Raw genomic sequence first — 72,089 nt, forward strand, 5'->3', positions numbered from 1 at the left:
AACAAGACAGAGATACTTGTTAGCAAGGTGCTGGGGCTTCACATACTGACTTCGATAGTTTGCTGCACATGAGGTGCCATTCTCCTTAACCCGACAGGTTAAGCTAAGAAGCATAAGTAACATCTTAGTAGGCATGTATCTAGCATATATATGTAGGAACAGAAAAGATGCTAATATTGCCTTCCCTGGTTCTCTGATAAGGCATTATATTAACCCCCCCAAGCAGAATGGCTCTGAAAGGCATACACTGGCCCACATGACTCTTACTAAAGCCTCCTTAGGACCACCAAAGCCATAGGAGCTAACTAGAAAAACTGTCCAATGGAGGCGGTCCTCATCCTGCCATAAGTTACCATACCGCAGGGGCTACAGGATTATTTGTCTGGAGTCCCAATACTTTTTCATCCTCCTAGGATATCCATCCTACCCCACTTTTTATTCCCATACTATATGAGCATATTCTCCAATATATTATCATTTTCTACTTTCTCCAAGACACTAAACCCTTCCACAGTACCCTATGAAATTCCTGGTTAGTTATTTGGTAAACTTCTCTTTACCCTCACCTCTTCTTGTTCCAAATGCAACGGAGTGACACCTCAAAGACACGGCATCTCCTGAGGTCTTCTCAAGTGGTATTTTATTTTCCCTAGCCCTTTAATTACTCAGTTGAAGAATTCTGATCCTCACCTACCTACTACTACTACTACCTACTACCTACAATACCTGTGTGTTTTCCTCCTCTTCTTGTTCCTGGAAGCTCACAACACACAACTTCATCATCAGCAACTGGTACTGTATCTACTGACCCTGAAGTCACTTCCCTCTACTAGAAGGACCAGAATGTTTTATTGATAGCTTTCTATCTAACTCTCCTTCAACATTCTTGGTGATCTCAGAATCAGTATATGCCAGGTTTTCTATTTCCCTAGACCCTTACCTTCAACATTTTCCACCCCTTATTCACCTGCCCCAAACTGTGCCATCTCACCACCTCCAATAACTTCATGCAAAACAGCCACTCTTATCACCCCCATCCTTGCACATGACCTACTTACATGGCCAGTTCCAATACTCCATCCTTCCTGCAGGGACTTCTGGTCATGTCCCTCACTCCTTCATGTTCTCAGTTCCTTACCACCAATCCTAGATTCTGTGGTCTGGAACTTTAACAGCTCCCTTGAAAATACTACTTGCTCCTTTGTTCCCTTTTCCTAGCACCATATATATCTGGAAAAACCCATCTCTCTTCATAGTGTTGGGCTATTTCCATACATCTGAGTGTTCAGGAGACAATCACCATGACATCATCACTTAAATGCATGTCATGACTCGCAAATAGATCCCAGTGTTAACCAGCAACTCCACCAAACTTCCCAAGAAAATCTGTCTTCTGGTTATCAGAGATGTGCACACCTTCTCCAGCAGAAATTACATTCTTAGGAGAAACAATAAACTAAATGCAGCCAAATGAAAACCACCTGTCTTCCCTCACCAAATCTGCCAATAGGTTTCAGCTGTCCTCATCTGCTTTTCCTCTGTTATAATGGGCACACAATAGTCCTGGCCCTAAGTTGCCCTGTCCAGGACCAACCCTTCCATATGTGTGCTGGATTTCATGCCCCTCTTCACCTCAAAGGTTTTAATTACTCTTTTTTCTGTTTCTTTTTTTTTTTTTTTTTGGTTTCTTGAGCTAGGATTCACTACCTAGCTGAGGATGGCCTGAAACTAACTTTGTAGCCTGGTTTGGCCTTAAGCATGCAACCCTTCTGCCTTAGCTTCCCAAGTGCTTGGGCTGCAGGTGTACACCCCACCTCCAGCCCTTTTGTGCCTTAAAAAAGTATTTCATTTTCTTTTCTGTATTATTTCCATCAGCATATAAATTTGTTCTATTTTCCACATCTCACTCCAACTTCTGCCCATTTCTCTTTTCCCTTCACAGAAACGCTTTTCTGTATCTCTCATCTGTTGACTCCACTCATGTTTTGTCCACCACTACATAAAACAGGCTTCTGTCAAAGCCATCATCAAACTCCAGCTTAGTCCCTATTTCTGCTCCCATTTTGGTCAATCTCTGAGAACTCTCTGCCACAACTGAATGTTTCCTAGATGTAAGGACATTTCAATGTTTAGTCACAATCCCTCCTCTCATCTCTCTCTACTCTCTGGATGATCTTATCTGGGTGCCCTATTGTTCTATGTAGGGATACAATGAGTCAGAACTGGGAGGATGCCATGGAAATACAGACAGTATTAACTTACGCTTCCCTCTCCTTAGTCAATTATATGATCAGGATATTATCTGAGTCCCACAGCAAGTTGGGCACCGGACAAAATCAGATGTATCAGATGTCCCTGTCTTCCCCACATCTGCATCTTCAGAATCCTAATGGATAGGCCAGGGCTACTTAAAATGACAGAACCATTAGTCTCTATAACCAGTCTTAACATCTTTAACTTAAAGATACCTTATAACCAAGGTTCTGATAAGGATTAAAAAAAAACAGGGCTTAAATCAACTATTCTGCATACATGGTAAATGGTCATACCTTTGCCTTTTCAGAAAGTGAATTTCAAAGAGAAAAATATCTATACCATGACAATCAAGAAAAGCTTAAAGTCAGGTGCCTATAACCCTTGCTACTTGGGAGGCTGAGATCAGGAGGATCGGGATTAGAGGCCAGCCCAGGCAAGACCTCATCTCCAAAATAAGCAGAGCAAAAAAAAAAAAAAAAGGACTAGAATATCAACTCAAAGTGGATTGAGGACCTTAATATCAGACCTGAAACCTCATATCAGAGCAGAGAATACTATGGAAGCAATAGGCATAGGCAAGGACTTCCTCAGTAAAACCCCAGCAGCCCAGCAACTAAGAGAAAGGACTGACAAAGGGACTGCATGAAGTTAAAAAGCTTCTGCACAACAAACAAAATGGTCTCTAAGTTGAAGAGATCACTCACAGAGTTGGAGAAAATCTTTGCTAGCTATACATCAGACAAAGGACTGATAACCAGAATATACAAGGAGCTCAAAAAACTAAACTCCACAAAAATTAATGAACCAATAAAGAAATGGGCAACTGAACTAAACAGAACTTTTTTTTCTTTTATTATTCATATGTGCATAGAAGGCTTGGGTCATTTCTCCCTCCTGCCCCCACCCCCTCCCTTGCCACCCACTCCGCCCCCTCCCTCTCCCTCCCACCCCCTCAATACCCAGCAGAAACTATTTTGCCCTTATTTCTAATTTTGTTGTAGAGAGAGTATAAGCAATAGTAGGAAGGAACAAGGGTTTTTGCTGGTTGAGATAAGGATAGCTATACAGGGCATTGACTCACATTGATTTCCTGTGTGTGTGTGTTACCTTCTATGTTAATTCTTTTTGATCTAACCTTTCCTCTAGTTCCTGGTCCCCTTTTCTATTGGCCTCAGTTGTTTTTAAGGTATCTGCTTTAGTGAATGTAATGGAAATATTATGTATTCATACATGAAAATGGAAAATGAGACCTGTTGAAACCATTCTAAGAGTGGGGGGAGGGAGACAAAGAAGAATGATGGAGAGGGTGAATTTAGCTAGGATATATTGTAAGTAGTTTTGTAAATGTCACACAGCACACCCACTACAACAATAATATAATAAAATAAAGTAGTACGTTTTAAAAAAAAAAAGGTATCTGCTTTAGTTTCTCTGCATTAAGGGCAACAAATGCTAGCTAAATTTTTAGGTGTCTTACCTATCCTCACCCCTCCCTTGTGTGCTCTTGCTTTTATCATGTGCTCAAAGTCCAATCCCCTTAAACAGAACTTTGTGAAAGGAAGAAGTCCAAATAGCCAAAAAACACATGAAAAACTGCTCACCATCCCTGGCCACAAAGGAAATGCACATCAAAACCACACTAAGATTCCACCTCACCCCTGTTAGAATAGCCATCATCAAAAACACCACTAACAACAGGCATTGGCGAGGATATGGGGGAAAAGGAACCCTCAGACACTGCTAGTGGGAATGCAAGCTAGTGCAACCACTGTGGAAAAAAATTTGGACGCTTCTGAAAAAACTAAACATAAATCTGCCATATGATCCAGCAATACCATTCCTAGGGATGAACCCAAAGGAATGCGACTCAGGTTATTCCAAAGGCACCTGCACACCCATGTTTATTGCAGCACTATTTACAATAGCCAAGCTATGGAAGCAGCCAAGATGCCCCACTACCAACAAATAGATTAAGAAAATGTGGTATTTATACACAATGGAATTTTACTCAGCCACAAAGAAGAATGAAATTTTGTCATTCGCAAGTAAATGGATGGAACTGGAGAACATCATCTTAAGCAAATTTAGCTAGGCCTAGAAGGCCAAAAATTGTATGTTCTCCCTCATATATAGATTATAGACCCAAACAAATGCAGTAATATTATTGGATATGGGTCACACACTAAGGGGAGAACACACACAGCAGGAATAGGGAAAGGAAAGGAAACCTAAAACTTGAATGTGGTTGATGTGCTCCCTGTAGAGGAGTCAATAAAGTAATCTTAAATTAGCAGAGGCCACCATGGGAAGGGGACTAGGAAACAGTGAAGAGGTCTGGTAGAGATGAACCAATGTGAGTTGCAATAACAAGAGAAACAGGTTCTGCCCAGAAGCAGCGGACATGGGGAGTTGTGAGGGGACCTGATGACATGCGATTTTTGGCCTTCTGAGCCTGGCTAACTTCGCTTAACATGGTGTTTTCCAGTTCCATCCATTTACTTGCGAATGATGAAAAAATTTCATTCTTCTTTGTGGCTGAGTAAAATATACATGTAAGTAAATGTAGAAATGATAAAATAAAAGAAAGAAAAAAATGGATTAGAGGTGTGGCTCAAGTGGGAGAGCACCTGCTTTGCAAGCACAAAGCCCTTAGTTCAAACCCCAGTCCCACCAAAAAAAGAAAGAAAAGCTTAAAGGAAGAGCTGGCATTGAAGTGGATCTGGAAAGCTGAAAAGAATTTCAAAAAGTAATCATAAATAAACAAAGACGAAAAGGAGTACAGCAAATGTGGAGAGAGGTAAGTGCATGTAGTCACCATGGCAGAGAGTGGAAGATTGTTCTGATTTGAGAAGCATCCACCATGCAAGGATTTGCAATCAAGAGTCCACATGGCTGGACTCAAGACTTAGCATCTGCTGGCCGAATTCCAAGATGCTATGTGCCTCTCTGACAGTGGCCTGCTAGATGTGACAACAATCCTGGTATCTGCCCTGACTTCCCCTTCTTACCTGCTCTGGGTGAGGGTCTTCCCAGATTTGTTTTAGCACTCTATCATACTAACCCCAGCCCTAGGGGACAGCTGTGCACTGTCCACATCCAAACCCCAACTCCAACAGTGCAGACACCAGAAGGGAAGCTGCAGCAATGGCTGGCTTTGAGGGGAAAGTGTCTCATCTGGAATGAAAGGTCAGGGATGCGCAGGTGTAGAGACTACAAATTTAAAATTGATCTCACTATTGTGATAGCTCCACAGATAAGAGTGAGCCTCTGGGAATAGAAAGTGGGCAACGAAAGTATGGAAATAGAAGAAACCAGGCAAGAAATGTGAACTTAGCTCTGTGACACTTTGCCCATTTCCAAATATTCGATAAATATTTATTGATTGATTAAATAAAGGACGTTTGGACTCTGACTAGAGAAGGTTTTGGATATTTGCATTGCAATATGTCACAATCTCCTGGCTGAATGCTTACATTATTAATGCAGCTGTCATTTCAGAAGACCAGACCAGACAAACAACAATTTTCTATCTGGCCTTTGTTCTGACTTCAATTCTCTTGGAAATGCATGAAAAGATCTCATTCCTCGTATTGGGAATATCGGTGAATGTAACTGATTTCACCTGGAATACAGAGGCACCCCTACAAAAACCACTAAACCTAGAAAAACACTCCCTTTTCAATATTGAAGGAGGGGATTTCTGTACTCCAGGGCTTCCCATCTCAGAATAGAGAAGTAGTTGGTCAATAGGTCAATAGCTAAGCTGAAACTGGAATCCAGAAAAATTATCAACAAGGGACCATTAGGTTTCACCAACTATGGTTAAAAGTACACTCTATGGTTATTGTGCTTGACTTTTTTATTTGTATAGCTTTGTTAAAGCCTGGATAATATACAGGAATTTATTTGAACTGATAAGTAACCCAAAATAACCTTGTTAAGGATTAAATCTTTTCCAGCTAGATGGCTCCTATTAGATAGAAAAAAGAGGGAGAAACGAAATAAGGGAGGAGGGAAGAAAAACACATGATGGAGAAAAGACAGCCTCTTCAACAAATGTTGCTGGGAAAAGTGGTTACCTGTCTGCAAGAAACTGAAACTAGATCCATATCTATCACCCTGCACTAATATCAACTCAAAATGGATCAAGGACCTAAATATCAGACCTGAAACTCTGAAGTCACTACAGGAAGGAGCAGGAAACACTCTGGAACTAATAGGTATAGGCAAGGACTTCCTCAATACCACCCCAGCAGCCCAGCAACTAAGAGAAAGGATGGACAAATGGGACTTCATAAAATTAAAAAGCTTCTGCACAACAAAAGAAATGGTCTCTAAACTGAACAGACCACCCACAGAGTGGGAGAAAATATTCGCCAGTTATACATCAGACAAGAGACTGATAACCATAATATACAGGGAACATAAGAAACTGAACTCTCCCAAAATCAATGAACCAATTAAGAAATGGGCAACTGAACTTAACAGAACTTTCTCAAAAGAAGAAATTCAAATGGCAAAAAAGAACATGAAAAAATGCTCATCATCTCTGGCTATAAAGGAAATGCAAATCAAAACCACACTAAGATTCCATCTCACCCCTGTTAGAATAGCCATCATCAAAAACACCACCAACAACATGTGTTGGCGAGGATTTGGGGAAAAATGAGCCCTAATCCACTGCTGGTAGGAATGCAAGCTGGTGCAACCAATCTGGAAAAAAAATTTGGAGACTTCTTAAAAATCTAAACATAGACCTACTATATGATCCAGCAATCCCACTCCTGGGAATATACCCAAAGGAATACGACATAGGTTATTCCAGAGGCACCTGCACACCCATGTTTATTGCAGCACTATTCACAAAAGCCAAGTTATGGAAACAACCAAGATGCCCCACTATTGATGAATGGATCAAGAAAATGTGGTACTCTTGGGGATATACCTAAAAGACTGTGACACAGGTTACTCCAAAGGCACCTGCACATGTTTATTGCGGCACTATTCACAATAGCCAAGTTATGGAAACAGCCAAGATGCCCCACCACTGATGAATGGATTAAGAAAATGTGGTATCTATACACAATGGAATTTTATGCAGCCATGAAGAAGAATGAAATGTTATCATTCGCCGGTAAATGGATGGAATTGGAGAACATCATTCTGAGTGAGGTTAGCCTGGCCCCAAAGACCAAAAATCGTATGTTCTCCCTCATGTGCGGACATTAGATCAAGGGCAAACACAACAGGGGATTGGACTTTGAGCTCATGATAAAAGCGAGAGCACACAAGGGAGGGGTAAGGATAGGTAAGACACCTAAAAATTTAGCTAGCATTTGTTTCCCTTAATGCAGAGAAACTAAAGTAGATACTTAAAAACAACTGAGGCCAATAGGAAAAGGGGACCAGGAACTAGAGAAAAGGTGAGATCAAAAAGAATTAACATAGAAGGTAACACACACACACAGGAAATTAATGTGAGTCAACTCCCTATATAGCTATCCTTATCTCAATGAGCAAAAACCCTTGTTCCTTCCTATTATTGCTTATACTCTCTCTTCAACAAAATTAGAGATAAGGGCAAAATAGTTTCTGCTGCGTATTGGGGGTTGGGGGGGAGTGGGAGGGGGTGGAGTGGGTGGTAAGGGGGGGGCAGGGGGGAGAAATGATCCAAGCCTTGTATGCACATATGAATAATAAAACAATAAAAAAAATAAAAATAAAAGAAAATGTGGTAATCGTACACAAGGGAATTTTACTTAGCCATGAAGAAGAATGAAATCTTATCATTTGCAGGTAAATGGATGGAACTAGAGAACATCATTCTGAGTGAGGTCAACCAAGCTCAGAAGACCAAAAATCATATGTTCTCCCTCATATGCAGACTTTAGATCTAGGGAAAATGCAGCAATGTGTTTGGACTGGGATCACATGACAAGGGGAGCACACATATGGGTGATATAGAAATAGGTAGAAAACCCAAACCATGAAAGTGTTTGATGTCCCCACTCCAGAGGACCTAATACAGAAACTTTAAAGTGACATAGGTTATCATGAGAAGGGGATCAGTAACCAGTACAAAGATCAGTTAGAGATGAATCAACATGGGTCATAACATGTGTACACAAAAGCAATGCTAGGAATATTTCTGTATAGCTATCCTCAACTCAACTAGCAAAAACACTTCGTCTTCCTTATTAGGCTGTCTCTTATCTTCAACAAAATATTTGATAAAGGCAGAACAGGACCTGCCTGGAACTGAGGGGGGAAGGGGAGAGAAGGTGGGGGAGTGGGGCAGGGGATAGAAATGACCCAAACAATGTATGCATATGTGAATAAATGAATAATAAAAAAAAAGAAAGATGAAAAAGAGAAGGAAGAAAGGGAAGGAGGGAGGAAGAAAAAGGTGCGAAAAGGAAAACTTCATAACGTGTTGACTGTAAAGTTTTCCATCCATGTTTATTTCCCTAATCACTTTCTACCCCCTTTATTTGTCATTTCCTTTTATAACAGCTTCATTGAGATATGTCACATACCACACACCCTATAATTCACTCATTTAAAATACACAAAACAAGGAATTTTTGTGCATTCACAGTTGGTCAAACAAGTCACAAATCATTTGGGAACATTTCCATTGCATAAAAAGAAATTCAGTACCCCTAAGCAGTCACTCCCTTTCCATTTAAAATGATACAAATACATTTTATGAGAGAGAGAGAGAGAGAGAGAGATTAATGTTAAATAAATCCATGGTATTGAATGATAACTAGATTTTGACCTGCCAACAGCCGTGGACCAAAGCCTCTTCTCTATCAGGAGAACAGCGCATGCTAGGGATAAAAGGCTCAGACCAGTCCCAACTGTGGCTTCATCCTCAAAGTAACCAGGATAATTCTAAATCATTGAAATAGGCATAGCAGCAGGTGTCTGTCCATGTGCATTAAAGTCACATTCATAGCCTGTACTGCACCCTCAGAAGCACCATGCTAGTTGTAGTCACAACTAGACAGTCCTAGACAGGCCCTGATCTCTAATTACAAGATGAAGGAATATGAAAATTCCACTCTCCATATTTCACTCTCTTCACTAGTAATCCTACCTGGCAAATGTGCCTCAGTAAACCACAGTGACTTTTTCTGCCTTCTACATCCAAAAGTCTCCCCAGTCCAGAATTGGGTTTGGCTTACTGCTTGGCCATCTTGTGCATTCATCGCTCTTTAAAGGAACTGAGATTTAGACTGCAGTGACTGTCTGAAAATCAAATCATCCACAGTGTGCCCAGATATACTGGACAATCAGCAGCAGGTTTCATTTGGATACTGTGGGAAGGAGGAGAGCGTAAGATATTTTCTGCCCTCATAGATTTCAAGTTCACACTACAAGTATTTCCTGTCCCCTGTGCAGGTGAATGGCAGTTCCACAACACCTTAGAGGTGTTCTGAGCATCCGTCCACAGTGAGACCCTGAGGATATCCCCCTTGGGGGATAAAATCCAGGCTTCTGTAGTTCAGGTATGTGCAGCAAGCATTATGCCACTTGAGTCACCTGTCAAGGAACACAGGTTCCCTGATTTAAAAAAAAAGCCCATGCATGGGGCTGGTCTGCAGCAGGATCACTGACACAGTTATTATGGAAACAGGCAAAGAGGGCAGAAATGTCATTCTTCACCCTACTGATGGGTCTTCCATCACAAAACCGATGAATTTAGAACACCTTAGTCATGCTCATAAAGGCAAAAGTACATGGGTTTTATGGAAAATAACTTTTTAAGAATTAGCTTTTAAATTGAATTTTCCACTCTTGAGACATTTGATAAATGCCTGTCTCTACCACTAAAGATCATGCCAAAAATACCATACATGATTATTCAGTTACCATCTGTCTAAGCCAGGGTTTACTTGGGGCAAGTTTATATCCAAATTTCAATCTGACATAAACAAGTTTTTGTGTGGTGAAATGCTTGTAAATTAACAGCTCCTAATTTCAAAATCAAATTTATAATTTGAAATTTTCTCTGGAATTTCAAAGAAAATATATACTAATAAAAATGTGAATAGTGTGGAGAGGGCAAGAGAGGGATTTTAGTAACTACTGAAGAGGAGTGGGCCTTGGACCTGTGTTTTCCTCCTGTGTCAAATCCTTTCTTTGCCTTCAAGTCACTCTCCAACTGCTATGAAGAAAGATTTAGTTCCCTGAATGAGAAAAAAAGCAATCTCTAAGAAGCAGTTCAGCCTGAGGGAACCAACGGAATTGATACCAAAGTTAGTTTCTTTTTACTAAGCATTTTAATAAGTTCTGGTAATATACAAGTATATTTATATTTATATTTGTATATAAATTACTTTCTAGAAATTTACAATTGTGAAGTCATATTTGACATATGAACCACACAAATGAATCAGAATATGGTAGATAATTGAAATATATTCCTGAGAATCAAAAATAATATAAACATGAATTAAATGTCATATATATGTATACATATACATACGTGTGTGTATACATATATATGTGTGTGTGTGCATATATATATATATATATATATATATAAAACCATACCGCAGACCTACAATTTGTCTTTATAAAAGTGTGTTAATAGCCAAGACAAGCTCTGTATTTTATGGTGAGAAATTACTGACAGAACTTCAGGAAAAAATAGTGATATTTCTGCCATCAATATACCTGCTTCTTAAGAAGCAACAGGACACTCATTGGTGAATTCCTGGACGTCTCCTGTGTCCTGTCTACCATCTTCATAGTTTAATGACTTCAAGTTCAGCATTATTTGTGGTCCAGATGAAGCTCACATTTCCAACATTTTTACAACTCAGTTTTGCTTTCTGTTTTCTAATATGAATTTATAGTCCATTCATACAAATCGAACATCAGACAAAATTCTCAAGTTTTTTAACCTATTTTAACTCCTTTTAAAAAACAACTGTTTATACACAACAGTAATGCTAACTACTATCACACCATGGCACTAAGTAGTTTTGATTATTAATATGTGCTGTGTCCTTTAAAATTATGTCTTTTTCACGTGTATGCTAGCTGATGACTTAGAAAGCAGAGATGTTTAGCAAACCAAATCTGAAAATGGAACAGAGCATACCAACTGGCACAGTTTCAGAAAGAGCCTCACGAGTAATCTCAAAAAACCTCAGACTCTGAGGATGATTGTGACTTGTATTTCATTTTCAGTAGTATGAAAAAGTCATTGAATTCTCATCAGTTGCTTCAAGAAATTTTCCAAGTGTGAGATTTTAAATTTTCTAGCCAAGTCATATTTTTCTTCCCACAACAAGAATCATAAATTACATCCTGAAATTCTACTCTTTGACTCCATCCTAGTTTACAGCCTTCTGTAAGATTTACCTAACACAACTCATCCATCTGATCAGCTAACTAGACCAAGGTGGGTACTTGAGCTACTATGATTCAACATTCACATCAGTCTTTTGGGCAGGAGGCCACTCAGGGTTCCTTGGAAATCTTCATTTCTGGAAGGAGCAGCCCTCAGTCTTTACCATGTCAAGTGTGGGGAGGATCCCTGCAATATAATGTATTTATACAAAAAGAGTCTACCAAAGAAAAGTGTTGGCCTAAGGTCAAAGCAAAGTCCTAACTAAAGACCCACCATCTTGAAGTTTCACAACAAGCCATGCCTAAGAAAGGTAAAGGAGTAACCATTAGAGTGGGGGATTCACAAGAGAACACAGAACACTAGTAAGTGTCAGGGTAGACTGCCAGAGGTAGCACAAACAAAATGCAAGGAGTCAGAGAACCAGAAAGAAGGGAGAAAAACCACAGAGTGACTCTTTAAGTGGGTCAGTCATGCAGTTCTGAAGTGAGAGTGTCACCTACCCTTGCTGGCCTGGCTGGATTTTTGCACGCTCAGCTGGAAATGTCTAAGGATAAATGTCCAGCTGCTCTGTTTGGAGGAAATGCCACTGGAGCTCACAGCACCTCAGCTGCTCTTGCCAGCCTGAAAATCCTGAGCAGGCAGCATTTGTCTATTGAAAAATAAGGATGAAGAAAGTAGTTGCTAGACTGGAAAGTAGTTTGAAGTATAAGGTTGTCCAATTGGCAAACACATGGGGGAGGTGTTCATTTTTCAACACTGGCACTGGAATTAGGTCTACAAGCTCTACAGGCAATCTCAGCAGTTCCACCCAAAAGGAAGTGCTTCTCTGTCACTGCATTATATGACATGACCTCTTCAAGCAGGTCCATAGCTATTCTAAAGCTTTTAATTAGCTAGAATAATGTATAGTGATGTAAAAACCTTGCAATTAAGTAATGCTAAATACCAGTGAGTTATATGTCAGCCTTTTAAACAATGAAGATTAATACTTAATCTTCAATGCCTACTTCCATTTCTTATGTAGTCAAGTCTGCCCCAATGGCACTACTCACTTAGAAGACACAGAATTTTACCAATGTCATCTGCTCAGTCCACAGTCACTGCTACCTCTCAGGGAGACACCCACTAAGGGTGGTGGGATAATGTAACTATAGGAAAAAAATTAGGCTATGAGGCATAAAGCCAGGTAGTTTTCTACTCTGCCTATAGTTCGCTGTACCATGGCCAGAGCTGCAAGAGGAATAAGTGAGTTGGCCATCCAAAGCAAGCTGGGGATTAAAAACTGAAGGTCGGGTTGTGGCCCCTGAAAGCCAAAGTCTTTCACTAACCTGTAGGTCATGGAGGCTTCTGCTCTAAGGAATCTGAAGGCATCAGAAAGCTCCCCTAAAAGCCAACATAAAAACAAAGACCAAGCTATTTTTGACAAATCATCAATACATGACCAAGGAAACAGGAAATCAGCATCCCTGCAAAGACAAGCTGCCAACCAGGGCTGGGTGAGTGTGAAGTCCATACAGAGAAAAGGTTCACCAACTTGGGCAGGAAGGGGAATTGCTAAGGGAGGCTTAGGACCTGATATACAAGAGGCTCATGTCCTGAAAAATAAAGAAATTCTTAATTTCTTAACGCCTTCCAAGAACCCCAGGAGAGGAGGACCACATGCAGGGCAATGGGAACCAAGAACAGCACTGTGTATCTTCAGGCCATGAGACATGCCTAGGTGGATAAAGAGCCTGACTTCTAGACCTGGGACCACATTTAATGTCAAGAACTGACAAGAAAGATCTAGTTCTACCCCAGACACTACATCACCCTTCACCTCTCCTGCTGTTCTAAAATACTGGCATTGGGATGTCACTTCATTACCCTTCTTGTCAATTCTCCCCCTCTTCTTTCTTTCCTCTCCTTTTGTGCTTCTCTTCCCTTATCTCCCAGTCCCCTTTCCACTCTCACTTTTCATTATTATAATTTCATAAATGTTGAATTGTAACAAATTATTCTAGTAGGAAGACTGGAGAAATATAGAAGGGACAGAAGTATTGAAGTGAATATAATTTGTGCCAGTCCTATATATGATTTTTTAAAACTAACAGATTAAAATTTGCTTCCAGGCTGTTTACATGACTTTTTCTCACCTCCTCCTCCAGGGAAGACACATTCCTGCAAAGCTCTGAGAATCAAGCTCTTGAAAGCTAAAGGCAGCAGAGGCTCCTTCATGACCCAGAAACTCAGCAGAATTCACACTATTTGGAGGCCATCCTCCCATATCTCCAAACAGGTCAAATAAAACTTTCCTTGCTTCATTTCTTCTCTTGGCTTTCAAGCTTAGAAATCTGTCCCATAAGTTTAATAGTGTCCCGTATTTTCTTCTCTGTGTTTTGTATGTTCATATTTTGCACAGAAATCTTAACATTTCTGAGATTTATTCTGGTATATGACATGGGGATGGGAAGAGATTAACTGTAACTGAAATCGACAATGCTGTCTGTGAACTGATCTATGACTTTCTCATGTGTTTTCAAAAATTCCATTATCTCTTTTAAGTTTTGGTATACTAAGTCCATATCAATATCCTATTATAAAGTCCCCTTTCCTTGTAATTACTTAGGAACAGCGAGAAATTCAGGGAGGGTGTGGTCTCCTCTGTGACCATCATCACTTATGCTTAGCAAAAAGCATAAAGGATGGTAGCCCCATGATGAATGTGTGCTGTTCTCAGCAATACCAGAAGCTCTGGGTTGCCACAAATGGAATCCAAGACAGGTCTAAGCACCGTCATTGGTTTCTGGGTTTTACGTCCCCATGAAGAACTGAAATCCAGGTGGCTAAGATGATGTAAAGCAACCTCAGAGAGAATCTTTGTCATTCTGCAGCAGTTTTGCTTTTAGCATGCAATGGACCCCTCTGTTTGGGTTTTGTTTGTGTTGTTCAATGCCTCTGCAATCTGCATCTGAAAGGAAACAAACTGAATTCAATGTTAGGGGAAGCTGTGCTGAGCCGCTACCTGGCACTCATTTCATCTAGACAGATAGAGTCATCTGTCAATATCCTCCCAGGAAGACCTTGGGCTGTCTGGGACCAGGAAAATGCAGCAGGATGTCTAAGTATGTAGAATATAAAACCAGGCTCCCTGGCCTAGCTTCTTAAATCATTAAACACAACAGAATGAATATCAAAAAGAAAATGGAGCCTCATAGTGTATAAGAACTAAATGAGCTTGCTCATACACAATTTTTTTGTCACTAATAGAAACATCACTGGCAGAAAGACCCTTTAGGAAAATAGTCTTTGACTTCCTGATAAATTCCGCTGGGTAGGTGACACAGGTTACTGGGCACAAAGACATGGCACTACCCCTACTAAGGAAATCTTAAATCATTACAGTTTCAAAATGGGAGACTTCACTGAAAGTTTTTAACTAGTTACCATCAATAACTAGAAGCAAAACAGTCCCCAGAGAAAATTCCTATCAGTATCTGCAAATCATTTTGTCAATTACAACTTCCACTCTTCCAAATTCTCTGAGTGTGTCAGTCTCCTTCAGTACTCTGAGTTAATTAAATCATCCTCCTCTGTTTCCATACCAGGTAGCAGTGTAATTTATTTTTATGTTACAAGTTTTGTGTGTGTGTGCGTGTGCGTGTGTGTGTGTGTGTGTGTGTGTGAGAGAGAGAGAGAGAGAGAGAGAGAGAGAGAGAGAGAAACTGTTTAAATTCCAACTTTACAGAAGAGATAAATTTTTGGTATTTTGCTATCTAAAAGGGAGACTCTTTCTAGAAGTTTCACTGCAAGTTTCCTGTAAGTAAAAATTTCCCTTGAAGCATTTAAAAGATTTACATTTGCAAATTTTCAAGTGACAAATAACTGTTCACATAAGTAACTATTGTACAAGGTAAAGCAAACTTTCACGTTTCCCTTCAGACCAAGTCATTTAGCTGAAGGAGTGGTTCAAGTGGTACAGCACCTGCCGAGCAAGTGCAAGGCCCTGAGTTCAAACCCCAGTACTACCAAACAAACAAAATTCCCCCAAAAAAGTCTGAGACATAACTTTACGAAAAGGAGGGTTCATCTTGAAGAGAGGGTTGGTGGAGGAGTCTTACCACAGAATAGAAAAGGGTGGGTTGAAGAAGTCTATCAATGTCAAAAGCAAAGTGCTGCTCTCCAGCCAGCTGAGGTTATATTGAAAGTCTACAGTCTGGCACTGCAAAGCAAACTTCCAGGGGGAAAGGTGGGACACAAGTCACAGCCCTCAGCCACCTGAGCCAGGAGTAGTTAGAGACAGTTCCCAGCATGACCAGTGAAAGCAGCTGAAATGAAGCTACCATGTTTGCCATGCTCTAATGTCTATTCTTTGATAAGGTCACAGAGATAGCACAGTAATGGAAGGTAATGCCTTAACCCAACAGAAGACATCTGTCTCCATGGTGTGGTAGAACCTGTGACACTAAAGAGAATCTAGTAATGTCACTAGGATTTGTCATGTTACACCAACTGAGAAACTCACAAGTTTGGCCAATGCCTAAGGGCAGAGCTGAATAAAGGAGTTGAGGAGAAGGCAAAGGATATCAGGAGAAGTCTGTCTGCCTAGACGTACACTCAGAGCTGAGGTGGAGAGGGATGGGCTGGAAGGCAGTTCAAGTGACAACAAGGCAGTGCATGAGTGCAAGGCTACTTGTAAACAAAGCATAATGCTGAAACATAACACTGTGTGGCTCTTAGGGCAAAGCACAAGAGACGTAATATCCAGGTAACAAACAAGTAAAATAGCACCTGCTGTTGAGAAATCACTGACCTGGAGGACATGCAGAAATGAGTACCCAGAACACAACAAGGAAGCCATGCATCAGTGCTGTGGGAAGACCCTATATCTATGCACTTTGCTTTCAGAAGCCTCCAATATAATCAACCACAATTCATGTTTCAAATACAGCATCTATTGTTAAAGTTGAAACTCTTGTTCATAAAGCACTTTAGTGTAATCTCTGACTTTTTGCCTTTCTAAGGAACTGATATTCTCATTCTCTTCAGACAGAGGCTGAGGATTCATGCATACAAAGATCAGTGCATAAAAGAATCAACCTCCCGACTCAGAGTACAGGGTACAGCTTTTAAAGTCAATGTTCAGTTTCATAGTCAGGATTCTGTGAAGAGAGAACAAACCATGCAAAAACAAACAATTTTATGGTGACAGAAGATACAAGTACCTGGATAAGAAAAAAAAATCAGTTTTTAAGGATAAACAAGCAAACAGCTAGTTCAAGCATTCAGACAGAGTGTTTAAAAAGTTATGGTAGCAGCCCCAAAGGGCACCTTGGTCTGGAATAACTGCAGTGTTTCAAGTGCTGGAAGAACATGTGCTTCAACAATTGCCTGCAAAGCCCCACTCCCCAGCAACCTTAGTAGTGATATAGGGACTGGGTGGGGGGATCCTTCATGTTTGCATCCCAGAAAGCACGACAACTGCATCTCATATTGAAATTGCAACATAAATACCTGTTGAATGGGACAATGTGTGGGGAAATCTTGCACTGTTCCTATTCCAACTGGAAAGAAAGAAAACAAGCTTTCTATTGATATCAATATATACCACAGTTTACAAAGCAATATCTGACAAGACAGGGAATTCAAATACCTCATACAAGACTGGAGTTAGAGTGATGTCATCACATCATAGGGTATTTCTGTGAACAAAAAACAAGCAAGAAAACACAAAAATAATCTAATTTAGTGAGAATTTGCTCTTCTCATATTGTCATCTCTATAGTAATACAGACTTGAACTTGTGGAAGTCATTTCTATCAGGAGAAACCAGAAAGAAAAAAAAAAGGTTCAGTCAACAGGTCTACCCACCAACAGACTTTATTCAAGAAATGTTATATGCCTTGGGGGGCCAGTTCAGCTTTCACTACTGATGAATTCAAAATTTACATAGGATTACTATGCTCTCCTATCGGTAAAAATTTCTTAGCTTGCTCAAAGCCTGTACCTATATTTTTGTCTGAATAAGCAATGATAACCATTTGCATCCTGGTCTTATTCATTGGGAAGAAAAACCCCATTTCCTGAGGTCAATGTTAATTCCCCAGTAGAACAGACAGAGCCCATATTATTCAGGAATCCATGCCCAGTCCTATGAGAGGAGCAAAGATCCTCGCAGAATTGACATGATAATTCCAAACCAGGGATTTGCCTACAAGTGGGTGCCATGCTTCTGACCAAAGACATAAATCTATGAGATGGAGAAAAATGCAAGAACAAATGTAGGCGTCACCCTGCCATTTTTTATTGAGTGTTGCCTCCTGGTCAATCAAATGTGACTAGGTTGGAAGTTTCTCAGGGAGACTAGTGGTCAAGTGCATTCACGTCTACTTGTCAAATCCTGTAGGCCTCAGCACAGCAGAGACATCCAAGGGTGTGGACTGGCCATATTAAGTGAGAAGTTATACAACAGGCAAATTGACCATCATGCCCAGTACAGGGTCTGCTTGATTTAACAACAGGAGAAGATACCTGATCAAAAACCCAAAAGGTGGACCAGTAATTTGTGTTTATGTGCAGGTTCAAAAAGGAGTTTGCCTAGGTGTTCTCTCTCTCTAATTTAGACTAAAATCAAGGGCAAGTTGCCAGTTAGTGAGGAAGCAATGGACCTAGGAGGCCATAAAAAGTTGGGACTGTGTCAGCCACTGTGGCCATATCATGAAGACCTGCAGAGAACAGTGGTTGCTGGCAACAGATCACTGAGCCCACAGATGGCCCTGAGGAGTGAGAGGAGGAATAGCTTTGATCTGTGCTGTCATTTCTGATCCTAGCTGCCCATCCTTTTATGTTCCAGTTGTGTTTGGTTTTGGTTCTCAAATTTACACAAAATTACATAAAATACTCTTTAAATAAACCCCCAATTACTCTAGCATAAGTGGATGTTTTTCCTTGTAAAAGATCCTTTTAGTCCCTGTTTTATTTGACCTCCTTGTAACATTTTGCACTGCTGACTAGTCACTCTTTTGAAAGTCTGGCCCTCCTCGTTTCTCTGACAGGAGGCTCCTCTGCTGTGTCTTCTGCACCAGCGTCTTCTCAGTCTCTTTACAGGGCTCTGCCCCCTCTTCTAGCCCTTCAAATGTTGAAGGTGCTGAGGCTTCTCTGTGGCCTTTACCCACTCCCCGAGAGACCTTCCACTCCCTATCCTCAACATGCCTGCTGGAAAATCAGATTTGCATTTATTAAAATAACCACTCAGTTATCAGTCACATACTTTAATTTTTCATTTATAAGGGTAACTTGCAACCTTCTTAGTAAGTGTCTATGATCAAGCCCTTAACGCTGTATAATATGTTAACATGTAATGACAGCTCTTCAACAAACATCCAATCAAGATACTGGCAGAAAAATCTAGAGCAATAAAATAAAAAACTCAGCTAGATCTTTTCTTTAAATGCATTAAAAAGATTTTGGTTGTGTGCATGAATCTTCTAACTTCAATTTCTGTGAAGAAAAGTATATAATAAAAGTAATTATTAACACTAAAACCAGTTATGAATTAGGAAAAGTTGTGTATCTCGCACTCTCTCTCTCTCTCTCTCTCTCTCTGTATATATATATATATATATATATATATATATATATATATATATATATTTGTGATTTACAATTTGTGATTTATGTACAGATTCAAAAAGAGCTTGGCTGTGTTGTTTCTCTCTCTCTCTCTCTCTCTCTCTCTCTCTCTCTCTCTCTCTCTGTATGTGTGTGTGTGTGTGTGTGTGTGTGTGTACAATACGAAGTGGGTCAGGGACGGATTAGTATCAATTTAAGATCATAATATTCATCATCCCACTTTATAGATGAAACAGAAGCAGAGGCTCTGTGATTTTCCCAAAGCCACATAGCTCTCTCACAGACAGCAAGCAGAATGGGACACTCACTAAGATCACCCAGAACCTTGCCCCGCACCCTTAGTAAGCCATGCTTTAGGAGCTGTTCTCCCCACATCAAGGGCAAATGGCGAGCAGGTCCTGCAGATCCAAGAGGCCTAGTCAGAATGGCATTTTCCCCTCCACAGACTCTCCCTCCATGCCACGCTCCCTTCCGCTGAGGCTTCTGCACAGGAGATGGGAAGCAGATGTTTGGAGAGCAGAGGTGTAGACAGGAAAGCTTGTACTTCCATGTGATGAGCTGGGAGGAAGATGCTGCTCTGGCCTCAGCAGTTGAGAGGCAGTGCAACTTTGATGCAGGAGCCTGAAGTCCCCAAGTCACCAAACCACCCAAGGAAGAGAGATAGGGCAGTTGTGAAATATAATAAAATTAGAAAAAGTGATGACAGACAAAAGGTTCATAAGAAATATGCCAAATTATTTCATTAGGAAATTGCTCTGAAGAACTGTATTTGAATATAATTAAGCTATTTTTTTTTAGCATTTCCAATGTTCAACTTATAGTCAAGATATATGTTAAATGTATGTGTACATATGTATCTGTGTCTATATATTTAGGTGTATTCATATACACATGTGTTTACTGAGACAGAGAGAGAGGTGGCATTTCCAACTTTAGCTTTTTAAAAGGTAAAAATGAATATTTTTAAAAACACAGGAAAGTATTAAAGTTATGAAACACTATGTACACTACACTATATAGAGCATTTTATAGCCATATTTATTATGCAATATAACATACAACTTTATGTGTAACTATAAATATATGTAACTACATCCATAACTTCATATAGTCACATGTAACTACATACATAACTAAAATTACATATGCAACCATACATATAACTATAAACATGCACACATACTAAGAGAACAACACCTGTGGGCTCTATGGAACTTTTCATATTCCACCAGGAGAAAGCATGCTGACCTCTCAGTGGAGGACAGCATAACTGAAAGACAAGTCACCCCTCAGCCGCGCTTTGACTGAATGACTACAGTGAATCTGAGACCTTATGGTCTGCTGTGTGAACTGCCTATGTCCGATCACTTGTACCCCAATACATCCACATGCAGAGTGCAGCTGGCACCTCTCTTTAGAACAGCCCTGCCCACAGCTGAAGCGTGGCATATGCTCAGATAGCTAAGTTCTTAACTCTCCAGGCTTGGGCGAAAATGTTCTTTTTAAAACAGTGTTTGGAGTCAGCCTGCAAATCTCAAAATCCCCTGAACGTTCTTTGTCAACCCTCAGAGTTCATCCTCAGTTCCAAGTCAAAACCCTTGCCCTAAATCACTTCCCAATCCAGACAGGTCTCCTTGTCTCACAGGTCCCTTGAGACCTGTGGCTCTATTCAGCAATGGACAAATTAAGTAATCCTTCCTCAGTCTTTCCCTTTTCCAGATCTTCTCCTCTACCCACCATATTCCAAGATGGCTGGGGTATTCTTCGATCTTGCCCTGTACCCTCCCACATTTTAACAATTCTACCATTTCTAGTAACATCTAATTCTCGACTTCTGAGGCCCCTCCTCGACCCCCTGCTGAGACCAATACTCCAAATCTAGCAGATCCATCCCCCAGGAGCTGCCCAACGACTCTTGCTCTGTGCAGACACTGACCTACATTAAAACCAATAGACAATATCATTACCCTTAGCCTACTAGATGAAAGTGTTCTCCAGCATTTCAGGAAGTTAGTCATAACAGGAAAAATTTCAAAGTCCAAGAGAAAAGAATCTTTGTCCTTGGAGACTGTTGCTAACACTCCAAATTTACCACAGTCCTTAGCCTCAGGAAAACAAGTAATCCACTCATCTGTTGTATTTTTTAATATCTTTACCTCTTGTCGGTGCACTGCTCTCTTTCTATGCTGCAAAATGTTTGGGATCAAATGCCTGCTACATTTGGCAGGGTGTTGAGTAAATACCTCCAGGGACTGTTTTGGACAATTTTAGGAACTCTCTAAGTAAGCTTTCAGAGGGCCTCTTTAGGAAGTGCACTGGTTGCGCACTCTCACTCAGTACATTTTGTCTAACATAGAAATATTTGCCTCTCTCTACATTAGTGCAGCCAAGGGAAAGAAAAGAAATATGTTGTGTCTCTTCACTCTGAGCATCCTACTAAATCATCTCTGCCCATATGACTTAATAACGTCCTGCGTTTATCACCTGCTCACCAACTAGAAGGTAAGCTCTAAGGAGGGCAGGCATTTATCTTTGGCCTCTGGTTAATCCCACCAGCCTACGACATAACAGTGCCTGGCACAGAGTGTCAGTTCAACAAATGTTTATTGAATTTATTAAGTAATCTCTTGCTACAGAAGTATATCATATATTTTGGCCCTTATGTTGAAACAAGATATGCATTTGGAATTGAGCAATGCCTCGGGGGCTCTGAGTATGAATAAAGGAGACACGAACCTTCCACTTTACACTAATGTTACAAACTACTCCAAGAGGGCTGAGAAGCAGCATTTGTTTCCATTACAAATGGAATTGAATATGGCTCACTACCCCACATAAAAAGCTTTTTAAAGAAATCCAGCTGGGGCATAGCTCAAGTGGTAGATGGCCTAGCAAGTGTGAGGCCCTAAGTTCAAACCCATTATTGCAAAAAAAAAAAAAGAAGTCCAATTAAAGCCACCCTTTTGATTACTTTTCCTTCCTTTTTTGTGGTGCTAGCATTTGATGCAGGGCCTTGCACTTGGTTGGCAGAGGCTCAACCATGTGGGCCACACCCCTAGCTTCTTCCATTCTTTCAAATAAGAAATCTAGAGCTTTGTGGGTCAGAAGAATGGTACCAGGACTGGCATTCTATTTTGGTCACCGATGCTCCCAGTTTAGAAGAATGGTACCAGGATTGGAATTCTATTTGGTCACTGATGCTCCCAGTTTAGGGTAAAGGAAATGGTTTCATCCCATGCCCAGCCATGGGGACCATTGTTGAAGCTCCCGAGATGATGGCATATGGTGTCCAGACTACATGGAACCCATGTGAGATTCTGGCATCCACGAAAGCACTGCCCTCCTGTGGGACCAACCTCTGCCACTAACTGAAGGGATTCCTTTTCCAGTCTTCAAGTGTCACCCAATATCCCAGAGCTGTGGTATAGCTATAAAATGTCCCCCAAAGTCTCGGAGCACAAGGCCAGGTTCAGAACCCTGGCGTCATCAATAAATCAACTGACATATTTGTTATTGAGTGGACTATTAACAGATGGTGGAAACTGTAGATGGCAGGGTCTGATTGAAAGGAATGGGACACTGGAGGGCGGGCCTTAATGGGTAGATCTTGGTCCGTGGCATCTGCCTCCTGTCTCTGTATCTCTGCTTCCTGGTGTCATGAAGGGAGCAGCTTTCCCCACCATGCTCTTCCTTCATGATGTTTCTGCCTTGCCACAGGCCTAAAGCAATGGAGCCAATTGCCATGGCAGGACTGAAACGTCTGAAACAGTGAGCCAGAATAAGTTCTTCCTCTTTAAGTTGTTTTTCTCAGGTATTTTGTCACAGTGACAAAAATTTGATGAATATATCCAGAATTACTTTCATTTCCCTCAGAAGTCCTCTACCTTTGTAAGGAAGGAAGAAAGGAAGGAATGGAGGGAGGGAGGAAGGAAGGAAGGATTTCCATAATTGGTTTATAACTTCCAGAATCTTCTGTGTAACCAACACATAACTTTGCTGCTTTGAGTTGAAAATGGAGACTAATGTCAACAGGTATAAGAGCAGCTCCTATGGAAGGAAACAATATATGTTTAAAACACTTTAAAATTAAGAACACTGCAGAAAAGAGCAGTGCACCGAGGTTCCATCACAGTTTCATTAGTCACTGCTTACATATACTTAGCTTCACCATGTAGAAAATGAACCTTGTGACTCTGCCCTGCCCTCTTTCTTCAGGGCCAGTGGCAAATACTTGCTCATTATGAAGGGCTATACAGAATATCCCTTTTCAGTATGCTTCCTAGACCTAGCCAGTAAGTACACCAGATCAAGGAATCTTTGCACTTTGAGGGACAGTCAGAACTAACAGGGCAAGAAAGGGTGAAGTGAGGCCAGCAAAGACACTGGATAACCTGGCAGTAATAAGCCCTGCAGCAACAGAGATGAGGGCCACAGCCAGGCTCCTTCTACCTTGGCTCAGAGCCTCTGAGCCACCTCACATCTCACAGTCTTGAAAGACTTGCAATTCATCAGGAAATGTGCCCTGTGATGGAGAAGATGTTCCAATCAAGGGTCAAACACACCATCCACACCCACCCTGCTTGAAGAATTCCATTAAATGTCCTTTAGAAAATCACTGTATGGTTGGAATTAACATTCAGGCCCTCTTACCAAACCAGGTAGAAGGTTATTTTCACTTTTGGTCAGTAATTTATGTGGATATTAAACTATATCTTTGGGTCTTGAAGGGAAATAAATCAGTTTTAAGATAGATGATCTCGATCTGCATTTGAAGAATTAAAGCTATCAAGTAAAGATGGAGATGAAAAGATTTCCAAAGAAGGTAAATAGCATGTGCTCAGGCCCTGTGGTAGAAGAAAACAGAGCCTGTTCACTGAACTGAAAGAAAGACGGGTGGAACATTAAGAGCAAAGAGGAAAGAAGGACAAGTGTCCGCTGGAGTCCTTCAGTTGTGAGCCACAGGAATCAACTCTGCCTTACTCAGCAACATAGATGGGTGTGTGTATGTGTTTGTATTCTGAAGGATGTCCAGAGGATTCAGTGCCACCAAGGCCCCGGGTCATCTTGCAAGTGCAGTTTTGGTGGGGCCAGACATAGGCTGCCTTGGGAAAAAGGTCACGGAGGAAGAGCTGGTGCAGGTCAAAGAGGGCTCTTTTCGAGAGTGATATGTCTCAAGGACATTTCAATGTCAACAAAAGAGAGCAGCTGAGTACAGAAGAGAAGGCTAGTGTTTCCACAGGACTTCAGGAAGGAAGGGGATTTGCAGCACAGTGGAGATGTGCTCCTAGCAGAACGAGCTCTACTGCTGGCCGGAGGAGGAGAAAGGAGGTGAGTGTGGGAGTCTGAGCTTGTGATAAGAGGAATCAGACTCAGTTTGTCTTGCACTTTGTCTTGAAGTAGGTCATTTCCTGAGATGGGGAAGCATGTGCAAAAAGGGCTAGGAAATTTGGAGAGATTCTCAGTGGAGACTAGGAGGATGAGAAACAAGATAACCTCAGTGATGTCAAGAAGGGTTGGGGGCTCAATTAAGAAACATGTCTTTATATTCATAAGGATTGGGTCCCCCTGGCCAGTAACCACTTTTGTATTTGCTGCAAACACACAGTAAGCACTAGATGTTTTCTCATGATTTTTGACTCTCAAAAATCCAAGGGTAGCTGTGCCTCTCTTAACTTACTACTTGGTTTCTTCTCTCAAAAACTCTTCAGGTTCTATAACCTTAAAATCCACTTTTAAGAAATCCGGAGCTAAAATTGTAGCCACCAGGACAAAGTGTACATATCTTTATGGTACAGCTATGGCTAGAAGCATTACCCCAAGTTCAACTTATTGATTTATATTTCCACTTTTCCCCAATGTTATCTCTATTATTTCATTTTACTGGGTAAATATATTTAGCCTCCTTCAGTTCCTTTTGTGCAGTAAACAAAGATACAAATGATTAATATATATCAATAATAAAATCAGAAGTGTCACTTGGAAATTATTTTTAAATATTATTATAGCTATAAGTTTATGTATAGAAATAGATGCAGATGCAGAAACATGAAGTGAAAAACACAGCTGAGTTTCTACTCTGAGAGACAAATGGTAAGAGTACAGTAGAAAAGGAAGATACATCCATCTACTTACTGGTTTAAATCAAGGTGCTTTTGTACAATGGTGAATTGGGGAGAAACAGAAAGGACTATTGCTTCTTACAAGTAGTACATTGGCACTATATATAATCTTGTAAAGATAGTCTCATCTTCAACACACCTAGAGTTAGGAAAAAACTAGATTAAACTTAAGTCTTTCATATTACAAAAGTTAATATTTTCTATTTATTTCACACAAAACAATATCAGTGCTTGCTTTAACTTGATTTAAAAATATGTATGAGCTGGGTTACTGTAGCTTAGTGGAGGAGCACATGCCTACCATGTGAGAGGCTCTGGGTAAGAAAGAGACAGAGACAGAGATGAGCTAAATGAGAATCAAGATGGCATAATGGTTAAAACCAAACTGAAGTCTCCATTGTTTCTCTTTGCTGGCATGACCTCATAAAAGCCCCTACTCACAGGTTGCCTTTGGATTACAATAAGAACTCAAGGAGCTGGTGTGTAGGAAATGCTCAGAGCAAAGCCTAGAATCGAACCAGCATCCTGTTAGCTGCTGCTCCTGAAACTATCAATTCACCTTCTAAAAGAAACAGAAACCATCTGCTGGGACTGCTCCCAAGTGCCCCTAGAAAACCTAGCAGACTGGAGGTGACGAATTTACTTTAGTGATAGTGATTGAGGCTGGTGGCACTGGTGTTTTAGCTTTCAGAACATCTCTATATCATACCAGGAAAACAATACTTCCTTTGGATTCAAACCAAAAAACCAACAATGCCAGTTCATGTGAAGGAGAATCCAACTAGCCAGACTTCAAGAGAAGGGTGAGGGGATGACCATGCCATGCCCCAACTACTTCACACTCCCATTTCCAGCAGCCCTAAAACACAAAGCTGGACTAGGCCTTCTTTGCCTTGCAACTCGAGATCTAAGGGAATTCTCAAGAACCCTCAAACCAACTTCTACTTGCCAAACTGCTCTGGCCAGGCCCTTCTAGTCCCTCCAGAGTCATCCAGGAGTTTTGGCTTCTTTGGGGCACGTGGGCAACATATGTAACTAAAAAGCAAACTATGAGCAAAAATTGTCATGAGACAACCCGCTCTGCTCCCCAGTCTTGCCGCTCAGTAACAAACACCACTGCAAGTCCATCACACTTTCTGAACCCATTTCCCTTGTTGTGAAATAGAGGTAATAATTAAGGAAGACTTGTTTCTATCTTTCTGGTGGTACAGTATTGAGATTATCTTCTTCTGATGGTCTCGGGAATGTTATCTTCTGCTAGGGGACCCAAATCATCCCAGAAATCCTGACTTAGCCTTAGGTACCCACAGATGTTCTCCTATGTGTCACACAGAACCCAGACATCACAGCAGTGCCCCTAGGATGTCCCCTATGTTATCAATCATGTTATCAATTGTTCCCTTCCTGATGCCAGTTCTCCAGCTGCTGTCCAGGAGTCTGAATTTTTAATTTTTAGCTCATAGCACAGGGTTTTAGGGGACTACAAGGAAGAAGCAGAAATGCCTGTGGGTGCAGGACTAAAGTTCTACTCCGTTATGATACTGACAAGCAATAAAGACATGGGAAGAATCTTCAGTAAAGAGTGGACTCCTTATTGAGACATAATACAAAATTAATTTTCAAGGATTTGTCCAGCAATTGCCCTGGGGTTGAAAGCACACAGGAACAGTGGGGACAGTGAAAGCATAAGGTCTTGTTATTTATAAGATAAAGTCCCAGATGGCTATTTCTTGTTGACAAAGTTCACAAAACCTACAAACAATCAATTTCTAGAGAGTTCTTTTTCCAGTCTTTGTTTCTGAATATGAGTAACTTTTAACTTAACACCAACCCTGAAACATATGTCAATACATTTTACTTACATTTTGTTAACTTTGGAAGGCTAAATGTTTCTAAATTTGTCAGGATTTCTCAGTCCCAGCTTTGATAAACAAAAAATCATAATAGCTTGGGGATAATTAAAATTTGGAGAATGCCAAACAAATTTAATTATTTCTATTATCCTTCCTTTTATAAGGTGAGAGATTAAATCTTTGTGTTATTACTGGGGAGGAAAGATTCCTTTTCTCACTCATCAGTAGATTTAGAGATGAGGCTCTAATGAAAGAAAGATTAACAAGAGAAATTCATAACAAATTTATTTAATGTGTTTTTCATGACATGAGTGATTTCAGAAATGAGGACTCAAAGACACAGACACACCTGGGCATTCCTGGGGTTTGAACTTGGGACCTTGCATTTGCTATTCGAGCACTCTACCATTTAAGCCACATCACCAGCTCTTTTTTGATTTAGTTATTTCTCAGATAGGCCCTCACATTTTTATCTGGATCAGCCTCAAGTCAAGGTCTTCCTATGTAGCTGGGACTATAGGTATGAACCATCATGCCCAGCTTATTGGTGTGGTGGGTCTTCACTAACTTTTTGCCTGGGCTGGCCTTGAACAGCTATCCTCCTATCTCTGCCTTCCAAAACCGTTGGGATTACAGGCTTGAGTCACTGCACTCATAGAAACCTGTGAATGTTATGTTTAGGTCTGAGGAAGTGGATAAATGTAAAGAGGTATGGGTAGACACATGGATGTCATCTAATGGAAATAAACTGGAGGGAACTTACCAGACTGTTGTTCAGATTCTTCTCTTGTCCCTGTGCCTTCGGTGGTGAGGGCATTTCTTCCTGTGAGTTTAGAGTGGATGCCTAGAAATGAGGGTCTATGGCCTGCTTCAGTGCAGAACAGCCAGGGAAGGTCAGGAGTCCTTCCTGCTTCTGAGGGTTCTTCAAATCCCAAGGTGCAATAGTCATTAAATAATGACAATTTAGGAAATTTAAAGATATCTTGTAATTTTATTATTCTGAAATTGGGAAAGGCAAAATCAAGAGAGTTGCTAGGATTAAATGTATAGTTCTGATTCTATACTTACAGATCATGTAATTATTATAAATAGTTACACATCATTAGTTAATTCTTATGGTTTTTGCATCAGAAGTTCATGAATAAACCTTTTAAATGATCTTCACTGTAATTTGATTTAAACAACTTCATATTTGGTGGAAGTAAAGAACTTAGAAAAACAAGGGCTGGTGGAGTGGCTCAAGAGGTAGAGCACCTGCCTAAGAAAGCCTGAAGCCCTCAGTTCAAGCCCTAGTGCCACCAAAAAAGAAAAAGAATTTATGAAAACAATGATAATATATTATGCATTTAACATGAATATAGGAAATTTAGAAAGTTTATTTTATGAGAAATTAAGCCTTTGTCTTATTAAAAACTGATTATTTTATACTGCAATAGAATTGAGAAGATATAGTTATTTTGAAATCAAGTTATTTTTGTTAATTTTAGTAGTTTATATCCATTGTGCAACACAATGGGTTTCGCTGTGACGTTTTCACATGTGCATATGCTATACTTGATCATATTCACGCCTATAAGCATCTCTAATCCCCACCCCTCACCTCTGACCCTTTCCTCTTCACTAACAGTTCCTCTTCTATATTCATGACTTTCTCCCTGGGTTTGCACATATGACAGAAAATAGTTGACACTTGTCTTTCTGATTCTGGCTTTCTTCACTTAACACAAAGATCTCCAGTTCCATCCATTTTCCTGCAAACAACATAATTTCATTCTTCTTCATGGTGCTATTGTGCATACATACCACATTTCCTTTGGACATCTCTCTGTTGATGACACCTGGACTGATTCTATGACTTGGCTATTGTGAACAATTCCACAAAACATACAGATGTGCAGGTATCTTTATCGTGTGCAGACTTTGATTCCTTCGGATATATGCCCAAGAGTGGATTAGCAGGATCATATGATAGGTCAATTTTTAGTTTTTTGAGGAACCTCCATACTGATTTCTATAGTGGCTATACTAATGTACATTCCTACCAATAGTGTGTAAGGTTCCTTTACCCTGCATCCTCACCAACTTTTTTTGTTGTTTGCTTTCTTGATGATGGCCTTTGAGAATGGGGTTATGTTTTGATTTGCATTTCTTTTATGGCTAATGATGCTGAACATTTCTTCATGTGTTTATTGGTCATTTGCACTACTTTAGAGAACAGGCCATTCATCTGCCCATTTATTAATTGGGTTATTTGTTCTTTTGGTGTTTAATACTTTTTAGCTGCTTATATATTCTGGATATAAATCCCTTGCTGATGAATAGATACAAAGACTTTCTCCCATTTTGTAGGCTGTCTCTACATTCTGATAATTGTTTCATTTGATGTGCAGTAGCTTTTTAATTTGATGAGATCTCATTTTTCAATACTTGCTCTTACTTCCTGAGGTATTGGAGTCCTATTCAGAAAGTCATTTCTATGTCTACATCTTGAAGTGTTTTCCCTATAAGAGTTTCAGATCTTAAATTTCAGTTTTAGATCCTAAATTAAGGCCCTTGATCTTAAGGTCTTTATAAGGCGTAAGATAGGAATTTAGTTTCAGTCTTCTACATGTGGATATCCAGTGTTTCCAGCACCATTTGTCAAAGTGGCTGTCAGCTGTCTTTTCTCCAATGTGTGTTTTTGCTGCCTTTGTTGAAAATCAGATGGCCATAGATGTATGGACTTATTTCTGGGTCTTCTATTTTATTCCATTGGTCTACTTTTCTGTTTTTACACCAACACTATGCTGCTTTTGCTACTATGGCTCTGTAGTATAATTTGAAGTAAGGTATTGTGATGCCTCTAGCATTGCACTTTTTGCTCAGAATTGCTTTGGTTATTTGGGGTCTTTTGTGATTCCATATGAATTTTTGGATTTTTTTTCTATTTCTGTAAAGAATGGAACAGACATTTTTCAAAAGAAGAATCACAAACGGGAGGAGAGGGTAAAACTTCAGAGTAGAAGTATTCTCCATGAATTAAGCATTCTCTATGAATAAGAAGAGTTAGGGAAACAAAGAACAGACTGTATTCCAAAGACAGAAAGAGAGGAAGAGCACCAGGAATCAATAAAGAAGAAACAGGACAGCTGAAATGCCATGGGAAAAAGTGGGAAATGTCCTGTAGCTCCAACTCCAGACCCCTAAGGGGAAGGGAAGCCAAAGCCACAACCACAAAGGAAGCCAGGTGACTCTGGTGAAAGCAGACTGACAGTCCTAGCTGCAGGATAAGCTCACAGTTCTCATAAACCTTAAATCCAGTGTGGAGTCCTGGTATGACAATGACTCCATCTGCATGGCAGGCCAGCACTGGAGAAGCAATCCATTTTGTTTCCCCCCATATTTTGGAGAGCTATAGCCTGGCACCATCTTGAAAAGGTACCTATTTGGTCCAAAAAAAAAACAAGGAACAATCATAACTGAAGGAGCCTGGACACACTCTCACAGTGTCTGGGTAGGAGACAGCCGTGAGAGGCAATTGTGGGAAGAGGGAAGGTCAGACATGGACAGCTGAGAAGCTTAAGCAGCAGGGCTCTCTGGCTGTGAAGGGCACACTGGTCATGTCTCTGCCCTCTATGGTAAGGAGTGAAACCCATCACTACTGGATCAACTGCAAGTCAGAACCACAGCCAGCAGACTGCACAGCCTCCAGCTGCCTCCACGCTGCTGGTCAGAACCAATAGCTCTGAGCCCAGGTCCATGCATCACTCCATCTTCTCAGACTCCTTCCTCCCTCAGGGTGAGTCACTGCAGGGTGCTGGGTTCTCTCAGTTGTCCCCCTCCAGAGCGTATCTCAGGGCTGTGCTCATTCCACTCTCCCACATACTCACAGGGACACCTTCAGGCTTGGACATTTGCTACCCAGGGTATCTAAAACAATGGGACACTGCCCAGCCCATAGGCTGCAAAGTTCATTTGACCAGCAGAGATTGTAGATAAAAACAACGGGAAGCTTCTTAAGTAAATGCACAAGGCTGACAGCACTTGGCCCACATAAGCACCAGCACCAACATGCTATTACTGTTATAGCTGTTGGTTTTCTTCTCTCTGAGTGTTACTAGGGATCAAATCCTCAAAAGAAGTGTCTCAAAATAAAACTGAAAGAGATATCCATTCCAACAGATACACAAACTTCAACCTAGAAATAAGAAAAAGCAAGGCAATATGAGTCCTCACAAAGCCTATCACCAAATCCAAAGACCTGGAAAACGGTTGAAATGCCAGACAAACAATTCAAACCTTTAGTTTCAAAAATTATCAGTGACCTCAAAGAGGATTCAAACAAATAGATGAAGTTAAAAAGTCCATGAAAGACCAGGAGAAAGTCAGCAACAAGGATGAGACATTCAGCAAGGAAATTAAGATTCTGAAAAAGAAAAACCAAATGGAAATGTTGAAAATTTAACAAACTCAATAAATCAAAGAAAAGTAAACAGCAATACATATAACTCCCGGGTGTGCTTTCTCCTTGCAGTGATCTGACACCCACTGACTTAATGCAAAGGACCTTGAGGTTTTAAGATATGGTACAGCCACAACATAGAGGGAGCCTGTGTCCCCAAATTGTCACATCAAAGCAAGCTAAATGTGTACTGACCACAGAAACTCTGCTGTGTTAATTAGCTGAAATCATGTGACAGCAGCTACTAATCTAACAAAAACAAGTTAAAATACCTAACTTAAATGCTCATACGTAATTACAAATCTTTCCCTAACACAGGTATAATTTAGAGGAAGATAGAAAAGAATGGTATTCAAAGGCAAATATTAATATATTCCTGAGTAAACTTTATACGTAATTACTATAATCTGCTGATTCTAACTATGTGACACTAATAGAGAGTTTCTTTATTTTTTTTAGCCCCACATACTTGAGAACTAGAATAAATTCTCAAATATAAATAGTGGTTATCTACAAAGAAAAGGACCAAAAAGTAATCTGTCTCCTCTTGTGAGGAAAAATGGGAGATATAACTTGCTCCACTTCAACTGGCAATCCTTTCCTGACACAACGGTATTTCCCCTTAATCTTTTCTAAAAATCTATCTGTGGAGATTCAAAGAATCGTAAGATACTTACTGAATTCCTTGAGTTAGTTATTTAAGAGCTGACCATTTCCTCCCTAGACCGCCACTTTAGATGGTTTAAGTATTTTTTTTTCAGATAAAACCTGGTATCTTCACATTAAAGCAATAAAAACTTGAGCAAAGTAGACCTTATACATTTGTAAAAGAATGGACCTGTGGAAGAATTCAAGCTGAGAAGTAAGTATAAGACTGGTAGTTAAGGGGTGAGCATGGTTGCTCATACCTATAAGCCTAGCTGCTCATAAGGCAGAGGTTGGGAGGGTCATGGTTTGAAGCTAGCCAGGGCAAATAGTTTGTGTAACACCATCTCGACCAATCAACTGGGCATGGTGGTAGGCACTTGTCATCTGAACTACGCAGGAGGTATAAATTGGAGGGTCATGGTCCAGGCCACCCTGGGCATAAAGCCAGACCCCGTCTCAGAAATAACCAACACAAAAGGGCTGAGGGGAGTGGCTCAAGTGGTACAGCACAGGCTTAGCAAGCAAGAGACCCTGGGTTCAACCCCCAATACAACTGAATGGGGGGCAGGGAACACTGGTAATTAATTCTCTTTTTGTTTGTTTTTAGGGGTGTGTGGGTGTGTGTCTTTCCGGAAACAATTTGAAGAACAAGCCTTATATGTCCCTCAATTTAGTAGAAGTTCCTGGCTGTTGTATAAATTAGAAGGATCAGGACATTATAAATGATATGACAATCCAAACATGAAAAAAATCTATTCATAGCTGCTGCTGCTGAGGCGGAGGCGGAGGCTGCACAGCTACCTCCTGACCACTGCACCACCAGCCGGGAGGAACCTGAATCATTTATGATGGAAAGTTTCTGTTGGATGGATGCAATTCTCCCATGGCTTAGACCCCACCCAGCCATCTGCCCTAGTGCCTGGAGTCACTGGCCCTAATGCCTTAATCAAAGACTCCAAAGCGGAAGTAAACAACTTGAACAATCATGACAGGAAGCAGTTGGGGACGACGCTCAGCTTGAATTGAACATCTGACTCTCCTGCAAGGAGCAGAAGAAAAGCAGCAACACAGATAACCTGTGTGTGCCTGATTTGGCCAATAGGATCAACAGTGAAAAGACAGCAGACGCAGTTCTAGCATTCCCCAGTGCAGTCTCACCTCCCCTTCTCTCCTTGTGTGCCAAAAGATGGAAAGATGAGCTTTATCTGACCATTTCTTCTCCCTGTTTCCAGCTCCTGCCCAGCTACACGGGTTAGCTTGAAGGCTTTTAGGGTATTTCTGTAGAACTAAGCAGCCCAAAGATGAGAACAGTTAAACTATGGCTTCCTTGGTCATTTCTCTATTGAGGACCCCCTTGTCCTCAGATTTATTCCAAATCTAGTATCAGTCTATTAACAGTGTCCTGACTAGGATGTCTATACTAGAGATACAGGAGTTTGGCAAGTTCATCATTACTCATGCTATTTGTTTTGTTTACTCTCCTATGTCCCACCAGTGAGTTGGCACTGAGTTTGGGGTATTTAAACCAGCAAGGGAAAATGATAAACAAAAAGACAGCTGCTTTCCCTTTTACCTTGAGGTATTTGTCCTTAGGGACAGAGCACAACTTACGCAACTCTGGTAGCATTACCCTGTGACACTGTTTTGAAGCCCCGTTCCCCTCTTTGTTCTGGGAGGAATGTGTTCTGTCTCTGGTATTGTAGTTCATCTCCTATTTCTTTCCTCAGCACACTTGTGCAGATATTTTTAAACTTAATAACAGAAGACATCCCTTGGTAACCAACTACTCTTTGCTCTTCTGCCATTCCTCCCTGCTTGAATCTTGTTTCTGGCAGAGTCCTCTTGTACTATGAGATATTCAGATGATTTTTACTGCTCCAAGAGTGGGCTTACATGAAGTAATAGAGGCATTTTGGCCTTCACTTGGTAGATAAGGCCTGATCATAGTATTCTACCAGATAATACTTACTTAACAACGACCTCTGAAGAGTACTAGTCTCAGTAGTCACTGTTTTAAAAAGCCAGTGAACATTGTGATACTTGTTGTCTTGGATTGCAGTTTCTTACATTTTAAGCTTAAAACCTTCAGAATGTTCTTAGTCAAGAACTATATATTTTTTTTCCAGTTTTGATCTGCTTGGCTTGGCTGCTGCAATAGATGAGCATGGGCTTAAAAATATGTTCCTCCCAGTTTTCTTGCCATTCCCATTGTACTTTGAATTCTCCCTTTCCTTTCTTCCCTCCTTCCATCTCTCCTCCCATCTCTCCTTTTCCTTCCCTTCCTCTGCTAGGTCATTTTCAAATCTACATCTTTTTTTTTTTTGGCAGTACTGGGGCTTGAACTCAGGCCTTCATCTTGAACCACTCCACCAGCCCTATTTTTGTTAAGGGTTTTTCAAAATAGGGTCTCATGAACTATTTGCTTGAGCTGGCTTCTAACCATGATCCTCCTGATCTCTGCCTCCCAAGTATCTAGGATTACAGATGTGAGCCACTGGCACCCACCTCAAATCTATATCTTAAGATACCTCAAGTGTTGGTATCTAATAACATCTGTCACTTCTCTTATCTGAGTGATCTTTTATTTTTAAAATGACAACAAACCTATTTTTAAATGTTTTCAGTAAAATTTTGAACAGCAACTTTTTAACTAAACATCTTCCAGTATTAGGAAGGTAAAAATGTCCATAGGCAAGCCTGCCATTCTGTGTCACTATCCTCTGTCTCCCCTAGTTCCCTCTGAACACTTTTCTTCCTTGAGTTTTGGGTGTACATGTCTGGAGTTTATAGTGGGTGGTTTGTAACTGGACCATTCTGCCTTGCTTTGAGTTATTCAGGAAAGCCTCATTCTTTCCCTTTTGCTTTTCCATCCATCCTCCTCCCCAACCCACTCTTCTGGTACTATGGACTGGCACAGCAATCTCAGGAGAGTGGCTTCCTGGAAGAAAGGCTGATGCATCTGTCCTCTCAAAGGAAGACAAATAAAGTAGTCACTGGTGTCCTGGGAATTTCTGGTTGGATTGAGTGCCCTAAACTTTCTTAGTAAGAGATCAGATCCCCAGATGAAAATAACAGTCCCATTTGGTAGGAAAAGAAAGCTGTCTGGTTTGCTTCTGAACTATGAAAGGACCGTATTTGTGAAGACATAGAAAGAAAGGAGGTCTATAGAACTTTATTCTGTTTTCTGCTACAACATGTGAATGGTTTAGAGTAAAAACCTTTGTGATGGTTGGTGTCTCTCAGAATAAGCTGGATCCCTAATGTTTTGGGGATGCTTTCAGTCTCGGAGTCAATGATCAGAGAAGCTTTTTATTTGTTTGTTTAATGTATTCCTGTTTTGATATTAATTAAACTCCAAATTTTGCTTTGCATAGTCTTGGCAGAAAAATCATCTCATAACCCGGAAGAGAAAAGGATGGTACTGAAAAGAGAGGCAGGACTGACTGTGTCATAGGCTTCCTTTCATCCCCACAGGTAATAATAGCTTTCTTCTCTGCTTCCCTCTGCTGAATGTAAATGCAGTTTGATAAGCATTTGCAGTGTTACTACGGAAAGATAGTGGAGATTAAAAGATGAGTAAGTCACATTCTCAGTCTTCAAGGGGCTGCTGGCCCAGGTAAACAAATGGAATAATAGAAATTAGATATAAGATGATGAAAAAGTTCTAGTGATAGATAGTGGTGACTGTTGTAAAACAGTATAAATTTATTGTTACTGAACTAGGCACTTAAAATGGTTAAGATGGTCTATTTTATGTTATGTACATTTTACCACACACACAAAAGGAAGGAATTAGAAACTATCTCTTCTCCTTCTTCTGTCAGAGGAAGAATAAATAAAAAGAAATCATCTGGCACCAGCGGCATTCCTTAACCAAGACACAAATGAGAAGCCAATGTGCAAGGCTTTCTGTTTGGGATGCTGTTGGGTCCAGGAGGTGGTGAAGAGTCGAGTTTACCTAAGAACAAGGCAGGCTGTGCATTGTGCACGGTGACATCAGTCAGCAGGTGCACATGATCGCTAAGGAAAGCAATGGTTTTGAAAAGCATTCCCCTTTATAGGGCAGTGGCTTGGATACATGGTGGGTGTCCCACAAAGTCCATGTGTGGAAGCTTGGTCCCTGGAATGCACAGATGGGAAGTGATAAGACCTTGAAGAGGTGGAGCCTTGAAGGGAGGCCCCTGGGGCACTGGGGTGTCCTCCAAAGGGCTTAAGGTAGTTCTCATGGACCCTGGTTAGTTCCTTTTTTTCTAACATAGTTTTCATTTTTTTTACATTTTCTTAATATTTATTAGTTGTACAGGAGATTTTCATTGTGACATTTACATACATGCATACAATGTATCCTAATTAGATTTACCCCCTCCATCATTCTCCTTCATCTCCCCTCCCCACTTCTTAAAACAGTTCCAACAGGTTTCATTGTTCTATTTTCAAGTACAAATAAAAAGTACAAGATCATATTCACCCTCCTTCACCCTCTCTGCTTACTCTCCCCCTCCCACTACTACCCATCCCTGCACAGGACCTGTTTTACCTTCCCTGCCCTTCACTCTTGTAAGTGAATATTGATTGTTCAAAGGGGTTCATCTTGGTATTTCACACATGTTCTTATTGTGCTTTAATCAGATTAATCCCCCATTCCTTACTGTTTCTCTACTGCTCTGCTCCCTTATTATTCAACAGTTTTCAGTGCATTTCGTTACACCAACTTCATATGCACATGCCATATCTCTTGATATTATTCACTCTATCATTTTCTTTTCCTCTCCCTCCTCTCACAAGGACAAAGGTCACATGTTTTCTCTCATATGTGGAAAGTAGCCCTAAAAGATAAATGTATTCACAATTACATGTGTGATCTTATATACAGATACACACACATATATGCATGTGCTGATCTACTGGAGTTCTATTCAGGAAGTTATTACCTGTGCCTATATCTTCCAGTGTTTTCCCTATTCTTTCCTGTGGTAGTTTCACAGTTTCAGATCTTATGTTAACATCTTTGATCTACTTTGAATTGATGCTAGTACAAGGTGAGAGACAAGGATCTAGTTTCAGTCTTCTACAGGTGGAGACCCAGTTTCCTCTGCTGAAGAGGCTGTCTTTTCTCCAAAGCATGGTTTGGGCTCCTCTGTTAAAAATCAAATGGATGTATGTGCTTGGGTTTGTGTCTGGGTCTTCTATTCTGTTCCATTGGTCTTAGGGTCTGTCTTTGTATCAGTACCACGCAATTCTAATTACAATGGCTCTGTAGTATAGTGTAAAGTCAGGTATTGTGGTACCTCCAGCATTGCTCTTTTTCTTCAGGATTGCACTGGCTATTTGAGGTCTTTTGTGCTTCCATATGAATTGTGGGGCTGATTTTTTCTACCTCTGTGAAGAATGTTAGTGAACTTTTGATGGATACTGCACTGAACATATGGATTGCTTTAATAGTATAGCCATGTTTTACAATATTGATTCTGCTGATCCATGATCTTGGGAGATCTTCCCGTCTTCTGATGTCTTCTTTGACTTCTTTCTTCAGTAATTTATAATTTTTTGTTATATTTTGTGGTATTAGGGTTTGAACTCAGGGCCTTACACTTGCTAGGCAGGCATTCTACCACTTGAGCAACTCGCCAGCCCTTTTTATGCAGGGTTTTTTCAAGATAGGGTCTCATGAACTATTTGCCTAGGCTGGCCTTGAATTGCCATCCTCCTGATCTGCCTCCTGAGTAGCTAGGAATACAAACATAAGCCACTGGTGTCCTGCTATAAGTTTCATTGCAAAATTCTTTTATTTCCTTTATTTAATTTACTCCTAGGTATTTTAGTCTTTTGATGCTATTGTGAATACTATTACTTTCCTGATTCCTTTCTCAGACTGTACATTGTTGGTGTATAAAAATAGTACTGATTTTTTGCTGGTGGAATGGCTCAAGTGGTAGAATGCCTGCCTAGAAATGCTACTTATTTTTATGTATTGATTTTGTATCCTGCTACTTTGCTGAATGTGTTCATGAGATCTAAGAAATTTTTGGTGGAGTTTTTAGGGCCTTTAGGTACCATATCATCTATAATAGGTACAATTTCACTTCTTCCTTCCCCATTTGAATCCCTTTTATTTCTTTCTCCTGTCTTACTGCTCTGGATAGGAATTCCAGTACTATACTGAATAAGAGTGGGGAGAATGGACACCATTGTCTTATTCCTGACTTTAGGGGAAATGGTTTCAGTTTTTCCCCATTTAGTATGATGTTGACTAAAAGTTTATAATATATAGCCTTTATAAAATTAAGGTATATTCTGTCTATTCCTAGTTTCTTCAGGGCTTGTATCATGAAAGGATGTTGAATTTTGTAAAAGGCTTTTTCTGGATCTATAGAGATGATGATGCGGCTTTTGTCCTTAATTGTTTGTGTGTTTCACAATGATTATTGATTTGCCTGTGTTGTAACATCCTTGCATCACTGGAATGAAACCTACTTGATTACTGTGTATGATCTTCTTAAATGTGTTGTTGGACTCGGTTTGCAAGAGGAATGTTAGCCTTTTAGACGTGTCTTTACTTGGCTTTGGTTTTAGGGTAATATTGGCTCCATAGAAAGAATTTGGTAGTATTCTTTCCTTTTGTACTTTATGGAATAGTTTGAGGAGCATTGGCGTTAGAACTTCTTTAAGGTCTGGTAGAATTCAGAGTAAATCCACTTAGCCTGGGATTTTCTTTCTTGGGAGGTTCTTTACAACTGTCTCAAACTCATTACTTGCTATGGATCTGTTTAGCTTGTTTATGTACTCTTGGTTCTATTTCTTGGGTCATAAAGATAGAAGTACTTTATGTATTTCTTCCTGACTTTTCCAGCTTGCTGGAGTATTGGTTTTCATTGATGTCTTTTATAATAGCCTTCTTTTCACATTTGATTTTATTAATTTAGGTCTACTCCTTTCTTCTCTTGATTAATTTGGCTAAAGGTTTTTTTTTTAATTTTTATTGTGTTATTAGTCATATGTGCATACAATGCTTGGGTCATTTCTCCTCCCTGCCCCCACCCCCTCCCTTACCACCACTCCGCCCCCTCCCTCTCCCCCCTACCCCCTCAATACCCGGCAGAAACTATTTTGCCCTTATCACAATTTTGTTGAAGAGAGAGTATAAGCAATAATAGGAAGGAACAAGGGTTTTTGCTGGTTGAGATAAGGATAGCTATACAGGGAGTTGACTCAAATTAATTTCCTGTGCATGTGTGTTACCATCTAGGTTAATTCTTTTTGATCTAAACTCTTCTCTACTACCTGGTCCCCTTCTCCTAGTGGCCTCAGTTGCTTTTAAGGTATCTGCTTTAGTTTCTCTGCATTGAGGGCAACAAATGCTAGCTAATTTTTTAGGAGTCTTATCTATCCTCACACCTCCCTTGTGTGGTCTCGCTTTATCATGTGCTCAAAGTCCAATCCCCTTGTTGTGTTTGCCCTTGATCTAATGTCCGCACATGAGGGAGAACATATGATTTTTGGTCTTTTGGGCCAGGCTAACCTCACTCAGAATGATGTTCTCCAATTCCATCCATTTACCAGCGAATGATAACATTTCGTTCTTCTTCATGGCTGCGTAAAATACTATTGTGTATAGATACCACATTTTCTTGGTCCATTCTTCAGTGGTGGGGCATCTTGGCTGTTTCCATAACTTGGCTATTGTGAATAGTGCTGCAATAAACATGGGTGTGCAGGTGCCTCTGGAGTAACCTGTGTCACAGTTTTTTGGGTATATCCCCAAGAGTGGTATTGCTGGATCAAATGGTAGATCAATGTCTAGCTTTTTAAGTAGCCTCCAAATTTTTTTCCAGAGTGGTTGTACTAGTTTACATTCCCACCAGCAGTGTAAGAGGGTTCCTTGTTCCCCACATCCTCGCCAACACCTGTTGGTGGTGGTGTTGATAATGATGGCCATTCTAACAGGGATGAGGTGGAATCTTAGTGTGGTTTTAATTTGCATTTCCTTTATCGCTAGAGATGGTGAGCATTTTTTCATGTGTTTTTTGGCTATTTGAATTTCTTCTTTTGAGAAAGTTCTGTTTAGTTCACTTGCCCATTTCTTTATTGGTTCATTAGTTTTAGGAGAATTTCGTTTTTTAAGTTCCCTATATATTCTGGTTATCAGTCCTCTGTCTGATGTGTAGCTGGCAAATATTTTCTCCCACTCTGTGGGTGTTCTCTTCAGTTTACAGACCATTTCTTTTGATGAACAAAAGCTTTTTAGCTTTATGAAGTCCCATTTATCTATGCTATCTCTTAGTTGCTGTGCTGCTGGGGTTCCATTGAGAAAGTTCTTACCTATACCTACTAACTCCAGAGTATTTCCTACTCTTTACTGTATCAACTTGAGAGTTTGGGGTCTGATATTAAGATCCTTGATCCATTTTGAGTTAATATTGGTATAGGGTGATATACATGGATCTAGTTTGTTTTTTTGCAGACAGCTAACCAGTTTTCCCAGCAGTTTTTGTTAAAGAGGCTGCTTTTTCTCCATTGTATATATTTAGCGCCTTTGTCAAAGACAAGTTGGTTATAGTTGTGTGGCTTCATATCTGGGTCCTCTATTCTTTTCCACTGGTCTTCATGTCTGTTTTTGTGCCAGTACCATTCTGTTTTTATTGTTATTGCTTTTTAATATAGTTTGAAGTCAGGTATCGTGATACCTCCAGCATTGTTCTTTTGACTGAGTATTGCCTTGGTTATTCATGGCCTCTTGTGTTTCCATATAAATTTCATGGTAGATTTTTCAATCTCTTTAATGAATGTCATTGGAATTTTGATGGGAATTGCATTAAACATGTACATTACTTTTGGGAGTATCGACATTTTTACTATGTTGATTCTACCAATCCATGAGCATGGGAGATCTCTCCACTTTCTAGTCTTCCTCAATCTCTTTCTTCAGAAGTGTATAGTTTTCCTTGTAGAGGTCGTTCACATCCTTTGTTAGGTTTACACCTAGGTATTTGATTTTTTTTGAGGCTATTGTAAATGGAATTGTTTTCATACATTCTTTTTCAGTTTGTTCATTATTAGTGTATAGAAGTGCTAATGATTTTTCTATGTTGATTTTATATCCTGCTACCTTGCTATAGCTATTGATGGTGTCTAGGAGCTTCTGAGTAGAGTTTTTTGGGTCTTTAAGGTATAGGATTATGTCATCTGCAAATAGGGATATTTTGACAGTTTCTTTACCTATTTGTATTCCTTTTATTCCTTCTTCTTGCCTAATTGCTCTGGCTAGGAATTCCAGTACTATGTTGAATAGGAGTGGAGATAGTGGGCATCCTTGTCTAGTTCCTGATTTTAGAAGGAATGGTTTCAGTTTTTCTCCATTAAGTATAATGCTGGCTGTAGGTTTGCCATATATAGTTGTATAATGTTGAGGTACTTTCCTTCTATTCCTAGTTTTCTTAGAGCTTTTATCATGAAATGGTGTAGGATCTTATCAAAGGCTTTTTCTGCATCTATTGAGATGATCAAGTGGTTTTTGTCTTTGCTTCTGTTAATGTGATTTATTACGTTTATTGATTTTCATATGTTGAACCACCCCTGCATCCCTGGGATGAAGCCTACTTGGTTGTGGTGAATAATCTTTTTGATGTGCTGCTGAATTTGGTTTGCCATTATTTTGTTGAGGATTTTTGCATCAATGTTCATTAAGGAGATTGGCCTATAGTTCTCCTTTTAGGAGGTGTCTTTGCCTGGTTTTGGGATAAGTGTAATACTGGCTTCATAAAATGTGTTTGGCAGTTTTTCTTCCTTTCTATTTCATGGAACAGTTTAAGGAGGGTTGGTATCAGTTCTTTAAAAGTCTGATAGAATTCAGCAGAGAATCCATTAGGTCCTGGACTTTTCTTTTTGGGGAGACTCTTGATTGCTGCTTCAATTTCATTTTGTGTTACAGATCTATTCAGGTGGTTAATATCCTCTTGGTTCAGTTTTGGATGATCATATGTATCTAGAAATCTGTCCATTTCTTTAAGATTTTCAAATTTATTTGAATATAGGTTCTCGAAGTAGTCTCTGATGATATCCTGGACTTCCATGGTGTTTGTTATTATCTCCCCTTTTGCATTCCTGATTCTACTAATTTGGGTTTTTTCTCTCCTCATTTTAGTCAGGTTTGCCAGGGGTCTGTCAATCTTGTTTATTTTTTCAAAGAACCAACTTTTTGTTTTATTAATTCTTTGTATAGTTTTTTTGGTTTCCATTTCATTGATTTCAGCTCATATTTTTATTATTTCTCTCCGATTTGTTTTGGGATTTGCTTGTTCTTGTTTTTCTAGGAGTTTGAGATGTATCATTAGATCATTGATTTGGGATCTTTCAGTCTTTTTAATATATGCACTTATGGCTATAAACTTTCCTCTCAGGACTGCCTTTGCTGTGTCCCATAGGTTCCAGTAGGTTGTGTTTTCATTTTCATTGATTTCCAGGAACTTTTTAATTTCCTCTTTTATTTCATCAATGACCCATTGTTCATTAAGTAATGAGTTATTTAGTTTCTAGCTGTTTGCATGTTTTTTGTCTTTACTTTTATTGTTGAGTTCTAGCTTTACTGCATTGTGATCAGATAGTATGCACAGTATAATTTCTATTTTCTTATATTTGCTGAGGCTTGCTTTGTGCCCTAGGATATGATCTATTTTGGAGAAGGTTCCATGGGCTGCTGAGAAGAATGTATATTGTGTAGAAGTTGGATGAAATGTTCTGTAGACATCAAGTAGGTCCATTTGATCTATTGTATATTTTAGATCTTGGATTTATTGATTTTTTGTTTGGATGATCTTTTGGCTAAAGGTTTTGTCAATCTTGTTTCTTTTCAAAAGACCACTTTTTTTCCCATTGTTTTGTTATATCATTCTTTTGGTCTCCAATTTATTAATTTCTGGCCTTAATTTTTATAGTTTCTTTCTATCTCCTACTTTTGGGATTGGCTTGTTCTTATTTTTCCAGGAGTTTGAGGTACATCATTAAATCATTTTTTTTATCTAATTTCTGATGTGGACACACATGGTTATAAACTTCCCTCTTAAGATGCCTTTGCATGTCCCACAGGTTCTGGTAAGCTCTGTTCTCATTTTCATTTGAATCAAGGAATTTCTTCATTTCTTTACTAACTTCTTCAATGACCCACTGATCGTCCAAAAGTATGTTTCTCAGTCCCCAAGAGGTTGATTATTGTGGCCTTCTTGGCCATTGATTTTGGAGTTTATTCCATTATGGTCTGATAGCATACTGGGGACCATTTTGTTTTTTTGTTTTTTTTTTTTTTTGTATTTGTTGAGTTTTGCCTTATGACCTAGGATATGATCTATTTTGGAGAAAGTCCCATGAGCTGCTGAGAAAAATGTGCAATCTGCTGCCATGGGATGAAACACTGTATAAATGTCTGTTAAGTCCATTTCATCTATGGTATTATTTAGTTCAAGAATATCTTTGTGATTTTTTTATCTGAATATTCTATTGATGAGCATTGGGTTGCTGTGATCCTCCCCTACTATTGTGTCTGGACCTATCTGTTCTTTTATGCTCAGAATTGTTTGTTTTATGAACTTGAGGGCACCAATGTTTGGTGCACATATATTTAGAATTGTTTTATCTTCTTGCTGGATTGTTCCTTTTATTAGTACGTAGTGACCTTCTTTATCTCTTCAGACTGATTTTTGCTTACAATCTGCTTTGTCTAATATGAGGATAGCTACTCCTCCTTGCTGTCAATTTCCACATGCCTAGTATATCTTTTTCCAACCTTTCACTTTTAGTTTGACTGTTTCTTTGGTTGTGAGTGTGTTTAGTAAATAGAGCTGCTGTCACTGGATATGGTGGGGCCACTCATTTTGGGACTTTTGCTTCTTTTCAGATTGCCCCAGTCAAAACCTCTCCCTTTCTACATCTGCTTCTGGTGGCAATCTCCCACATAGAGACTGTGGTTCCAAGACCTGGAACTCCTCAAGCTGCATCCCTTTAAATCCCCAGAGTCACTCAGTCTCAAAGTTTGCCTGCAAGCAGCTACTGTAACCTGAGCTCTCTGCCAGTGAAGGTTACTGCTTTGTTTTTTAAATTTTCTGTAGACAGGTAGGGCAGAGCTGCCAATACTGAGATTTTCCCTTTCCCAGCTCACTTTAACTTCTCAGCTCACCCTAAGTCAAAACTTTTCCCTCTCCACAATCCATTCATGGCTATCCCTCTCATACACTGTGGCCAGGTATCTCAAGACACCCTGAGCTATGACTGCTCCTGTTTTCAAGACCCCCTGCGTAGTTCTGTCTCAATCAGGAGGCCCTTTCTCAAGGTAGTGCCTTGCTTCAGCTCTTCAAGGTGAATGAAGAATGGGGAATGAAGGGTTGTCACGTCTGATGTTGGCCTGTTGTACCTGGGAAGTCACTGCACTGTCAAATCCCTGCCCTGTGGTGGGATTAAGGTTGTGGGAAGTGTGGACTTTGTCCCACAGCCAGTCTCCTCTGGATAGTTCTTGCAAGGTTGTTATAAAAGTCTAAGGCTGACAGCACTCAGCCCTCCCTGCTTCCTCCTCCCACCATCGTCACAAAGGTGTTGTCCCCATAGGGAAGCCCTCGCCATAGCCTGTTCCATACTACTTGGACTTGCAGCTAAATAAACTGGTTTTCTTCATAAATACCTACCTCAGGTATTTCATTGTAGCAACACAGAATGAACTAATAAAACAAGTGACTTAATAAAGCTGTGCTCTAGCTCTCACAAAAGGGCAAGGCCAGCTTCCCAGGCACAAAACCAACGCAATCACAGGGCTCTGTGCTCTATACAAACTCCTGTGTTTGGTTTCATAATCTATTGTGAACATCAAAAAATCCTTAATACAATCTTTTAGCAAGAAGTCCCACATTAATATTTTACACTAGGCTTAGAAATCTGGGTATCCAGGGTTTCAGAGGTAGGAAGATATAGCCCTTGGCTCTCCAGAGCATATGGAAGAGGCAGAAAAATGCCACACCCAGGAAGATACAACACTAGGGTATGTCTCACATTGTGAGAAGACAAAGGGAAGCCACAAACCAAGAGAGAGAAATCTCTCATGGAAAGGAACAGAGTTGTCTTGCCAGACAAAGACACCCAAGAATGGGGTTGTTTGGGGCAAGGTATGACCCCAGTCAGGGGTTCAGGCAGCATACACACCTCATAAACTTGAAATACCTTCCCTTAGAGAGTGCAAGGCAACTTCTGAGTAAAATGAAACTTTGACTTCTATTAAACTTTTCTTAGAATACTCAATCCTTCAAAATAAACTTTATATTTTGACATTAAGTCATGTGGAATCACTGACAGCTAATGGGACAGAGCTATGATGGGAAAGTCAGCTGTCCCTTTCCTTCCAAGGACTGTCCCTCAGAGTTGGTTGTTCCTTTTCTCTGAGCTCCCACTTGAAAAGGCATTGGTTTGATCTCCCCATCACCCTGCACCCCAAATGGAGACCCCTGCAGGACAGGAGAGGCCCAAACCTTCAAGTTCCATGACTCCCATCCCACAGTAAAGATCACCCCATTTAAAGGAGGACCAGGACCAGGACCCCAACTGCTGTGTTAACAAATAGATTATGACATTTTAATGTATTATTTCCTTTCGTAATGTTTGGAATTTTACCTGGCTATTGTGGCCTGTCAACTCATTGGGATATAAATATGATTTTTTGCCAGCAACTATTCATAGATGTCTTATATAAGCAAGCTCTCTTTAAGATCTTGACCCAATACCTAAGTTTTCAGAGACTCTGACTTAAACAAACAGTACCCTTTCCTTTTCTAAGATTCAGTCTTATTTATTTAAAAAGTTCAATGTTACATCTGATTCCAGTCTTTTATCTCTATCCCATCCCAGAGCTCTGATTTGAGTGACCTAAAGAAGAGGGTGGGTTGCATAGCCTGACTTCCACATCTCTCCTCTGTTCCCTTTATGCTCTGCTGGTTCCTTCCTTGTCAGGGTGCAGCTGAGGGACCAAGTAAAGAACAAAAAGTACCCTGCTGACTGTGTCAGGTGGTAATCCTTCCTGAGCTTGATGGAAATGCTGTTCTCACTCACTGTATACGCACTCAGGGGGAGAAGGGTAGCTGGTATGGACAGATGTTTTTACCAATATCACTCAGTGGTAAAGAACTCAATTCCCTGGTAAATTAGACATCCCCCAAAAGGAATAAAATGACAGTCAGCGGTTTGGAAAGGTGCCTCTGTTTTAACAGGAATTTGGGGGGACTTATTCTTGGCCATAGGAAAAGAAAACACCTCCTTCACAGAAGGGTCGTGGGGAGCATGCCCTCTCTTCCCATTATGCAGACTGTTGAGGGAGGGTTTCTAAATTTGTTTTCATCTTAAACCTGAGAAGAGGGAACAACCTCCTGTTGGCTTTCCTCTGAACTTAGAAAGTGGGATATAGCCATTATTCTGGGGCAATCTGACCTCTTGCTTGTTACCCTTGAATTATCTTTATTTAAAAATAAAACAAAAATAATAATAATTAATTAATGGTAATAAATGGCCTGTGCAAGGAAGGTTCTATAGGGAAAGGGCACTTCCATAACAACAGAGGGGCTCTTCACCAAGCCTACAAAAAGAAGAATCAAGAATAGTTTTCTAGAGGAAGGAATGTTTTGCCTAAGTCAAAAGTGGAAAGAAGAAATTACCTATCTGGAAATATAGACATGGAGCAAATTTTCTAAAACTTGGCAGCATGGACCAGGTAATTCTTTGCTGTGGGAGGCATCCTGGGACTCTGCACACTGGATGATAATAGCTTCTCTCCCCAAGCTATGACAAACAACTACATCTCCAGACATTGCCTACTGTTTCTTAGAGGGGCAAAATTTCCCCTCATTAGAAACCTCTGGGGTAGATTTTCAAAGGCAGAGAGAGGTCAGGTATGGTGGTACACATCTGGAATGCCAGCACTTTGGAGGACGAAGCCAGTCTGGACTAAAAAGTGAGACACTGTCTCAATTGGAAAAAAAAAAAAAAAAAAGGAAAGAAAAAGTCATAACCAGAAGTGCCATGTGTGAAGTAGCAAGACAAATTGTGAAAACTATATGTAGCTCCTTATTACTGGGACATGAAATATAATGCAGGAAGTGGTGAGATGAAAGAATGAGAAACACAGGACCCTGGTAATGGAGGGTCTGAGGAGGACAATGTCAACCAGATAGGAGGATGTCATCCCTGGGGTGATGGTGAGTTTGAGAGAGAGGACATGATCAGATTTGAATTTCAGACAAATGCTAAGAGGACATGGAAAGGGTAAAACATCAGGAGCTGTGTTAGAAGTCCAGATGCGAGGTGAGGAAGGGCCTGACCTGGAGCAGAAGGCAGGGCAGATACAGCAGGAAGGAGTGCAGAAAGCCTGGGTGCAGAGTTGGGATGTGTTGAGTTGCAGGTCCTTTCTAGTTGGTTAATTTAAGAGTTCAGACTTAACTTCTTGATGACAGTTTTCTGAATTTTCCAAAGATGAAATGTTCTAAGGATTCCTGTGTCAAGGGTACTTATATTTAAATCCTATCACTTCAGGTAACTTGTTCAACACACAAAGCATCATAAAGAAAGACAGATGGGCTTTGTCAATAATTAAGAATTCCTCATCCCAAATCCCATTGTGACATTACTTCAACAGTGGTCAACCTACCAACGAAAAGCTATCATGGTTTTGATATTACCTCTGGAAACAATTTTAAATATAAAAATAATTTTAAAAAAGAGAGAGGGGCACCAAGGTACCATAAGGAGAAAGAGGGGATCCCTTACAAAGACTTCAATACAAATGATTTTGCCCTAGCTTGGTACTTTTTCTTAGAAGAGAACATGGCTATAACTTTGCTTTGATAAGTTATAAATTAATTTCAGTAGAAAGTGAGGTCTGAAAAGGAAAACTGAAAAGAACAGCAGAGATACAAAAGCAAAGTAATGCTGCCTTAGGAGAGATGAGTAACCCAGCAGTATTGTTAATGTAGTACACGGGGTGAATCTTTTAAAAGGAGATTTGCCTTCTAAACACATTTCTCATGGTAAGCAACCCAGGGAGTTAAGCTCCCCTTATTCACCTCTTTTTCTGTGTTTTTTTTTTCTGTTCTTTTTAGTGGCCCAGATCCTTTAAACTGATAAGCAGCAGCTGAAGTACCCAAAAAGCTCACACAAACAGAAGCAAAGAGAGGACAGGAACCAGCAGGGTTCAGCTCCACTGACATAAACCTCTAACTGCCACCCCAAAGCCTGACATGTGGCTACAACAGTGCCCCCAAATGGCACAAAAAAGCATTTGTCTGGTTTCTTTAAGCATATTTTCTGTATTCATGTTGCAGGAACACAAAAAAGATTCCACTTCCTGCTGGACATGGTCATTTCCAATGATTTACATGTCCAAGTGAAGAACTGGAGACTCTTCAAACAGCACAAAATAGCATGAGAGGAGGAAGGGAGTAAAGAGAATAAGGTGAGGAGGGGTGGCAGAAAGGAGGGCTAATAGCAATTTGAATTTTCTTTATGTTCCATAGTCATTTAACAGGCTCTAATCAATGTCACTACTTATTTGGTTTCTACTAAGTTGCCGGTAAGGCTGGTGTCAGCATTAGGAAAGCTGATGTTGCGGTTCAAATAATGTGTGTGGTAGGACAAGAGTGTCCACATTTCTGAGGCATCCTTTGGTTGATGGCACATGAGTTTCACTCCTGGTTGCCCATTGCAAATTATTTCACCTTTCTACCTTACAGAGTCTTAGCAATAAAATGGGAATAATGCAGACAACACCATCCCATGAATAAAGGCTATGTTTGATGTCTAATTTGACCCCTTTAGAAATACTTCCAGAACAGTGCCACTCAAATCTGGTCCATGGACCACTAACATCAATATCATCCAGAAATGCTAATGACCAGCCCCACCCTCCATTTCCTGCATGCATCACAATTTTCTTATTGATAAGATATGTGAGTGATGTTGATGGTTCAAGGACTACACTTTGAAAGCAGTGCCCCAGTGCAGTGCTGCTGGTCTGCAACTGCTTGTACTCCACTACTAGGAGTGGAGTGACCTTGTGACCACATCCAAGAGCATAAACTATCCAAGAGCACATGGTGTTTTCCCCTAACAGAATATGAGAGCTGCTCTTTCTCTATATCCTCAAAAGCCCTTACCCGTGAGAACCCAGGAAGAGATGGAACACAGCCATTATCTGTACCTTATCTCTCATTTTCCTACTTGCAGTGGCCACAACCCACATAGAAACTATGTTTTTCTATGCACACACTGTGCTCCTACAATGGAGGGAAATGCACAGGGCTGAGCATAACCAGTGGAGACATAGCTCTTTCAACAGGAACAGACTGGTGTGGATTTCAAGCCTGGGTGTGAGCTTCTGCCAATCATGGACAACAGAACCACAAGTTCTCATGACAGGTTTTAAAAAGAAAAGGAAAAGGAAATCTAGTCCTTCTTCACACTGTCTGAAAAATACTACTTTAAAGCCGAGACCAGCAACCTTTTTCTATAGAAGTCCAGACAGTAGGTGTCTTAAGTTCTGTAAGGCACAGGTCTCCATCACTGCTGCTCTGTCTCCATAAAACAGTAAGCAAATGGCAGTGTTTCAATAAAATTTTATTTAACAAAATATTGTAGTGCTAGATTTGACCCACAGGTGCCTTGTGCTAACTCTTATTTTAAAGGGTGTGTGTTGGCCAAACGCAATGCCACCTGGAAATTGTGCTGAATGCACTTAGCCCAATACAAGCCCTTACTTTTTTTATAGTCACGTGACGCACGGTAACAGTACCTGTGTATTCCCATTCATTTGCCTCGGCTGCCGTCACACTGCAAAGGCAGAGTCCAGTAGCCACAACTGAGACCCTATGTTTACAAAGCCTAAATATTTAGGTCATGACAGGCAGCTACCTAGGTTCAGAGAGCCACGGGAAAGTGGGTAAGATGCCAGGTTTCTGTTACCATCATTAGGATTACTTCCAACTACTTCCTCTGTGCATCTTCCTCTGCTGGACAAAATGGCTTCTCAGCTTCTCGTAAGTTTCTTGGTACTGTTCAAATTCCTTTTAAATAAGTTCTCAGTATCAAAACTACAAAGACAGTTGCTGATTCGTAAAGCAACCCACTTGTCATGTAAAGACGGCAATAACTTGGTTCCTTTTTACATTAAATCCATACAAAGAATATGAAATGCTTTCACAAGTAAAAGCTTGACCAAGGACATTATGAGCCTCACATCTGGACCTCCGGAGCAGTCTCAAAGTCGGTGAAGGAGCAGAGAGAACAGCTACTAAACAAACAAGGCCTCTTAGTTCCCAGAGAATACAGGGCTGCTTTTGTTAAAGCTTCAAAGAATAAAAAGCATCCTAAATACATGAGGCAAACTTCAACAAACAAAACCTTCCGGCCTTTGAATTCATTGCGAGTAGCACTCCTATCGTGGCAGGAAAGTAGGATGACAGTAAACACACACACACACACACACACACACACACACACGCACACACTGCTCTGTGTAACGTGGTGTTAAAACACAGTTGTGTCCCTTTCAGATAGTTGGAAGGAGCACATTCTGCACCTTGTTCCTTAGTTATGCACCAGCACTTTACAAATGCTACCACTGTCACCTTGTGGTCATCTCCATGTACTGCATCTCTCTTGTCACAAAGTTTCATATTCCCCAAGTCAGTTAATATATGTATTGTAGAATCATGGACCCCTAGAAAAAAGAACTCTCAGTATCCAGAGATCTTTACAGATTACAGAAAGCCCAGAAAAGATGCCTTTGATCTGGCTTTTAAGATCACTGTTTAGCCACATTGGAAAGACCAGGAACACCTCCAACTCTACTGTGAAGTAGACTTCACAGCTCCAAAAGCTGTGAATGCTTTTGGAGAAACCTGACTGTACTACTAAGCTTTCACCCTCTCCCACCTTTCCCCATGCCCCCAGAGACATCCAGGAAAGGAGAAAGTCATTGCAGAAAAGAAGAAGTAGGTCACTGGAGCCACTTTCACTGGACAAGAGGGAAAGGAAGCCCCATTCCATTCTTTAGTTTTAGACCAGGTTTCCTTAGCCAGGCTGCTATGCTCCACATGGAGTACTATAAGGGCCAAAGACTGGTAACAAAGCTAGTTGCTCATGTGTTTTGTGCCTGTTGCTGCAGAAATTATACAACAGAGGACACGCCTAGAACCTGCTGGGCAAAGCCCTTCTACACAGTCACAAAAATAGAACCTGTTTTCTTCTTCTTTCTAGAACAGGAACTCTCTTCTTTCCCTGCCTCTGGTGTCACACACAGAGCAGAACTTGGCTGAGAGGTTTTTAGGAGGAACACCAGGAAGGGAAGGCTTAAGCCATGACAGTGTGGTAATGTCCAATGGGAAATACATGAGGGCCTGTCCCTCCCTGGACAGAGATGTGGGCCTGGTCTCCCTCTACTAAATCCTTTTGCTTCTGCTTTGAAAAACATTTGGCTTCCTGAAAAGTAAGAATGATCAGATGCCTTTTTAAAATCCATTTCATACATCCTCAAGTTAATGTCAACAAGCCACAAGGGGAGCTTCTACCAGTTCTCCCTGGACCAAGTAATGATGGCATTGATACGGGACCAGGATGGTCCAGGATCCCTGGGGGAGGGAGTGGAGGGATGTTACAGGTATCCTCTGGGGTCAGGAAGGGGAAGAACTGCATCCCTCTGAGGAGAAGACACATTTGTCTCAAAGAAAAATGGCCATGCTGGAGGGAAGTGTCATATTTTATGAAGCCAACCAATGGAAAAAGAAGCAAATGGCTGTCTCACTGGAATGTCAGAAAGAGTATTTGTGTTTAGATGTCATTATGTCATTGTAGCTGTGACGTTGACACACACTGTTTACTTTTATCGGTGGACATTTATTACCTCTGTATTACCGATGATAAGTTCAGAGACTTTTCCAAGGAAGGTCAAAGGGAATGGGTAGCAATGAACCCATGCAGTCCCAAGGCCCATGCTTGTACATTCTTCCCCATGCTGCCATGTTTGCAGCAGTTAGTTTGTCTCATTAAACAAAGTCTGTAAAAGGAGCACTTGGATTGAGGTGTCTGAATTTCCAAAACCAAAGACCTGAAACAAGTTTCCACATTGGGATTACAATGCAGAAGTGCTCCTGTAGACAGCTCACACTGACCTCCAAAAGCCCAGCTGAAATGGGCCACGGGATTTGGACAGAGCTGGCTCCAGCAGCAGTGAGTGATTCCTGCAGCCAGAGCCATGGCAGCTGTTCCAACTTCTGCAAGTATCTTAGTTCAGGCTGCTACAGCTAAGTTCCATAGACCAGCTGACTTTTAAACACTAAAAATTTATTTCTCAAGACTCTGGGGGTAAAAGTGTGGAATTTGCCAGCACACCAGGTCCTGGCAAAGGGCCTCTTCAAGGCTGAAGCCTGCCAACTTCTCGTTGTATGAGAAGAAAGAGAGCATGGCAGAAAGAGAGCAAGAGAGTTCTCTGCTATTCCTTTCACAAGGGCACTAATCCCACTCAGGAGTTTTTATGCTCAGGACCTAATTACCTCCCATAGTCCCCCCCTTCTAATACCTTGGGGAGGGGGAGGAGTCAAACATAGGAATTTAAGAACACAATCTGTCCACAGTGCTGTTACACCAAATAAATGACCTGGAATGTGTTGCCCATCCTCAGTTCCACATAATCCCTTTGCCATCTTTTACCTTTTACCTGGATCTTGCTGGGGTGAGGGAAGGGGTTATAATTTGTAGCAGGTAAATGTAATATGCTGGTTCGTGACACAGAGTTTACCAGTGGCATACTTTCCACAACAGGTGCCAACTGGTCAATGTTCAACACAGATAAGGAACACCTCCACAATGGCCAGAGAAGACCCCCAAAACAACTCAAAGACCCAGACAAAGGACTAGCTACTCTAAACTGATCTCTACCTTATCTGATACCTACATGGTACTTTAGAGAGCAGAAAGTAGAGGAGCAAATCTTTGTAAGGAAAGAAATGTCCTTTTCTGTAAGAAATCTGTATCTTGAATTCACATGAATATTAATTCAAAAGACACAAAGTAACCCAACAGAGACTTTCAAACCAAGAAAAGCCAAGTAACCAAATAACAAGAACTTGCATTTTAGATTGTTTTTGCTATTAAACAGAATATGGGATTGAAGACAATATGTGATCACTTATGAGAATAAAGAATTCTACCTTTATTGGGCTGGGCATGGTGGTACATGTCTGTAGCCCCCAGCTATGTTGGAGACAGAGGCAGAAAGATTATAATCAAGAATGGCCCAAGCAAAAGCACAAGACCCTATTTGAAAGCAAACGAGAAGTAAAAGGACTGGGGTTGAAACTCAGTTTCCAGATCACTTATCTAACAAGCATAAGGCCATATGTGCAATCTCAAGTACTGACAATAAATAAATAAATAAATAAATAAAAACAAATAAATTAATTAAAATCAATCTTTTTTGCATATTTAAGTTATAATATGTAAATGTTGTCCTGTGTGTACTTGTGTGTTTGCTTTGTGTTAAATAGCCCTATTTCTTTTTAATATGGTGAATCCAGATTTCAGTAAGGCATTTTTTTTAAGTGTTTCATGATATCATTGAGGACACAATGGAGAAATTCAGGCCAGGTGATGGAACACTTATGTGAACTCTCATGTTGCCCATATTTTGTTTCTTTTTGGACACCAAATTTTTAGGAAGACATTAACAAAATAGATTTTCTTGTAAGAAAAATGACCAGAATGATGAAGAATCTGGTAATCCTATCTTAGGAGGGATCGATTTTTATCTTAGAAAACTGAAAACTCTGGGAGAAGGGGGTGTACGTCTGTGATAGAGTGGGATGAGTATCCCTTGGAGGTAACCAAGGTTAAAACCAGGAATCTTTCATTACTACAAAGTGTTTTGTGTCGTCCTCATGCCCTTACCATACCCCATGTTATAGCTCCATTGTTTCCTACAATTTCTACAGGTCAGGGCAGATTGTGTGGAACGCTGGAAAACAGATAGGAGCAGCAAATGAGAAAAAGAATCAGCATCCGTGGGGAGGAGTTAATACTTACAAAGTTACAGTGAAATCCCAAACACAAGGCAACATAGTTCTGTCATAAAGAAGCAGGGAATGTGGCTTCAGTATTGTCAAGGCAGATAGAGATGAAAGGAAGGCCATGTCTGGAGCAAGTATGCACCTAGACAAGTCATTCCAGAACTGGTAGTAATGTCTGTATTCACAGTCAAGCCTTGGATGTCAACCTACAGAAATACAGCTCAAAAACAATATGCAGCCATCCTGGGAATTTCCAAAATTCCTATGCTCAAGACACAGAGAAAGACCAGAGAGAAAGGGATCAGTCTTCCCTGAGGAGGTATAGAAATTGCCCCCTTCTTAGACCTATTAAACCAGAGACTTGCCCAAATTTCACCTTAGCATAATAATTTCTTTGACTTAAATGTAAGCATTCATTAAGTGCTTCTTACCAAATGCCTATATCCTTGGGAAAAATAATATATTAAAACATTTCAATGTTTAATGCATTGGTGAGATTTACCTCCAGTCCTGTCATTCATTTCCAGAAGTGGGAGCTAGCTGGGCTGGGTGTCAGGTTGCAAGATTAGGAATCTACTTTGCTTAGTTTAGATAACTAGTAGATAACTAGTAGATAACTAGTAGAAAGTCAAATGAGGGCATGGTGATGCACTGCCTGTGGCTGGAGGGTCTTTCAGATGGAGAAGAGAGGAGCCCAGACTGCAAGAGGGCCTGAGAGCCCTTAACAAGGACTAGTACATGATGAGGCCCAGGAAACAGGAGAAGGGAAACAGAAGAACATGGGTGAGGGTTCCAAAGGCAACTTCGTCCACCCCAGAGTTCAGCTGAGAGCCAGGCCTGACCATTGCTGCTGTGTTTCACAGCTCATTGACAATAGCAAAATGCACATGCTTTCACTCAGTGAATGTTTTCAATCATTCAAATAAGTTATTCTTAACAGAATGGCTGAAGAAAATGACTTGTTCTTTCATAGAACATTGTTTGTCAAGAGTAGATTGTTTTACCTGAGGTCCTGGAAACTAAAATTTAGTTGCATTTTGCAAAATGTAAGGGCCCAATTTCCCTTTACCCATATTTTATAATTATAATGCAGAAAATAACTAGAAGACATAGGTTGGGGAAAGATACTCAGGAAACCAAACTAAATACTCCAGTATGTGCATTAAACACATACACTTGAACTATGTACAAACCATTCAAGTCCTCCTTATTGTAGAAACGTATCAGGAATCTTCTAAAAGCAGATACTCTATAAGAAGTGACAGTAAAAAAAATAGAAGAATGCCATAAAACAAAGTAGAAAGCCTAACAACCTGGCCCAGAGTAAAAGAGCTCTTTTGCTTCAAAATCCTTGATGATACTGAATTTTAACATTCACAATTAAGATACTTATTAGGCAAAAAAAATTAGATTACATGATTCAGAATCCTTATCTCCAACTATACCTGAAAATCTTTATTACCTCACCTTATATTGATGTCCTTCTAGTAAATTGAAGTTATTTAATGTTTTAAGTGTATCCCCAGACACATCAGAGTTAAAAAGGTTAAGCAATCACTGAACTCAAGTCTTAGACTGAAGAGAGGCAAGAAAGGTGCTCTGCTAGAAAAAGATGTGGAAAGGTTAGTGTGTCATGAGAATTCAGATATGAACAACAGAACACAAGTGTCTCTCAACACACAGGAAGTAAGGGAATTTATTGTAGAAATAACATGCTCAAAAAGAATTCCAATGGAAAAGGATTCTCTACTCACCAAACTGACTTGTCTGTCACAGTCTCTCAGTTCTGAATCAAAGCGATGGAATGATTTGGCTCCTAGCCAAATCAGGTGGTCAGGCCTCTTGTGTAAGGGTCTTCCCATTCCAACTTACCTGCCAGGACTTGGTCCTAAATTAGTATAAAGAGTATGTGAATGTTTGTATCTTCCAAAATTCAAATGCTGAAACATGTATCCCCAAGGCAATGGTACAGGAGATGAGGCCTTTTGGAAAGCATTAAGATCACAAGGGCAGACCCTTCCTAAATGGAAAAAGCGCCCTTATACAATAAGCTCTCATTTATCTCTCCCAGCATGTGGGGACACAGTGAGAAGGTGCCATCTCTGAACCAGGAAATGGGCCCTTCCCAGACAGCAAATTTGCTGGTATGTTGACATTAGACTTCCCAGCCTCCAAGACCATGGGCAATAGGTGTTTGCTGTTTACAACCCACTTGGCTTGTTATATTTTTTGTTATAGTAGCCAGTATGGACTAAGACAGAGGGAGAAACTGCCACAGGTTTGAAAAGAGCTCATCCTACTCCACCCCATGCACTCACATCAAAGACACACCAATCAGAACACTATCTGTGAGAGCTTCACTGGGATTCCTGGGACTGAGATGGGGAAAAGACAAGATATAAAGTGAATTTCCTAATTAGAGTGCTCCATCTCAGATATATTTTTATAAAAGGCTATATAAGAAGAATGTTAACTATGATCTGTTCCACACAGCAAAGAAATTTGAAAATTTGTAAGTACTGAGAACAGTAAATTTTATTGACCCAGCCAGTGCTTTTATAAAACACTTCTTTGTTATAAACTATTTTAAAAGACAGGAGAATTAGCTATGCGTGGTACTTAGAAGACTGAGCCTATTATCCCAGTGCTCAGGAGACTGAGGTAGGAGAATCAGAAGTTCCAGGCCAGCATGGGCTACATAGCAAGATCCTATCAAGATGGATGGATAGATAGATAGATAGATAGTAGATAGATAGATAGTAGATAGATAGATAAGATAGAAATATAGATGTTAGATAGAGAGATAGATACATAGAAGATAGATAGCAGATGATAGATAGACAGACCAACAGACAGATAAAAAGAATCATACTCATGTGGTATTCATTGATTTTTGTCTTTCCCACTTCCTTTATGCCTTTTCTTATGCCTTTGATTTTCACTTGAGAACTTACCTCTTGCTCTTCCAATTGACTGGATGGCTCAGGCCTCCACCCCAACCTGGGGAAGGGTTTATGAGCAGGACTAAGTGAACCATGCACAGCATTTCCTTCCAGCACAGTCAGGGTTTGGAGATGACTGTGACCTAGTTCAATCTGAGTAAAATCCTACAAATTTTACAGGATTGCCTGGAAGAGAGGCAGAGAGTAGTGGGGTTGTGAGGCAGGGACAGCACAATGGTCATGGGGAATTTCATGCAGGGAAAGCAGAAATGTCAGATGGAGAGACCCAAGAGTCCAGCGATTCCGTCCAAGCCCTTCATCAAACAGCTCTACCTATGCCTTTCACTTCACCATCCATCACACGCCCCTTCTTCTGAGGCCAATTTTTTATTTTTCTGTTATAACCATAAAATCACAGGCTGTAATAGTTTCAGGTAAGTGAAATGTTACTGAATGTAAGTGAATATTTATGGAGCCAATATAATTATGCATTAGCTATACTTTTCACTGGAATTTCCAGACTCTATTCTTGTAGCACATAAACCTCAGGAATTACAAATTCTTCACAAACATAAAACTCCTGGGTTATACAGCTACAACCTAAAACACATTGGACTATTTCTCCTTGTCTTCTCACAACCTCAAAATAGGGATTTTTTTATTTTGCTCATTCAATTTTCCTTAGATTTTTTTCCTCACTACAATTTTCCTTTTTTTCTTAACTTGCCTTAACATTTTTTTTCTACTGAAATCTATCTGTAATATTTTCCCTGGAATAAAAACTTTTCCAGGAAATCACAATTAATGAAAACATTAGTTTGAAATAGTAGATAATTCACAAATTATTCTTAGGGATTATTTAGAAGTAGTTCAAAAATTATTAGGACCCAGTGCAAAAGAAAAATAATCACCTGTGAGTAACACAGTGAAACATATTTCAGACGTGTTCCGCACCCACGACTATGAGTCCAGTGTAAAGAGTTACTGTAAAACTGGCCAGGTACATACTAAATTTTCACCTGCAAACTCAAGTTGCCCCACATCACCGAGCCAGGCCGGTGATCAGCCATGAGGTCAGCCTCATTTCCCTTTGACCAAGTCAGTCTGGCTCTGCATAGCAGGGCTCACCCACCCTTGGATGGGGGAAACCTTCAAAGTGTTTCTTTCTGAATGAGCATAAAGTGCCTCCTGAAAGCAAGAAAGCCTGCACATTGTAGTCTGATTGCACTGTGCTGGCTGCCCACAGTCCCCAGAGGAATGGACAGTAGCTGGAGCTAAGGAAATGTCATTCAGCAGTTTTGTGCATGTGAAATTTGAGAAATTTACTCAGTACATATGGAGCCCATTGTTTGGATCTAAGCTTATTAGCTGTTCTCCTTGTGAAAGCACAAAAGAATTACTAAGGGTGGAAAGCCATCCTGTCAGATGCAGGAAACTGAGGGTCTCCCGGAGGACTCTGCTGCATGCCTCATTTCATTCCCAACAACTCCAACAGAGACCTATTTAAAGGAGGTCACAGGTGTTTACCTTTCTTCCCCATCTGTTTCAGTGTTTTACAGAGGAGAGAAAATGCCAGTGAGTGCCAGTGCCCATTCTCAAGCCCCCAGTGCACTCATCCCACAGATTTTCTTTTCATGGGAAGGTAAACTTCTAACACAACTAAAGAAACTGTCATTGGAACAGACTTAAGTTTTATTTAGACTTATGATAGGTGGATTTCTTCCTTCAGCTACACTGGATTATGTCCATGCATTTCTGTCATTTCTTACAAGTGATGCTTTGTCAAAGCAAGGCATGTATAGCATGACACATCCTTAAATAGAACCCACCTCTAATGATACTGCAACACTGTGTACACAAGCAAGAGAACAGGGGATGAGAAGGAGTTTGTAGTTTACAAATGGAGTCATTTGATTATTAGGCTACTGGGTAGAAAGTAAGACATGAATAATCCAAAATCTATCTAGATCTGCCCTTTGATATGTGTAAATATGCCTGATAATTAGCCTGAATTACTATTATGTTTTCATGCAATAAATATTAAAAGTGCATGCTTTACACCAGGTACTGAGCTATGTATAAAAATGAATGTGTGCAGCTACGTATATAAGGAAGGAATAACTACCTTCAAAGGTTTTACCCTCTGGTAAGAAAAGGAAGGAAACAGCAAGAGGTATGAAGAAAATGCCAGACGTACATATATTTTGGTGAAGAGCTACCCAAGAGGGCACACAGCTAATGCTAAGAGCCTTGCTTTGGTAAATTTCCACCTGTGGTTTGGCCTGCTCCTTGGAAAACTCAACAGTCTGGTTTTGTCAGTACACAGAGTGTGAATCTATCTCTGGGACATTAACTTACATTAACTGAGCTCACCAACACTAATGCATAACCAAGAATTCTAATTAACTAGCTTACAATGAAACTTAGTGCCGTCAGGCAGATCATGGACAAAAAGTGTAGGGATGCCACTAGTTCATTCTGCTTCAGAGGACACATCCACCTGCACACTCAATCTCATTTGTATGCAGAAGAGTGTCTAGATGAGTGCAGAATCAAAGCCAGGGAAATTATTTCAATGCCACGTGTGTTTGATGACTTCAGGCTATGACAGCACGAGCCATCGACCTCCACACTGGAGATACCTGCAGAGGATACTTGAATCGTTGAGACAAGTTACCCTATCCCCAGCCAAGGTGAAAGAATGTTTTCCCCACTGACCAAACTATTATCCCATCAACTTAAGGTTTATTGTGTGTCATTTTATTTGTATGTATATATTTTTCTAACTAGAGACAAACTAATGACAAAATAAAAAGTATTCATGATCATCTCCAACATTTTAGATGGTATCCCCCCCAATCTTTATACATTTATAAAAATAAATTGATGGATATATACATGTATAATATGTAGACAGAAAAGATCATTAGCCTAAGGCTCTACCCATACTTTAAGTTCCTACATAACAAACCACAACCTAACTTAGGGGTATAGCTTTGTAAGAGATAGCTGGTTTCAGCCAATCACAGGCAGCCAACTGATGAGACCACGCCCAAATAAGGCAAACCCCTAGTTGTAGCCAATCCTATGATTTCTCCACTGTGCAAACATGTTTGGCCTATAAATAGTCTGCTTATGCTGGTGAATTGAGCTCTGAAACTCTTCTGGTTCTGAGTGCTGCCTGATCCATGAGTCATGCTTGGCTCAAATATACTGTCTTAAATTTGTCTAAAGTCAATTTCTTCTTGGTCCTTTTCCAGTGTAAACCTAGCTACTGCTCCAGTCAGCAGCAGCACTGTTTAGGATGTATCTTCCCCCACTAACCTGTATGCAAGTGAGGAAAGCAACCATGCCTTCCTTCTTTCCCATCAACCCCAGTGCCAAGCAGAATGTACTAGGTACATTGTTGATCGCTGTACACACACACACACCTACACAGCATTTTGTCAAACTGAATTAATATTCTTGATACTTCTGAAACACATTTCACATAGTGAGCAATTTTCCAAGTCATTTTAGTTTGACCCTATAGACCACTTTTCATTGATTCCATAATATTCCATTTACAGAACTGTTCCATAATTTCATCTTTTCCCTATCTGTGCACTTTTCACTTTTGTCTGTGTGAATAATGCAGCTGTAAACATCATTGTACATAATAATCTCTGATCATTCCTTTAAAATTATTTTTTAGAAGTGGAATTGTATTTGACTCAGTATGAACTTTTTAAGGTCTCAATGCCAAATTGCTTTACGGAATAGTTGCCACAATTCAATTCCTACTGCACATGAGAGTGCCCTTCTCTCTGAACTTTTACCAGTACAGAATACTGGGAGTTTTGTTTGTATCTTCTCAAAATTGAAACTTGAGAAACAATGTATTTCCCTTGGATTTATTAGTCCTTTCAAGAAGCCCAGATCTGACCTGGGAGGCAGCATGCGTTGAATGCTGTAAGTTACACAGTTAGTTTCCAAGGTGACCCTATGTCCTCTGTTTACAAGTGATGCCTTCATTTTGTTTTAGAACTGGCAGAGTACAAATGAATACATCTTCAAGTTCTAGATGACCACCTCACTGCAGCTCCCGGGAGAGATAACAGATTTCACCATGTGTAGTAACAATGTGCACGAAAAACTCTGAGACAATGTGGAAGCTTTATGGAGAAAAAGAAAATTGAAAGGACTTTTGAATTAATAACTATTAAACAATGCAAGTAAATGCATGTGTTGGACTAGTTGCCTTCAATAAGCCAAGCATCCTGGTATCCAAGCCTTTGCATGATGCCTTCCCACATGGAATCTGACCTGTTTTGGATAAGGGATAACACACCAGAAACTTCATAAGCACCTTTCCTCTGGGATGTTCCCACCATTGTGGGAGGAAGTCCAGGAGAAAGAGCAGGAAAGAAAAGGTCAGGTAACCCAACTATTCCAATTGAGGCATGAGACAAATGAGTAAGGCCATGTTAGACTAGCTAGCCCCAACCAAGTTGCTAGCCAACTGTATTCATAAGTGATAATGAGACTAACAGGAAAATCCAGACAGTGAGAGTGATCCAACATGTTCTAGAGAATTGAGATGATATTCAGTCAACATTCATCGAGTATTGAGAGTGCACAACCCTGTAGTATAATGGCAGAGCTGTAAGATTTGATAGGAGGAGACACAAGGGAAGGAATTCTGTACTTTGGTGAGTCAGATGCATCACAAGATTAGCTTGTCTTCAAGCTAATCTGACAAAGAAGAAAAAGCTTCTCATAAGAAGAGGAAATGATGAAAGTGCAGAAGTGAGAAATCAAACAGATCATTGAGGAACCTGCACATGATTTTACCCAGTTAAGAGTATAGGTGGTGACTGGGAAGAAGCAAAAATGAAGAGTCAGATAAGAATGAAATAGAGAGTGTTAGTACCCCATTTGACAGATACTATGTGGGAGAGCCAGGACAGAAGTCAGTGTTTGCCCATAAGCCTACACAGTTCTGCCTCTCTAGAATGCCCCATACATTCGGTATGATCTGAATGCATTGCTGTTTATAACTATCACAATTCAGTCTGATCACAGGTGATAAGGGATTAGGCTGGGATGAAGTATGCAGCAGTGTTTGGTCATAGCTTTCCTTGGACAGCTGATTCAGCACTAAGTTCATTCCAGTGACCTCCTCCCTCGATGGCTAATATCTAACACATCATATAATTCAAGAAAATTATTGTTATATCAATCTGATGTGACATAGCCCAAGAAATTTAACAAAATTTGGAGAATAGCTCTAGAGAATAATACGAAACCAAGAGCAAGTGCCTTTAAGAGGTTGTACTAATTTTTATGTTCACTAAAGGATTCGATCCTAAGTTAAAAGCAAGGCATTAAATATGTAGATACTGAACGAAATCAGCTCAGTAGTCTCTGATCTTTATTTGGCAAGAACCATTTAATAAGTCTTTAAACTCCACTTCCACGTGGGGGCAGGATTTTACATTAGTAAGAACATAATGTGAAAAATGAAAGAATAGTGGGAAGACAAAATCAAGATTTAGTTTGTAAATACCCATGGTGGCATTAGCTATACATCTATTTGTGGTATGTGTAAAGGGAGACCCAGAACTTGTAATTTTGGCTCTAAATGTGCAAGACACCAGCCTCAGACCTGGCCCTCCACACAGACCTGTTATGAATGTGAACTGACCTCAGAACAGACCAAACTCTCTTAACCTCACCAGCTGTGGATATTTACATAGGTGTCTCCTTGTTCCAGATAAGGAATGACAGACCATTCCACAAAAATTAGTGAGTGTCAATAGAACAAGAGTCAGCAGTTAATCAATTACAGAAGGAAAGCTTCAGTGAAAGGAGACAGACCGTGTTTTCTCAGGATAATCAAATGACCGGCATATGTAGACACATAACATTGACTTGTTTTCCTTCTTGGCTTAATTGACTGATTCCTGGGTATTACATAAACTCTAGACATCCTCAAGATCAGACTAAGTGTACCACTAAAGGCAGGCATCTGATGACGTTTGTTCACATGAAAGACAACTGAGTGAAATGGATGGATGCCTTTGCCACAAGACCAGCCCTTGCTCTGAAAGTGCCCAGGATTCCTGTATAAGCCCTACTGAGGAACACCTACTACAGGTCATGCTAATGAAATTCAGCCATTAATGTGAAGATGAAGTTATAACTATGTTATACAAATCATTGATACTCTACATTCTGTTTTGCTTATTCAAAACTGACTTCAGCATGGTATTTTATAAATTTAGGTTCTATTTTTTTAATATTAGAATATGAGACTTAGGAGGAATTTTAAAACTTTTCTAGCCCAACAAATCACTCTAACCAGAACCTCATGTACAACGTCTCTGGAGATCAGACATAAATGTGCAGAATGAAAGGCAAGGGGGAGAATAGTATTAAAGTTAAAAAAACTCAAATCGACATTTCATTTTTGAATAGTTAGAATTATAAGAAAATTCTCCCATAAACTGAGGCTAAATATGAGTCTTCAAACTTCTACTCAGTAGTACCTTTTGGAAATCCATATGATTAATTTAGTACACTTGGTTCTATGTGTATACAAAGCTATACAACATACACCTGTTATATTTTGTTCCCACAAAACTTTTAATATTTCTTATTTAAGGAAGTCTCATGTCAACTCCTATCTTTACGTGCAAGGATTTTTCAAAAAGTTGATTATATATCCTTAAAATGAGTAGTTTCTACATGCTTTTGATCCATTATCTCAAATAAATATTTTAAGCATATCTTCAAATAAATATACACTTATAAACTTATAAAATATACACATGTAATTTTACTATTATGTTAGCATATTGTAAGATGAATACATAACAGAAAAAGAATGAAGATGACAGAAAATTGAAATCTTGCAAGTGGGCTAAAATTGAGAGAAGTAAAGTAACAAGAAAGGTTGCAAGTCAGTTCACAAAAGAGACAGAAAGACTTAGAAACTGCAGGCACCATGTAAACTTTTGGAAGCTGTGAAAAAATATGCATATTGATCAAGATATCCCACCTCCATCCCAGGTAGCTAACAGACATCCCTCATACAGCAACTCAACCTATAGACCCTGCCAAAAGAAAGGACATTTACTTTCTAGAAAGGTTTGCATGTTTGAGTAAGCAAAGGTAATGAGAGGAGAGTGGGTTAAATTCCACATACAGCCCCTTTCCTCAATCATCCTACAAAATAACATCTGTCAAGTTTATTCCATCCCTGCACAAGACTTGAGAATCCTCTCTGGGGAACTGTAGCAGCTCAGAGGAATATCCACACCACCTTGCTATGGAAGACAGTAAGAGTGAAAAACCCTGCCTAACTGACTTATTAACTTATAATAAAGTTCTCCAACAGAAGCACTTTAAATGAAGAAAAATCTCATTTGACTTTTTGGGGTCTCGTTCTATAATATGATCAAAGAACCAATGATCACTAAAAATTTGAGAAAGGTCTCTGAAATGAAAAATAGAGACCAGAAAAGATAATAAACAGTCATAAGAAATACAGAACAGATTTTTCATTTTTAAAATGCAAGCTGTAATCACAGCTTGCTATGGTTTGGACTCATGCTGGAAGCTTGGTCTTCAGTGTAGCATGTTTAGAAGGTGGAAACTTTCTAAAAGGGGGGCTTGTGGAAGGTTATTTGATCATTGGGGAGGGTGAGGCATACCTTAGAGGGGATTACTATGGGGCAGGGGGAGAGGCAGCAATTCCCCTTTGAACTGGTGGTTATAAAGAGCAGACTTAGCTCTTGAATCCCACTGGCTTCCCACCTCCCTTGCCATCTCCCCTCCTCCACAGCCTCCTGCCATTCTGGTGGCTGCTATCCAGCAGGAGGCCCTTGCCAGAGGTCACACAGTTGGGTTTGCCCAGTTTTCACTTTCAACCTAAGCTAAATGAGACTATTTTCTTTACAAAGTACTTATATGAATTACTGTTATTATTGCTGTGACCAAATGCCTGAGGAAACAGCTTAGGGAGGGAAGGTTTATTTTAGCTCTGGTTCCAGAGGTTCAGTTCATGGTCATTTGGCCCTGTGCACTTGGGCAGAACACCATGGCAGGGGAGCCCATGAAAAGAGGGAGGGCTCACCTCATGGCAAACAGGAAGCAGAAAACAGGGAGATACAAGACAAGATGGTGCCCCCAGTGACATACTCCAATGATCTACTTCCTTTGAAGTAGACCAATACTGTCATTATAATGTCATTATAAGATAAATCTATTCATTAGGTCAGAGCCCTCATGAACTAACTGTGTCTGAAAATGCTCTCACAGATGCATCCAAAGGCATGATTTACTAATCTAGTCATTTCTTAATCCAATCATATTGACATTGAAGGTAAACTATCATGGTACCCAATCTCATATACTATGTTACAGCAACAGAAATGAACTAAGACAGAGCTCTAGTAAAAGATATTATATCCATTAAACAATAATAGTATGTTATAATAAATATATTCATAGAAAAAGAAATATTTTTTTGGAAATAAAAATATGGCACCAAAAACAATTCAAAAGATTGGAAGATAAGGTTCACAAACCATACAGAAAGCAGAACTGAAAACGAAGAGACAGATCTCAGCAAGATGGAAGATTATGAGTTTCCAGTGCTCATCTCCTCAACAGAAGTATCACTTTGAATAATCCATGCACAAAAATATCTTCACAAGAGCTAAGCAATACAGGCAAGAGATTTCAGCAAATGGGTAGAAAAGGTGCATTAAATAGCATAGGGAGGACAGTTTTATTTCCCCAAGGTTGCACAGCACAGTGTGAAGAGAGATAGCCTCCATGTTACAAAAAGAAAGCTCAGTGAGCACCTGTCTTCATTATGTATGTAAGCTCCAGATCTGCCCCAGCAGAAGATCATGGTACCAAGGTGATTTCTATGGGTTAAACATGTCCTCTTCAAAATACAAATGGTCAAACTCAATGGTCAAGGTGATAGTTCAGCAGAGAATCCATCAGGTCCTGGACTTTTCTTTTTGGGGAGACTCTTGATTGCGGCTTCAATTTCATTTTGTGTTATAGGTCTATTCAGGTGATTAATTTCCTTGTGGTTCAGTTTTGGATGATCATATATATCTAGAAATCTGTTCATTTCTTTAAGATTTTCAAATTTATTTGAATATAGGTTCTCAAAGTAGTCTCTGATGATTTCCTGGACTTCCATGGTGTTTGCTGTTATCTCCCCTTTTGCATTCCTGATTCTACTAATTTGGGTTTTTTCTCTCCTCATTTTAGTCAGGTTTGCCAGGGGTCTATCGATCTTATTTTTTCCAAGAACCAAGTTCTTGTTTCATTAATTCTTTGAATGGTTTTTTTGGTTTCTATTTCGTTGATTTCAGCTCTTATTTTTATTATTTCTCTCCTTCTATTTGTTTTGGGATTTGCTTGTTCTTGTTTTTCTAGGAGTTTGAGATGTATCATTAGGTCATTGATTTGGGATCTTTCAGTCTTTTTAACATATGCACTCATGGCTATAAACTTTCCTCTCAGGACTACCTTAGCTGTGTCCCATAGGTTGTGGTAGGTTGTGTTTTCATTTTCATTGACTTCCAGGAACTTTTTAATTTCCTCTTTTATTTCATCAATGATCCATTCTTCATTAAGTAATGAGTTATTTAGTTTCTAGCTGTTTGCATGTTTTTTGTCTTTACTTTTGTTGTTGAGTTCTACTTTTACTGCATTGTGATCAGATACTATGCAAGTTATAATTTCTATTTTCTTAAATTTGCTGAGAAGGTTCCATGGGTTGCTGAGAAGAATGTATATTGTGTAGAGTTGGATGAAATGTTCTGTAGACATCAACTAGGTCCATTTGATCATTGCATATTTTAGATCTTGATTTCTTTATTGATTTTTTGTTTGGATGACCTATCTATTGATGATAATGGGGTGTTAAAGTCTCCTACAACCACTGTGTTGGCATTTATATATGCTTTTAGGTCTTTCAGGGTATGTTTGATGAAATTGGGTGCATTGACATTGGGTGCGTACAGATTGATGATTATTATTTCCTTTTGGTCTATTTCCCCTTTTATTAGTATGGAATGTCCTTCTTTATCTCGTTTGATCAATGTAGGTTTGAAGTCTACTTTGTCAGAGATAAGTATTGCTACTCCTGCCTGTTTTCGGGGGCCATTGGCTTGGTAAATCTTCTTCCAGCCTTTCATCCTAAGCCTATGCTTATTTCTGTCGGTGAGATGGGTCTCCTGTAAGCAACAAATTGTTGGATCTTCCTTTTTAATCCATTTCATCAAGCAGTGCCTTTTGATGGGTGAATTAAGTCCATTAAGTGTTAGTACTGATAGGTATGTGGTGATTCCTGTCATTTAGTTGTCTTAGTTGTTTGAAGGTTTGATTGTGTGTAGCTAAGTTGAGGTTACTCTCTACTGTCTTGCTTTTTCTTTTCCTGTGGTTTGGTGCTGCCTGTCTTTTCATGGTTAAGTTGGGTTTCACTTTTCTGTGTGCAGAATCCCTTGAAGAATATTTTGTAGTGGTGGCTTTGTGGTCACATATTGTTTTAGTTTCTGCTTATCATGGAAGACTTTTATTGCTCCATCTATTTTGAATGATAGCTTTGCTGGGTAGAGTATCCTGGGGTTGAAGTTGTTTTCATTCAGTGATCGAAAGACCTCACCCCATGCTCTTCTTGCTTTTAATGTTTCTGTTGAGAAGTCTGCTGTGATTTTGATGGGTTTACCTTTGTATGTTACTTGTTTTTTCTCTCTTACAGCCTTCAATATTCTTTCCTTAGTTTCTGAACTTGTTGTTTTAATGATGATATGTCATGGGGTAGTTCTATTTTGATCTGGTCTGTTTGGTGTCCTGGAGGCCTCTTGCATCTGTATGGGAATATCTTTCTCTAGATTTGGGAAATTTTCTGTTATTATTTTGTTGAATAGACTATGTATTCCCTTCGCTTGCACCTCTTCTCCTTCTTCGATGCCCATGATTCTCAAGTTTGGTCTTTTGATGGAGTCAGTGAGTTCTTGCATTTTCTTTCACAGGTCTTGAGTTGTTTAATTAATAGTTCTTCAGTTTTTCCTTTATTTACCATTTCATCTTCAAGTTCTGAGATTCTGTCTTCTGTTTGTTCTATTCTGCTGGATTGGCCTTCCATTTTGTTTTGCAGTTCTGTTTCATTCTTTTTTCTGAGGTTTTCCATATCCTGGATTGTTTCCTCTTTAATGTTGTCTATTTTTGTCCTGAGTTCATTTATCCGTTTATTCAACATGTTCTCTCTTTCACTTTGGTGTTTATACAGCGCTTCTATGGTTTCCTTTATTTCTTCTTTTGCTTTTTCAAATTCTCTATTTTTGTTGTCTTGGAATTTCTTGAGTGTCTCCTGTACATTTTGGTTGACCCTATCCAGTATCATCTCTATAAAATTCTCATTGAGTACCTGTAGTATGTCTTCTTTTAAATTATTCTTGTGGGCTTCATTGGGTCCTTAGGCACAGTTTACCTTCATTTTGTTGGAGTCTGGATCTGAGTACCTGTTTTCTTCATCCCCCTTCATTCCCCTTTCCAAGCACTGGGAAAGGTGACACCACCTGCGTTGTCAGGCCTGCGTGTTTATTTGAAGTTCATGTTGGAGGTGGGTCTTCCCCCCTCTCCTGTGGAGTTTCCTCCCACCGCCACTTTCACAAGCTTTCCTGCTCCTGATTACTGGGCGGTGCTGCTGCTCCTGCCAGCCGCCATGTTTGTTTACAGTTCACGTGGGAAGTGGGTCTTCCCTCCTCTCCTGTGGAGTTTTCCTCCCTGTGCCACTCTCACCAGCTTTCCTGCTCCTGGTTGCTGGGCACGCGCCCTGTCCCCGCTCCCGCCAGAGCCTCTCCGGCCCGCCCAGCTTATTTACAGTCCTGGGAAGGAGTCCCTTCCGCCAATCTTCGGCACTCAGTGCGCCCCACCCTCTTTCCCGCATGTTTTATCTGTTCTTATTGCTTATTACTCAGTTTCTCTTTTTTCCCCTGGTGGAGGTCTGTCTGTCCAGGGGGCTATGCTGCTCTGGCCCAGGCTTGTCTGTGGGAGTACCGCGGTACTGCGAAGCTCACCTGGTCCACGTCTTCCCGAGCCATCTGGGCGCGGTGACTGGCGGCTCAGGAGCCTTCCTGGTTTCTCCATTTAATGTGAAGTGGAGATTCTCTGCGCTGGCTGGAGGTGTGGAGGGGTCAAAGTTATGGCTCTTCTCAGTGATTATGCCTGCAAACTGTGTCTCCAGTGTCTCTCCAAGATTTCACTATAGGAGGCTCGCTTTCTGCTTCCTCCCTCTAGCCGCCATCTTGGAATCCTCCTCTTTTTGCTTTTTTGAGTGATATTTTAAAAAGACACATTTATATACTGCCTATAAAAGATGCACTTAGGGTCACAGGACAAGGGGAGAACACATACTGGAGGTATGGGGATAGGTAGAAAATCCAAAACATGAAAGTGTTTGATGTCCCCATTCCAGAGGAACTAATACAGAAATCTTAAAGTGACAGAGGTCAACACGAGAAGGAGATCAGGAACCAGTCTAAAGATCAGTTAGAGATGAATCAACTTGGGTTGTAACACATTTGTACATCAAAGCAATGCTAGGAATCTCTCTGTATAGCTATCCTTAACTCAACTAGCAAAAATGCTTTGTCTTTCTTATTATGCTTATGTCTTTGCTTCAACAAAATTAGAGATAACGGCAGAAAGGGTTCTGCCTGGAAGCAAGGGAGGGTTGAAGGGGGAGAGGGTGGGGACGGGGGATGAGGGAAGAAACAACCCAAACAATATACGCATGTGTGAATAAATGAATATAATTTAAAAAAAGAGATGCACTTAGCCTTAAAAGCACATATATTCAGAAAGTGAAGGGATACAAAAAGATACTCCTTGCAAATGGAAACCAAAAAGAAGCAGAAATAGCCACACTGTTATTGCACAAAATAGAACTTCATCCAAAACTGTCACAAAAGATACAGTTTTTATGTAATGATAAGGGGAACAGTTCATCAAAAAGATATAACAGTTCTAAACATATATGTATCCAAAATTAGATCCCCTAAAGATATGAAGCAAATACTAGTAGAAGTTAAGGGTTATTAAAGTATTAACCCACATCCAACAATGGACATCATCAAGATAAGATCAGTAAGAAATGCCACAGACCAAATGGAACTCACAGATATGTACAGAACATTCCATCCAGTGGCATAAAACTACACACTCTTCTCAAGTTTACATGGAACATTCTCAAAGACAGATCATAAGCAACAAACCAGTCTTCGCTGGGTACAAAATTAGTCTTAACAAACTCAAGGTTAAAATCATATAAGGTATATTTTCTAATAATTTGCATAATGTTCTATAGTTGTATGAAACTAGAAACAAATAATGGGGAGAAAATTGGACAACTTAAAATATGAAGAAATTAATGAATACTTTCCTGACTAATCTATGGACCAAAGAAAGAAAAATCAAAATAGTTTGAGACAAATGAAAATTAAAATACAACATACCAAGACGTAAGAGATATCATGAAAACAGTTCTAAGAGGGAAATGCCTACATTAAGTGATAAATGCCTACATTAAGAAAAAAGAAATGCCTCTTCATCACAGAGATTAAAAAATCTACCTTAAAGTTCATTTGGAAACACAAGAGACTGCAAACCGCCAAGTCAATGCTCAGCAAAAAGAACAATACTGGAGGTATCACAATACCCAACTTCAAACTATATTACAAAGCAATAACAATAAAAACAGCATGGTACTGGCACAAAAACAGACATGAAGACCAGTGGAACAGAATAGAGGACCCGGACATGAATCCACACAACTATGCCACCTTATTTTTGACAAAGGCACCAAAAGCATGATGGAGAAAAGACAGCCTCTTCAACAAATGACGCTGGGAAAAGTGGTTATCTGCCTGCAGAAAACTGAAACTAGATCCACGTTTATCCCGTGTACTAGTATCAACTCAAAATGGATCAAGGACCTTAATATCAGACCTGAAACTCTGAAGTTAGTACACGAAAGAGCAGGGAATACTCTGGAAGCAATAGGCAAGGACTTCCTCAGTAGAACCCCAGCAGCTCAGCAACTAAAAGAAATGATGGACAAAAAAAAAAAGCTTCTGCACAAAAGAAATGGTCTCTAAACTGAAGAGACCACCCATAAAGTGGGAGAAAATATCAGACAAAAGACTGATAACCAGAATATATAGGGAGCTCAAAAAATTAAAATCCCCCAAAATCAATGAACCAATAAAGAAATGGAAAACTGAACTAAACAAAACTTTTTCAAAAGAAGAAATTCAAATGGCCAAAAAAACACTTGAAAAAATGCTCACCATCACTGGCCATAAAGAAAATGCAAATCAAAACCATATTAAGATTCCAGCTCACCCCTGTTAGAATAGCCATCATCAAAAACACCACCAACAACAAATGTTGACGAGGCAGTGGGAAAAAAGGAGCCCTCATACACTGCTGGTGGGAATGCAAGCTAGTACAACCACTCTGGAAAACAATATAGAGGCTTCTTTAAAAACTAAACATAGATCTGTCATATGGTCCAGCAATCCCACTCCTAGGGATAACCCAAAGGAATGTGACTCATTACTCCAGAGGCACCTGCACATCCATGTTTAATGCAGTGCTATTTATAATAACCAGTTATGGAAACAGCCAAGATGCCCTACTACTGACAAATGGATTAAGAAAATGTAGTATTTATACACAATGGAATTTTACTCAGCCATGA

The 72,089-nt window shown here is 40.0% G+C and overlaps 1 long non-coding RNA gene across 2 annotated transcripts; it reads right to left on the reverse strand.

The window, feature by feature from the left end:
- Positions 1 to 14,895: 14,895 nt before the first annotated feature.
- Positions 14,896 to 39,241, reverse strand: LOC141417829 (uncharacterized). 2 transcript variants are annotated; one of them, XR_012442440.1, is made up of 4 exons: positions 27,970 to 39,241; positions 25,367 to 25,492; positions 17,256 to 17,304; positions 14,896 to 17,166 (listed from the first exon to the last, which is right to left on the reverse strand). It is a non-coding gene; the product is annotated as an uncharacterized lncRNA (long non-coding RNA). The 2 variants fall into 2 exon arrangements; XR_012442439.1 differs by having other exon boundaries at positions 14,896 to 17,304.
- Positions 39,242 to 72,089: the final 32,848 nt, after the last annotated feature.

The sequence above is a fragment of the Castor canadensis genome, chromosome 16, assembly GCF_047511655.1.
Source record: "Castor canadensis chromosome 16, mCasCan1.hap1v2, whole genome shotgun sequence".
Classification (NCBI taxonomy): Eukaryota; Metazoa; Chordata; class Mammalia; order Rodentia; family Castoridae; genus Castor; species Castor canadensis.